Source organism: Puma concolor, chromosome A2, assembly GCF_028749965.1.
Source record: "Puma concolor isolate L17-30 chromosome A2, mPumCon1.1.hap2, whole genome shotgun sequence".
In the NCBI taxonomy this organism is placed as follows: Eukaryota; Metazoa; Chordata; class Mammalia; order Carnivora; family Felidae; genus Puma; species Puma concolor.
In genome coordinates this window covers 70108977-70180050 of record NC_141668.1, presented here as the reverse complement: position 1 = coordinate 70180050, position 71074 = coordinate 70108977, and the positions used below count along the sequence as shown (strand labels likewise).

Below are 71074 nucleotides of genomic sequence, written 5' to 3'. Positions count from 1 at the left end.
CTCCCACCACCTGATGCCACTACTTCCAAATCATGGAAAATCCACATTCACTCAGGACTCTGGGACTCTTGGGGCAATTGCCAAGGCCATGTTTCACAAATAGGCCCGAGAACTGCTGGGAAAGGAGCTATCTTTGACTCAAGAAAGGAGCCTCTTCCACATCTTGCAATGGGTTTTCTAGGGGAACAGATCAGTTAGTGTGAAGGAGGTAGAGTTGATACTTTGAAATAGGAAGAGGAATAATTATCAAGAAAATTTTTCTTTAGCTTTCAGTACAGTCTTTTGGGTTAAAACGGAATTTAGGAATCCAGTGTTCCTGATCCCTTCTTAATTTTGATAAAAGGATGGGATTTAAAAAACAACAACAACAAAGGAGTGTAGTTGATATTTCAGGGTCCATCAGTGTCTTACAATAAAGCTATCTCAGTAACATCTTTAAAAGATATACTTTCATTTTAAGTAGAGAAGGAAAAAAAAAAGGGGAAAGAAAGAAAAACACATTTCAACCACTTCATCTCATTCAACTTAATTTTTCAAGCAAACTCCAAACACGAATGACAAAGTCATTCAGCCTCTGTTATCCCAAATGTTCATGTTTTATTAAGTATGTAATTTGCCCTCATAGCAATCGTCAGGAAGGCAAAAAGCAGCACCACCATCTACACATAGTTTAAGAAAGAGCCAGTTAGGTGAAAACAGTTCAGTTCCTTCACTAGTTGTTATCATAATCCCACATCTCTAAAAAGTGACTTTTTTTAAACATCAAATTGATTGGGTGCTTCAGTGCTATAAGGACACAGCCCTAGATTAAAAAAAAAAGGTGATCAATTTTCAAAATTAATGAATCAATGATGGTGCTGCTACTAGATTTGACGAAAAAAATCTACCTGTAGAAACATGTAGTCCAAGAAATTTCATTCCATTCCTCAACTCAAGAAAGGTTTTCTTTGTGAACCACAGAGATTAAATAGTTTTAACAGATTATATCTAAGGAGGCCACCAAAATTCACCTTTCAATTACTTATTCTCCAGTAGCACCCTCGAGACATTAGGTATCTTAGTCCAGAAATACATATGTTCCATTGAAATTAAGTATGTTGGGCTTTCCATTTTCTAGGCTAAAATTAGTAGTCAATCACAGACTCTTTCTACCAGATAATGTTACCAAGGAAAAATGTTTCTTTAAGATTCTTGTGGATTAGATAGGCAAAATTTTTTCTGTGCAAGGCTATGCCTCTGAACAGTTATGATGCTGACCCAGCAAAAGCAATGTCTGCATTTGGTCTTTGGAATCTGAGGAGGAAAACTAAAACAAGTGGTCATTACTGAAGGGGGTTTCAATAATTGCTTTAATGGGACAGAGCGATTTTATGTGAAGGTCTTTGTGACAACTCAGGAAGAAACAATCAAAAAGAAAACTGTTTTTACAGCTTGTGACAAGGTAATACCAATAAATAGGAATGGCGCCTTGATCATTTATCCCAGAGACCCTAATACTTAGATTGACCATATAATTTATCGTCCAAATCAAGATTCTTTACAGAGTGAAAAGAGGTGCAGTTAACAATTACGCTGGAACAACAGGTGTGAACTAGGACATTTCAGGGAAATGGGGTGAATGATCACCCTGCTAATACTGGAAAGGAGATTTGATTATGGGAGAACACTGACACAGGGAAGGTTTCTAATTAATGCTTAACATGAAGGCAGCTTTTATAAGGCATTTAATACATGTTCATTTTAATGATAGAGGATAGTGATGTCCCAGTTATGTCCTCTTTTTATTGATCATTAAATCCCTGGGCCTTATCTTCTCAAATGGTAGGTTATTTTATATATTTTAAGCATATTGAAAGGCACACTGATCTTTTAACCCTGGACCAGTTATTAAAGTATAATAATGCCCTTGTCTTCTGAACATTCCATGGAGAGCAACCTAATTACCTGGAAGATGGGAGGAGTTTGCAATCTATCTTTTAGTATTTACAGTATCTTAAAGGTGATGTTCCTCCAAGATCATCTTGGGAGATAAGTTGTTAGCATAGAGCTTTGGCACACAGCAGGTACACAATAAATATTTGTTGAATAAGTGAATGACAGGTACTCTGCAGAATAAAAATTTCTTGAAAAGACACATGGGGGTGCATGTATGGCTCAAGTCAGTTGAGCATCCGACTTCGGCTCAGGTCATGATCTCCTAGTCTACAGGTTCAGGCCCCACGTCGGGCTCTGTGCTGACAGCTCAGAGCCTGGAGCCTGCTTTGGATTCTGTTTCTCCCTCTCTCTCTGCCCCTCCCCTGATTGTTCTCTCTCTCTTTCTCTCTCTCTCTCTCCTCAAAAATAAAGAAACATTAAAACATTTTAATAAAAATTAAAAAAAAACAGAAATATAGCCATATGTAGGAAATCATATATCTGTTTTTATTCAACTCTTCCTAACAGTTGCATAGTAAGAGACAAATGAGTACACACTAGAGTCAACAAATTATCATTTCCTCCATCCTTAAAAGTCACAACAAACAAGTTGCTATTAGAAATTATAGGAGAGACAGCATCTTTCTATAGGACCTGCAAACTTAGGAGATGAAACAGCTTTTCTGTTCTGGGTTATTAGTATTAAAAATAAGTTAAAATGTTTTTCCCGCTTAACTGAAGTATTCTATGTCTCCCTTGAGCAGGACAGTCATCTTTGAGAAGGGATTTGATGTTTGTTTTGAAGATAGTTGATCAGTGGCTTTACTGTGAAATAAGAGATGGAGTTATTGTGAAGGCCCATTTAGAAAGACTTGTGGAAGAAAACAGGAGAAATGTGAATAAAGTAAACAAAGGAAATATATTTTATAAAAGGATAGTTATAAAAGATGTAGTGCTTGGGGGTGCTGGATAAAGAGTATGCGGAACTTCTGTGTACTATGTTTGCAAATACTTGAGTGTGTAATTATTTAAAAATAAAAAGTTAAGGGGTACCTGGGTGGCTCAGTTGGGTAAGTGTCTGACTCTGATATCAGCTCATGTCGTGATCTCTCTGTCCTGGGATAGAACTCTACATCAGGCTCCACACTGAGCAGAGCCTGCTTGGAATTCTCTCTCTTATCTCTCTCCATCTCTCTCTCTCTCTCTCTCCCTCTCTTTCTCTCTCTCTCAAAATAAATAAATACAAATAAAAAGTTAAAACAATTTTTTAAAAAGGAAAAGAAATGGAAAAGTTGAGATGGAGAAATAAATGTCTTAAGACAAATTCCATGTAATTTGAATATGCTAGAGGAGATATAATGAGCCTCTCAACACTCTATTCAACATTCAGCAAATATTTTTTTGAGCACTCTTCTCTGTAATTCTTCTAAATGTTGAGGATATCATGGTTATCAAGACAAAGTTCCTATTCTCATGGAGTTTAAATTCCAGTGCTTATTATATATAATAAGAAAATAATAGTCAAATAGATATATAATGCTTCAGATGATGGTAGTTGCTCAGAAGAAAAATAGAGCAGGGTAAAAGGATACAGTGAGCGAGAAAAGTGCTATTCTAAAGGTGTTCAAGGAAGGATCTCTGAGAAGGTGACATTTGGGCAGATTGAAGGGAGGGAACTGAGCCACGTGGATATTGGAGAAAAGACCATTCCAGACAGACGCTACTACAGCAAGCGCAAAGTTCCCACAGTGGGAGCATTTTTGGTATGCTCAAAAACCAGCAAGGAGGTCAATGTAGCATGAGGACAGTGAAAGAGCAGTGATAGAGGATGAGTTCAGAGATGTAAAGTGGGTAGAGGGAAACATTATAAGGTTTCCCAAGCCCATTGCAGGGTTTTGGGCAGAGCGGTGACATAACCTCATTTACATATTTCTTAAGGTTTTGAAAAACTTTTAAAATTATTTTTAGAGAAGCTTTAGGTTCACAGGAAAGTTGAGGGGAAGTTACAGAGATTTCTCATACCCTTCACCCACACTGCATATGCACAACCTCACCCATCATCAACATCCCTCACGAGAGTGGTATATCTGTTACAACTGATGAACCTACGTTGACACGTAATCATCCAAAAACTTATTGAAGTAATACAAATGAGTGGTATTGAGGTTTGGACTAGGCTTTAATGGTGGCTGGATTGATTTAAAGGGCAGTAGATTCATGACATATTTTGAAAGTAGTTTCAATTGAGTTGCCATTTACTGATAAGGAAAGGATGGTGGGGGTGGTTGGTCTATCTATTTCGTACATACTAAGTTTAAGATGCCTGATAAAAAGCTAAATCGTGGTGTCAAGAAGACAAGGGATTAGTAGTTCAGGGCCAGGTTGGGGTTTGGACGTAAAACTTGGAAGACAGCATGGAAATGGGATTCAAAGTTATGGGCCTAGATGAGATTGCCAGGGGAATGAATTTAAATAGAGAAGGCAGGTGGCTCAAGAACTGAGCATTGAAAAGTGCTGATAATTCAAGGTAAAGAGGATAAGGAAGACACTAAAAAGAAGCAGATTGTGAGGTAGGAGGAGATCCAAGAGAGAGGTTCCCAGAAGGCCAAGAGAAAAAGTGTTCAAGAAGGAGAAAGGGGGCACCACGGTGGCTCAGTCGGTTGAGAGTCCGACTCTTGATTTCAGCTCAGGTCAGGATCCTAGAGTCATAGGATCAAACCCCACATTGGGCTCCACACTGAACATAGAGCCTGCTTAAAATTCTCTCTCTGTCTCTCTGTCTCTGTCTCTCCCTCTCTCTCTTTCCATCTGCCCCTCTCCCCAGCTCATGCTGTCTTTCTCTCTAAAATAAATTAAATTTTTTTAATTTAAAAAAAGGAGAAACAGATCAACTGTAACCAATGAGTTAAGAGATAGCAAAGATTAGGAGGGAAAATTACCACTGGCTTCGGCAACTAAATACCCTAAGTCACCCTGACAAGACAGAGAGTGGTAGGGCTGAAAGAAGGGTGGTTTTCAAAATTAATGGGGGAGAGGAGAGGAAGTGTCTTTTTAAAAATAAGGCCAACTTTTTCAAGACTTACTGTAAAGTTCAGAGAAATAGGATGGTATTTGGAGGGGTGTGGTGTTCAGAGAGTTTGAGTGGAGTTTTTACCACTGAAACTTAACAAACCAGATAGGAACTATATAGCATATTTGTGTGCTGAGAGGAATGACCCAGGAGGCAGAAGTCTCTAAAGTAGGAATGAGGATTTTAGCTGCATAATTCTGGATTGATTTAAAGGGCAAGAAGTTGAGAGAGGAACTGTAAGTAGTATTACCATGATTTCTTGGTCATGATCTTGGCTGGGCCCTATTGATAAAGGGAGATACAGGAAAGCAAAGATAAAGGAACAGAAAGTTCAGGATACTTCAGAAAAGAGGTTAAGGAGATGTGAAGTCAATACGTGGGATATAAAAAACAAAACATGGCTGGCCAGAAAGGCTTATCCGGGAAATTTTTTTTATAGGTGTGTAGAAATCAAGTACCATCCTTTGGTTGGGTTTGAGTTATATGACGTATTTATTGTGAAGGAGTATGTGCTTTTCATAAAAAAAAAGTCAGACAATATAGAAGTACAAAGGATATAAAATAGAAGTCCATACACACACACACATACACACATACACATATTCTCACATTGTATTCGCTAGGGGGAACCACTGTTAACAACTTAGTGCACATCCTTACAGATGTGTGTGTGTAAGTATATATATACATATATGTATGGACAATTACTTTATAAACATAAAATCATATACTATTCATACTATTCTGCAACTTGCTTTTTATACCTAACAATATGTCTTTTGTATTTTTCCATCTCCATAAAAATAGCTCTACCTCCTTCTTTATGAAAAAAAATCAATAGGTAGTACATGAACATGATATGCTATATAAAAGGGACAACAGTGTATATATAGCATCTCCCTCCAGTCTCCCAGCAGTCGGTTTCTCCCCAGAGGCAACCACTATTACCAGTTCCTTAGATGTCCTTCTACAGCTAGGCAATGTATACAAACAGATGCTTTTGTATTTATATAAATGGAAGCTTACCATACATGCTGTTCTAGATCTTGCTTTTTAAATTTTAACTATATATCTTGGAGATCATTCCATATAGGGCTACCTGATTCTTCTAAGTGGCAATATTATATCCTATTGTACCTTTATTTAATCAAATCCTGTAGTTATGTATTTCTAATTTTTCACAGGTAACTGAAGACAACCATACTGAGCAAGAATTTAGAATTTATTTAGCAAAAGGAAAGAGCAGAAAGCAAAACAAAGATGAAATGTTTTTAATGTAAAGAATCATGAATTAAAACTAAATCTAGGGCCTTGTCTGTGTGGCATTAAAATAAATTATTGAAAAGCAATTTGAGGGGCACCTGGATGGCTCAGTCAGTTAACCATCCTACTCTTGATTTCAGCTCAGGTAGTGATCTCAGGGCCATGAGATCAAGCCCCAAGTTGGGGTCTGCACTGACAGCATGGAGCCTGCTTGGGATTCTTTCTCTCTCCCTCTCTCTCTGCCCCTCCTCCACTTGTGCACCCACTGCCCCCCCAAAACAAATAAATAAACCATAAAAAAGAAAAGCAATTTGAAATTCTAGATGCTAATAATTCTTGCTTACAAAAAAATGTATTCTTTGTATTACTTTCAAAGACTATGAACAATGAAGAGCCCTCTCTGTTTTGGGTACCTAAATTCTCTTAACAATTCTGATGACGTATTTTTCTGGGACTAGTCACTGAAGGTTTAGAACATTATTGTTTTGTTCATAGAAATGCCTGATTAAGAAACCATTTTCCTTCATTTGGCATTTGGCAATGACTATTGCAACTGGCAGTATTCAGAGAGGCTGATTTTACAGATATTCCAAATAAATAAATGTGACTGAAATGCTACATCTACTAGGAAACTCCCAGGAAGAACAAAATGACATATATGAAATAAATATCCTTATATGAAATACATTATTAATTGAATTGGCTAAAAGACAATGCCTTGTGGTGGCTGGAGTCTTAAGGTGTAAGTCATTTATATATATATATATAATAATGTATATATATATTATATATATATATAAATGTGTATATATATATATATACATATATAATTTGTTGTCAAACTGGTTTCCATACCCAATAGCCAAATTATGGAAAGAGCCTAAATGTCCATCAACTGACGAATGGATTAAGGTATGAGTCTTGATGTCAGTTCTGTGACCACTGAGTGCATGAAATTGCATTAATCAATTCTCTTTGCTTCAATTTCCCACTTGGAACACAGGAGAAATAATAATTGTGTCTGACTCCCTTGCCTACCTCAAAACCATGTTGAAAGGAGCAAAAATGAGAACTGTTCATGGCAGGAACTTTTAGAGTAAGGTGCTGTTTATGTAATTATGGTATTATGACTGTTCAAGTGAGGTCTCAAGGCAGATTTAGAGGCAGAAAGATGTATGCATCAGAATCAACTGGGGACATTTTTCATACCATTCCCTGCCTCACTTCCTCCTTCCATCACCAGTTAAGAACAGTTGTGACTGAAAAAACTTCAGTGCCATCAGGTATGCGACATAAGTATTGGGTTCTAAATAGAGAGAGATACATACAAGTGGTGATTAAGGTCAAGGGTTTCAGGTTCAGGGTGACTTCGGTTTGAATGTTGGCTCCACCCCCTTATTAACTATATGATCTTGAATGACCTATTTCACTTTTTGAACTCATTGGTTTGCTCACCTGTAAAGGGCCTGCCTTTAAGATTGGCATGTGGTTGCCACATGGTTAATGCTTAATAAATAGTTCTGCCATTGGTTTATTGCTAACACCCGACCTTTATTGTTCACTCGGAACCATGGATTTAAGGCAATATTTATCATCCTATGGGTTTACCAATTACTTCTCTCATAAAGATTTAATAGGTGTAGGATTCTTATGAACATATATGCATATATATAGAATTTAAAGGCTGGATGTGGCTATAAAACTATATATATAAAGATTACCCTTACAGGGAAGCTGAGGCTCACAAAAGCAAGAGATTTATCCAAGTTTACAGGATACATATGTATATGTATAAGGATCAGGACTAGAGGTGTACCTTCTGTCTTCCAGTTCAGTGCTTTTTACTTCTTGCCACTCTCAGACCACACATTTAATAAAAATAAAATATACTTGCTTTTAAAAGTTAATGATGAGATGTTATTTCCTTTCTATGGCAGAGTCAATGACATCATCACATACAGCAAGAAAAATCCTGTGAAATGGCACTCATCCAGCTAATAAAATTAATAGCACAGAAAGGTGTGGAAAACCACTGCCATCACTGCAAATGTGGTATCCACAGACCCAGAAAGAAGTGAGTGATAGCATAGGGTTTAGGATCCAGATGGAGACCCATGTTATGAGGGGAAAGACAGTGAATAAGAAAGAGAATTTCAGGTTCTTTCCTGGGTGACAAATCTGTTTCCCCAGCTTGATCCTGGATTTCAAGTTTCTATGCCTCCCTTAAGGATTCACAGGATTTCCAAAAGCCCCATGGTTTTTCACATGGCTCTTTTGTTCCTCCCATTCTTGACTCCTGCTGGGTGATTAATACAGATATTAGTGTATCTGCAATGAACTGATACTACAATTCCCCTGCCCTGGGTGAACATGGAGGTGCCCAGACCCACAGAGAATTTAGGAAGCAGAGTGGAGGCAGTGACTAATACCCAGAAACCTTGAATTCAAATCAGCAGATGGAAGTTAGATCTGTGCCTCTAAAAACAGGACCAGCAGATTTTCTGGGCTCCCTCGACAGGGCAGGGCTCCAGCACTGATTGAAGGGCTGCACTATGGGTCTGATTCACAGTACTGAGTGGAGTGGAGGAGAAGGTCCAGAATGGAAAGCAGCCTCAGTCCAGTTCTGGACACCTGCCTGTCTGCCCACAAATGACCACTGTGGAATCTAAGGCAAGCACACTGCCCCCCAAAATCAGCTTGGAGTCTCTGCCTACACACATGGCCTGGCCCTGCAACCACAGAAGTCCCATCTCCAGCCTGGGGCCACCTCAGGAAGGCATCTATTACCTCCTACTCGGCCTCCAGTTCTGCAGTCGCCAGGATAACCCAATGGCCATAAATTTCAGACCCTGCTAAATGTTGCCTACTTCTAACTCTAACTGACTGCATCTTGCCCTTTGGGAAAACAGCTTTACTCCTGAGTGCTCTCTGCTAAATGAGTGCCACCTTGTCTCTTTCCTCCACATCATCATTATAATTAATAAGCAACAATATCATCCCTGGTGGTTATGTTCTTATTAGGTGTTAACTGGCCTTAGCATCATTATCTCATTAGGCCTTTCCACCTAAATTACTTTATCAGCTTCCCTCCGAAGGGGGTCTGGTACTGTCTGGCTGAAAGGAATCCCCTGCACAAACACAAGAAAGCAAAAGGATAATCACAAGCATTTAGATCTCCTCCAGATATTAATCTTCTTGAAAAATTAATGTTATTTCTACTATTGGGAATATTTGCATTGCTATAAATCCTCTCATCCAGTGTTTAAAGCAATACCCAGAAGATTTCTACTTAATCTCACTCATTTTTATGAGGGAAAAAAAGAATGTTGTGGAAGAATGTATTATAAAATATTTACAACAGTTAAAACTTCCTCCCTCATTGCTGCCCACATTTCTATTTGGGTACATTATCTCCAGCTCTTTCATTAAGTGGCTGAATTTTAAAAATTTTTATAAAAGGCTGTGAACAGGTTGCTCACTTAGTCACCACTTCAGTTGTTCTGGGTGTAATATTTTCTTCAACTTCTCCTAATAATGCTTTTCTTTCCTTTAATGGCATTAATTTTATAATTCAACCTTTTGCAAAAGGTAGATGAAGACGATTCTGTCCATAGATGAATGGACAAGATAGACTAATACAATTCTCTAGAAATGCTTTTGTTCTTGAGGACTGATGATACACATTACTTCTTTTATTGCCCTCATGATTCTATGTTAACCATGAACTCTTTTCATATTTTCTTCCTTTCTTTCTAGGTTGTGCATGCTCTCCAAAGGTTGGGGGACATGCCATCAAGAGTTCAACCTTGCCCTTTACAGCCATTAGTCACATTTTGTTTCCCATTCCAATGACTTCTTCCCTTCCTCACCTTCCTGCCTCCCTCAATCATCTCCCATTTAATTCATCCTCCCTTTCCCTAGTAATTTCCTATGTTTAAATGTCTTATTATCTCATATTCCACATTACCTGCTTATCCTTCAAACTCTATTGTTCATTTTCTCACAAATTGTATAGTCTATTCGGTTTGCAGTATTCATTTACCCTTCTTGCTCACCCACCCATCAGTCATCTCTTTTCCCTCTGCTTCCTACTTTCCAACTTCTTTTTTTCTGAAGGAACAGATCATGATTTGAAATGGTGGAGATGGGGGCGCCTGGGTGGCTCAGTCGGTTGGGCGGCCGACTTCGGCTCAGGTCATGATCTCACGGTCCATGAGTTCGAGCCCCGCGTCAGGCTCTGTGCTGACAGCTCAGAGCCTGGAGCCTGTTTCAGATTCTTTTTCTCCCTCTCTCTGACCCTCCCCCGTTCATGCTTTGTCTCTCTGTATTTCAAAAATAAATAAAAAACGTTAAAAAAAAATAAAAAAAAAAAAGAAATGGTGGAGGTGAATCTTAATGTCCCCAGACTATTTACTTAATTTTTCAGAGCAAATTTTCACTCCAAGGGAGAAATCTAAGTTTATAATTCTCAAACCTTCCACAGAGGCAATCAAATGCACTAGGTCTCTCTTTTTAAAACTTAATTGGGGATAATACAAATCTCAAATGAAATATTGCACAGTTCGTTAGTATTTATCTGAGATGCATCGACCATTCTTTTTTTCCCCTTTACAATTGAAGCCCTGAATTACGGCCACAAGACACATTGTCTTTTGAAACTATGTCACATAAAACTTCTCTTAGAGATTGAAAGTAAATCCCTAAATACAAACCCTGCTGTCATCAAACTTCCTGTTAATGCACAGCCTCTTTTCCTAGAAGAGTATGATTTTAGTTTTAAAAATGTTTTTATTTATGTTTTGTTTTTGAGACTTCACAGGCTTCAGGGACTACTTTTTCTCTTGATATTCCTTTCCTCCTCCTGAAATCTCAGGATAATTAATTTTAGCAAACTCTGGAAACATTCATTCTTCCGTTTATTTTCTCTTCTTTAGGGTCCTTTCTCATCTCATCCTTTTCCAGTGGATACCTTCCTATTTAAGTGACTGACAGGAATGAATTCCCATCTTTGCACAGTTTCATCTTAACATTCTCCCTCACTTTCCCTCTGTCACTTTATTTCCCTCCATACGTTCTGTCACTGACCATATTCAACAGTCTGTGTGGCTGCTGAAGTTCTCCCAGCCTGTGTCCCTGGTCTAGTGGGCAGCCATCTTGCTCCCACAATGCCCTTCAAATGCTGGCAAGGGAAGGGCTTGATCATGAACTTTATTAGTGGTAACACCAAGGCAATGGAAGTAAATATATTAATCAAGGGGCAGCCTCATAACACCATGCTAAATTTAAGAATTGGGGCAATTGCTCAAACTCTATCTCCCTATTGTACTTCTCTAGATATCTGTCTTCATTTTTCAAGCTTATTGATTTTCCTATTCCATGAGGTATATGTAATGCCTTACACTGGAATAAGGTTAGTAAATTGTAACCATTGAAACCTAGCATGCATTGCTGTATGATTATGACTTTACTCTCATTCTAAACTAGCCAAAGGTATAGATCACCTGTGCAGTAGGCAATCCTGCTCATTAAATTTCTGTGAGTATATTTCTTTCAAAAAAAAAGTTGGATTTCTCTGAGTTAATCCTTTTTTTATTTATTTTTAATTTTTTTATTTTTTTAATGTTTTTATTTATTTTTGAAAGAGGGAGAGAGAAAGCATGAGTGGGGAAGGGGCAGAGGGAGAGGGAGACACAGAATCTGAAACAGGCTCCAGGCTCTGAGCTGTCAGCACAGAGACTGACGCAGGGCTCGAACCCATGAACCATGAGATCATGACCGGAACCAAAGTTGGACACTTAACCAACTGAGCCACCCAAGAACCCCTGAGTTATCCTTTCTTATACGATCCAAATTATCTACTCTTTTTTCTAAGAAGTGATCCCTTTCCCCCATCACTATTCTGTTACAGTTCACACACAATGTCTCTTGAGGATACAATATAGTTTAATTTTCTTCATTATTCAATTTGGATCCTGTTAAGTGAGACAGGCATTTCCTAATAAGAAGGAACATTTAAATTTTGGCAAATAAGTTCATTAGTATTCAGACAGCTTTGTGCCCCTCATATTTAATAAACCTTTCCATTACAGAGCAAAATATGCTGTGAAATAGTCAAACAAATTAGCAATGGAGCCACCAAGAGAGTACATTCAACCTGATTCAAAGATGTCTCAATTTATCAGTTTTCTGTCAATCATTAAACAACAAAAATGAAACATGCAATTATACACAAGGAGAAATAACTCCTAATTCTTTCATTCTAGCTGAAGCAGAAGAGTTTTAATTGCTTGGAAAAATAAGATTTTTATTTTCTCTTAAGAGGGCTAAAGAAAACAAATGTAAATTGGCTTAGAGTCAACAGCTGGAGCTACAAGACTTCAGACCATGCAGATGAGAGTTGGAAAGATCCATCATCTGTAGTTTTTGTCTTCACAATGGCCAGTATCCAGATATTTGGAAATATGAGATGGTTGACAGAATGTTTCCTTTTCTGCTGCAGCTCCTCTAGCACTCACTAAGATATTTGAATATGCTGTTGATTATTCCATGGTCAACTTTCCACTTATGTGAGTTACCAAGCTCTTTGTTTCTCTTCTAAGTCCTATCAGCCATCTGATCTTGAAAAATATAAAATATATATATTTAAAAAGGCCACTGGTCATAATGAAATATAAAGCACAGTATAATGAAAGATGTCTATCTATTAAAGAGGTATTTTTTTTTAAGTTTAGGCAGTAATCACCTACATTCTCCCCACCTGGGCAGAGAGGGTTGCAAGAGGTATGACAGACAGTGGCCATCACTGTATAGAGGACTGTCCCTTTACAGATTTATCCCAAGAAGTAAATGATTGTCTCTTCCTTTTTTTCTGGACCCTGGGTTTAAGTGATTGCCTAGGGGCATATGTCAAGGCACCTCAAAACTGCTTGAGCAGAATGGGACATCTGCCCAGAACTCATTACCCCAGCAGTACCGCCAGCACACTCCCCTGGGACATGGCTGATTCTCACTAAAAGAAACACCAGCAGATGAAAGCAAGGAGGGTTTTGTACCCTCTCCTGTGAAAGGAGTGTGGGAGTGTGGGGAAATGTCAAGTTTAGCTTGTATCTCCAAACCTAGCACACACCTGGTACATTTCACGTGGTATATGCTCAAAGGAAGTGTGATGAAGGAAAGGAGAGGGAGAGAGGCACAGATAGAATAAAGGGTAAAGGAAGGAATAAAGCCTCTCTGAGCTCTACAGGGTGTGTTTCTAGAACTTGCTCAACTCCTAAGGGGAGAAGCAGATTTATTGTATCCTGTAAGGTTGATACAAACTCCTCCAAAAATCAATCAATCAAGTGACTGTTGCAGATCTACTAACCTAACAGCTTAAGAACAGCTGAGTTAGAAATTTGCCAGTTGTCCAGTAGACTGGGGCCTGATGTTAACATTTCTAGAGCTGGGGGCCCAAGAAGCCCCCAAGTGGACTGCCCACAGTCACACAGCTTGTTTGTATTAGAATAAAGATCTAGGTCTCAAAGTTCCCAGCCTAGCATTTTTCACACTACAGTTTCCCCACATGAAACAGAAGCAATAGTTGCTTCCCAAATTCTATCTCTTCATTTTTCCTGACCCATGTCACTTGATATCTCTCTCCCCAGAATCTCTAACTAACCCTACCCCCTTCCTCTGGCACCATGGGACTTTACGCAGCTTGCTAGGGAAACAATCTAGGCAGGTTCACAGAGCATTTATAGAATGCAGACTGGTAAGTCTTATAAATGTATGCTCACTAGGCTTGATTAAGGCAATAGGAATTAATATGTTAAATGGAATCCTGGACTCAAGAATACCTTTGTGTTCAGTTGTTTGCTATGGCCACTGCTCTTTATATCCAAGAGAAATCTAGAATGTGAGCTCCTTGATGTAGGAACCATGTCTATCTTATACCTAAGTCTCTGGTGTCCAATAAGTACTTAACTACTAGTTGAAATTTTTAATGTGACCACCGGCTCCATATTTCATGATTCTAAGAATGTTTGTTGATGTCCTCATCTACAAATACCCAGTAATATCACCCTTCAGCCAAATATTTTTAAAGATCTCAACTCCACCCAGTGTCTCCATTGATCTAATTAACTCAACACAGAGTCCAATCAACCAGCCCATAGGCAGGGAGTTCAAGCTCTATTTGATTTGATCTATGTTAGTTAAATGTGTTAGTTAACATTTACCTCCAGGTGAATGAAGATATAATAAGGGCTAACATCCTAGAACTGGAAGATAGTCTCTGATTATGTTTTCATTTTCAAGCCCTAGAGTGCAGAGACATGTAGGCTAATAAATTAGTGTTTCCATCAAACTACTACTTGCCAGATCTTTACTAGAGGACAGGCTTCTCCCTAAAATTAGTGCTAGTATCATTTTCCTCTCTTTATATTTCCACGGAAATATAAAGTACGTGTTAGCATACTATGGACATTTTAGTGCCCTCGTAGGTTGGTCCTCCAAGCAGTTGTCCAGCTGGTCTGTCTTTAATCTGACCCTGATTGCAGCCATTACTTGAAATGAAGAAGGCAATCTCTTTAGAAACTGCCGTTGATGTTCCTCTTCTCTCAGGGGATAGGTAGCCCATCCATAAGATCTTCTTGATGATGGTGTCTGGGGCCAGGATTCAGGAAGTCCAGTGAGAAGCAATATAGGAAAAGGTCATGCTCCTCCAAAGAAGTGGGTTTTCCTTCTGTCTCAGCAACTGTAAAATTATAAATCAAAGATTAAAAAGTTAAGCCACTGCTCAGGGGAAGATCTTGGTAAATGCATGGCTTAAACAAACCCCGGTGATGGATTCATTGGCATCTAGATGAAGTCTGTGGTTTCCAAACAATGAGGCAGAGACTACAGGGACACACAAAGTATGCCTAAGGATTCTCTATTCCTTCATTTATTTTGCTTTATCAAAGAAAGAGGAAAAATTATAATTGAAATTAAATGCAAGTGAATCTGCATGCAGAAAGGGTGTAGAATGAGGGGGCTTGGGAGGGACAGAGTAAGAAAAAAAGGAAAGAGAGCCACCGGAATCCAGAAACAGCTGCTGTTTCTTCCCAGTGTTTCACAGAGCTGACCTGAATGGAGTTGTGGTTCTGTGACCTAAGTGAGAGATAAATGATAATATTTGGGACAAATGGATTTAAGATACTATGAAAAGTTAGAAGCACAGTCGCCCAAGTCTTAGTCTGTTCCTGGAAACCAAAATGACTGATTCTCAGAGTCATTAACAAAGTAAGACAGAATGATAAAAACCTCACCCAAAGATGATCTAGATGAAGCATGACTAGTTTAGGGCATCTCTGCCCAAAGCTAAAGCAGATGTATTACAGTGCCGCCACTCGGACTGAGCAAAACTGCCACGTCAGTAACTGTCTTTGGCTTCCATTCCCTCCCTTGCTGCATCACTCTGTCCCTGTCCTGGGGCTCCAGGAACCCAGTGTGCACGTGCCATCATCTACCCACTCAAATGTCTTTAATATGACAAAGACTGGTTAAACCAAAGGTCTTCCAATTGTTAGATTTGAGTATTTCACACTAGACTATTAACAACTGGTGGCTTTAGCATTCCTGTGGGCTATTTGCAATTTAAAATTACCTGCAATCTTCATTACTGGAATATGGGAAGAATAGAGAGGGGACAAGTGAGCAAGCAAAGCGGAGGGGCTTCCCATGCTTCTTGTTGAATCTCAACACTGATCCACACCAACCACCAAAACTCCACAAACAGTGGGCTTCAGCAACGTTGCCTCCACATTACAAACAATCTGAACAGCTGTTAAGCCCAGACTGAGAAAGCAGTGCTGTCCTCAGAGCACATAAAGAGGATTTTTTTAGAACTGATGTCTAACCTACAGAAAAGCTTCCTACAGATACCAGTGATCATGTCTGCCTCCCAGGTATCTGCCCTGGTCCAAATCCCTCCCTTCACAAAGAAACAAAGTGAAAAGTGAGTGGCTTATCCAGTGTCACATAGGGACTGACCAAAAGGTAGGGCCAAGACTGAGCCTAAATCTCTTAAATCCCAGCCCACAGCCCAGCCCAAGTAAGTCTTCATGAGCACAACACATTGTCCTTGCTCTAGACGGGAGGATCATGTTCTTCCAACCAATTCTTGAGCGGTATTTGGGTACTTTCTGAATAGTAATTTCCCCTTCCTGGACAACGGTCTGGTTCAGTGGGTCAGGGGGAGACACCGGAATGTTGGCAGATTCCCAGAGGAATCTAGGGAGAACCTGATCTGTGAGGTGTTGGAATCACCCCTATGCTTTGTTATCACTGCTCTGGGGACATCCTCTCAAGCCAAAATATCTAACAGTTCTTGACAATTGGGGCACAAGTCAGAGCCCGGAAGACAAACACCAGCAAATCCATGGAAATGAAGCACATCAGTGGTTGCCAAGGGCTGGGGGGTAGGTTTGAGGAATGACAGCTAAAGGGTATGGGGTTTCTTCTGGGGGATGATGAAAACTTTCTGGAATTAGTTGTGATGATTTTGCAACTTTGTGCAATCTCAATTATACATTTTGAGAGAATGAATTTTATGGTATGCAAATTATATTTCCATTTTTGAAAAACCCATGTAGACCTGTGGGCACCATATATCACAGGCAGGTGGATCACCTGGCTCTCTGGGTCCTCACAACTATTGGGTGACTTCTCCTGGGCAACAGAGGCCTGGGCAGCTGATTATTATCACAGCTAGGTCTACTGCATGCTTCTTATTTGGCAGACAGCTGTGATACACTGTATGTGGTTATCTCAAATGATACATCATAACCAAAGAAGTGGATACTATTATTATACTGTTATTGTTAACATTTTACAGATGATAAAATGGAGGTACAGTAAGGTTAAACAACTTGACCAGGCCCATAGCCAGTAAGTGACAAAACTGATAGCTAGAAAGGTGTGGCTAAGTAGGCACCAAAAGAATCTGTCCAAAATCATGTCCCTCATGATTCTAATATTCCCACTATTCGATTCTGGGAAAACAGAATAATAATAATAGTGATCATGATATAGCTAAGAATTATTAATTCTTTCCATGTTCCAATTTTTCTACTAAATTCTCTACATAGATTATCTCACATAATCTTCACAAAAAAGCTGTGAGGTACACACTATTAAGGTGAAAGTGAGAATGCTTAAGTCAGTTGCCTGAAACTACACAGCTAGCAAGTGATGGAGCCAGACCCTACTGCAAGGCACTTGGTCCTAGAGCCAAATTCAGATGCCTACAGGGGCCACAAGGATGAAAGAGTAAAGTAGGTCCCATATGTTTCTCGAAATACAAAATAGCATCCACCCATCTGTTATTTATGTGGAGAGATGCGGAACGACAGTGTCTTAATACTGTCAGGCAAGACAAAGCACAAGAGCAATGGCGGATGGCAAGTGCCCCTTTGCCTCAACATTGAGGATACAAAACACAGTGGCAGAAACTGGCAAATTGGAGAAAAGCCTGTTTCGTCTAAAGGGGCGGCCACCATTCAATTCCACCCTTCTGTTGCCAGGTATGTATATGATGCAGTATTGCCATATTTTCTGAGAGAAACCAGAAAGACAGGTTTTTACATGAAATCTTTTGACTTTTTAAAAAAATGGCAAAGAACTCTGCAGCTTAAATTTGGTATGTAGCAGTCCGCTCTCAACCTCAATATAGTAAATTGTATTGCAAACATCCTTAAGCTGTTCCATGTGACTGGAATTTGGGATTTGGGGTCAAAAAGTGACAGGGTGAACCTGGAATGGTGAGGACGGGCCACAGTGTGAAGATTTTTGAAGCACACCTAAGGAAGATAAATCTCATTCCACAAGCCAGGGAAAGCCAGAAGCTTTGTTTTGTTTTGTTTTGTTTTGTTTTGTTTTGTTTTGTTTTGTTTTGTTTTGTTTTAGAAGAGAAATGCACCAGATCAGAAAGACATTCTGAGAACGATATTAAGGATAGAGGAGCTGGGAGAGATAGCTGAGGCAGTGAGACTGAATGGGAGGTAACTACAATTGTCAACCTCAAACAAGCAGTGGTAATGGAAGTGAGAGAATGGACTTAAGTCAATTAATAACAGAGACCTTCTTTAATAAGTAATAGATCTGCTTATATCAAAACAGTGTATACATACACTCTATTAAATAGCAGCAGCATCACCTGATAAAGAAAAGACCATCATCATGAAGAGGGAGGCGTTAGCAAATAAGGAAGAATGTTATGAGAAAAATAAGAAAGGGGTTTCAGGATACGACTTGTTTGAGGCTGAGTTTGGCATATAAAAAGGAAAGAAAATGTCCTTGGCTAGGGAGGAGACAGCTTGAAAACTGCCTAAGAAAACAAAAAGTGAATGAGTAAAATAAAAAGAACACATATAAAGAGGTCAGGTATTAAGAAATTAAGAAGAAATATAAGAAACCAGCAGGGAAAAACTAATCAGGCAGTGAAGACAGTGAAAGTCCCTGAAGTCCAGATTTAATGCAGAGGAGAGAAACTGGGGAGAGCATTTTAAAAAGATGTTGTAATGAAGGTACCAAGGAGATTGCTTTAACAGAGACAGAACTCAAGAATAGAGACCACAATGGAGGGACTTATAAGGAGTAGAAGAAAAAGAGGTCCAAAATATGGGAAAGGATTTTAGCTATTAGAGACCAGTGGGAAAAGATGAGTTTTAGAGATGTCAGAAAGGAAAATATGACAGGATTTTGGAATATTCTCCGAGTGAAAATAAGGTCTATTCTGTAAAAAATACAAAGTTGTCTCTCCACAAGTGCTTAAGAAGCAGCCCCGAGGACAGCCAAAGATAATACCAAAGCTGCATTCCGAGGGTATGAGGAGGAGAATACAGTTACCAGAAAGTTCCAAAAGTGAAGGGAGCAAAGATTTTCATCTTTACTAAGCTTGGTTTTCATTGGTTGTAACATCACACAGAACAGAATGAAGTGTTCCACAGAAGCAACTTCAGAGGTAACCTTGTGATGGCCCAGAACGCTCTGGGAGAACTATAGTAGTCACAAAGGCAGAAAGAGAAAAGAGGGCTCTTCCCCATATACATGGTCCAGGAATAAAAAGAACCAACAACAGTAACAAAATATCCTATTTAAAAGCACAAAGTTGTAGGGGCACCTGGGTGGCTCAGTAGGTTAAGTGTCTGACTTTGGCTCAGGTCATGATCTCGCGGTTTGTCAGCTGTGCTGACAGCTCAGAGCCTGGAGCCTGCTTCAGATTCTGTGTCTCCCTCTCTCTCTGCCCCTCCTCCACACACACTCTCTCTCTCTGTCTCTCTCTCTCTCTCTCTCTGTCAAAAATAAATAAACATTAAAAAGATTTTAAAGCACAAAATTGTACATCAAAGGAGAAGAAATACAAGCAAGGAGGAAGGAGGGCTATTACTGTTAGGCACAAGAAGGGGCTAGCATTTAAGTGTGTGTCATGTAATATCTGGCAGGTTGGTTACAGTATTCCATTTGGGAATAGGCAAAGTTACTCTGTTTTGCAGAAGAAAGTGTGGGGGTTATATAAAATAATAATTACTTGCTAACAGTCACAAAGCTAGTTAAGTTTTAGAGCCAGGTCTTACTGGATTCTCAAACTTATGCATTTTCCACAATACCACACTCACTATGGGCCATCTCCCACCTGGATTTATGCAAAAGCCTTCCTAACTGGTATATCTCTCACCTCCTCCATCCTTCATCCAATATGTAGCCCAAGCAATAGTTCAAAAATACAAATTTCACTGTAGCGCTGCCTGTTCAAATCCCTTCAATAAATTCCTTTTGGTCTTCGATGGAGTCCAGACTACTTAGCACTCCCTACAAGGTCATGCAAGGTCTGGCCCCATTCACCTCCCTAGCTTCATCTCAAGCTCCTCTCCTTGCAGGTGAAAATTCAATGGCTCTGGATATATCTGGATATATTTAAGTATTGGAATGCACCTTGACCATTCTTGCCTCCAGGGCTCGGCACATTGTCCCTATGTGCTGGAGAACTTGTCTGCCTGACCTCCAACCCCTCCCATTTGTAGTCACCAAGGATGACTCCTTGGTAACAGTAGGACTCCTTTCTCATGAAACTTAACACACCTTATTGGAATCCTCTTAATCTGTTCTGAGATCCCCATACCCCCTCTACTGGGAGCTACATGAGGAAAGATCCTGTTTCCATTTTGTTCACTCTTGAATGTACAACACCTAGCACATGCACTGACATATCATAAGTTTTAAACACAAAGATTCTGAAATGGACAAATAAATTTGATGGGACAAAGGCCATTACTGACTACTAAGTGAAGCTGTATCAGTAGAGGCCAAACTCATAGCTGACCCCAAAGCCCCTACTCTTGGCATCTTCAATTTACTGTCCATTGCTAAAGATTCTTTTCCAAATTCCAAAATTTGATTCCAATTCAAAAATTCAAAAAAAATCAACATTTATAGAACATGTGCTCTATGTCCTTCCTGCACTCAGAGCCATAAATAACTCCAAGGACAACTCTTGCTTCTTGCCCTAAATATGCATACAGTCCCATGGAGAACCTTTCATTTTGCCAACATGTTGCAATTCACATTCTCTTTAAATCCTTTCAGAACTGAGCTGACAAGGGATGCTTGGTAGTCTCTTAAGCATTTGGTAATAGCCAGTTGACTCCTATAGGACAACAAGGGGATTGAGACCTGAGGCCAAATCTTATTCATCATTATCATCCTGGTTAGCATAGTGTTTGGTATATAACAACAGGTTTAAAACTATCACCAAATGCGTGAAAGCATAAACAAATGAATGAAGAAATGAAACAAGTCAAGTCTTGGAATCAAGCTTTGGAATCGGGTCAGAGTCTCAGCAGGAATTCTCCTCTATCACTAAACAGATAAATGACTTAGTGACAAGTCCCTGTAGGGAAGAACCAGCCCATTTCACACACACAAACTGGCCAGACTTCAGCTAGCAGAGCATGGGGTCAGGGAAAAGAGGAGCAGGATAGGGTTTTCAGTGACTTTCAATTGTTCCATCACTGGACAGGTTCTCTCCTCTGTCCTCAGGTTTAGAGGGGAGACACGGGGGCAGTCACACCCATGGAAGAGTATTGATGGCTTCACCTGCTCACTGAGGCAAATCAGAGAGGTAGGCCAAAAGACAAAGAGAAAAATAGATCAAGATAGTGTTCACCACACATTTTCATTACCTAGTAGGAAAACCCTTCAGTGACATCTTACTTAAGATGTACATTGATAATCAGCGCCATGAATAAATATCTAACTGAAGCAAAGATATTTGCTAGTTTCTATACCTTTCAAAATTAGAACAAAAATCTGAACAGAAACAGCTATCAAACAGCATCCTGCACACACACACACACACACACACACACACACACACACACTCCTGAAATTTCCCCCTGCTGGCAACTTGTTAGTTATTTGAATAAACATTATTTCTGCCACATGCTTTAGCACCAAATAGTACCTTGTAGTCAGTTAAAAAACCTTTATCAAAGTTAGACTATGGTATTATTTTGACACCAGACAGTCCTTTGCTTTTGTGTAGAATCACAGTGTTGCCTGAACAGTGTACAATTACGCTTTTGTGCAGACAATCAGCAGGTCATTAGCGTACCATACAAATCACCTTGGACTCAGGATGGAACCCTGGGGACCTGGAGCCGCAATAGACTGGAGAGAAGACATGGTGTTGCTGACAGTTACCTCTGATGGCAGTTAGAAAGGTATGATTGCAACCACATGACAGCTTAATACAACAGAGCTCTGAGCTGTTCACATGGCAAATTCTGATTAATGGTATCAGTAATCACGATGAATTTTTAACTTTTGGTGGAGCACTCCAATACATCCTGTTAGAATACAAGACTAACAAAGCCCTTTATGAAATTGCCATGTTTTATCATTCTTTTACTGCCTCTAGTTTTACATTTTGGTGAACATGATTATGACCCATAACATATTCTGATGGAGCAGGGACAGAGTCCTGCTGCACATTTGAAAGGCTCAAGAAGAAATTTTTGCATAAGAAAGTGAAAGTGAGATAACTGAAACTTGTTATGGGAATCAGAATTTGCTACTTTTGCACACGCACATATGTGCACGTGCACAAACACACACACACACACACACACACACACACAGAATAAGGTCTATTTCACTATATCCACATCTGGCAATGATGTGGGCATAGTGAAAAGACTTCAGATTCTCTCCAGAAAGCCCTTAGGCTACAAGAAAAATCATCCTACATCTAATAAACCCATCTGAGATATATCTACCATATGGTAAAGTCTTGTTCTGCTTTATTCCAACAAATTGGTCCTTGGATTCTTCTCACAGCTGTTGCTGCTATTGTTTAAGTTGTATTGAGTCCTGGCAACGAGCAGGATGCTGTGTACAACAGTCAGGATCCCCACATCTCTGGCCTGTGTAAGTGTTAAATGGTATCACCTGTGATGAGGACTGAGCACCCAGGATATTTAAAAGCCTCACACATAAGAAGTGCTCAATAAATGGGGACCAAAAAAAAAGTTGTTTTAATTATAATATTCTGGGAGTTCAATGTCAGGAGAAAAATGGGAGTGGGTTTCTAAATCCAATTACCACCCAGACAATAAGGATGCTAAAATAAGCAAACAATTAAATCACTTTTCTTCAGAATTTCCCCTTCACTATTCTCCCCCAGTTTGGTTTAGCTCAAGAAACACTGATATGTGCCCAGCCCTGTCCCAGCATGAGAGGCACAAAGATAAACGTGGCCACTTCCTGGCTATGAGCTGCTGCCCTTCTGCTGGGGAAATGAGACACTTAGGATTCTTTCCAAGCAGGGTCTTTTACCATTGCAGTAGCATTTAGAAAGTTTATTATACAAATCCATATCAGTAATATAATCCTGTGAAAGGAAAACACTTACTCTTCTTAATAGTTTTTTAACTTTATTGACATATAAATGACAAAGCAAAATTGTAAGATATTTACAGTATACATCATGGTGATTTGTATATTGTGAAAGGATCCCTGACCTAGTTAATTAACACATCCATCACTTCACATATTGATCTTCTTTTTTGGTGATAATTTATATGCTTAATTATACAATACAGTGTTATCAACTACCATCACCATGTTATACATTACATCCTCAGATCTCACTAGTCTTACAGCTGGAAGTTTGTACTCTTTTTATTACCTTTCCGTATTCCCCGTACACTCATTATGATTAAAGTTAGTTAGCTTTATCATATTTTGGTGGCTTTCTATTTAATTTAAGTCTTCCATGAATAGAGGAGTCATCTTTTGATTTTGCTCTGATGCTACCGGAATTGTTGTGTGTTTTGAATATGCTGGTAAATAAATAAACAAACGAATAAATGTGAACTAAATTTATGCTTAATAAAAAATAAAGCCCATTCTAACAAGCTTATAGGTAATTCTTACCTTATATTTAAAATACACGTAGCTATCACCACACACACACACACACACACACACACACACACTCACACACACGCACACACACATACACATACAGTCCAATATCAAGAGATAATTTAATCCTCTTAGTCTATCTGGATAGGTCATCTGCAGGCGTATAGCCAGACTTCCTTAACATGTTGAGTGGTTTAATATCATCGCTACTCTTGTGGAGGGTTTTCCCCCTCGGATTTTCCTTTACAATTTTATCAAATTTCAGCCAATTCCTTTCTGTAGTTTAAGTAAGACAGGAAGCCTTGCCAGCTCTGTATTAACTCAGGACCATTTCCTGTTAACTTGGGATTGAGGGGGTCACCGCCCCCCCTTCCTCCTCCTCTCCATCTTCCTTACTTTATTGCCTAGTTTCCCTCTGTTTTGTTTTGTTTGTTTTTTCCTGCTGTTCTTCTGAAAAGCTCCCTGGACCTATTTTCTAAGAAAGAAGAATACTAAAGAGAATGGAAGATAGGATGGGAAAGGTGAACAAAGATGAAAAAAGAAGAATTGTGAGGTTCTCTCAGTGTTTTAACCTCAGGTTCTATTTCTGTGGACAACCAGAAGTGAACGACCATTCTAGAAAGACTAAAAAGATCAAAAATGCTAGGAAGAGAGACAACGTCAAGAGATGCCAGAAGAGACTCTGCTAAAGGGAGGAACCATCTCAACTTTTTCCTTCTTCTTCTAATCTCTCTTTTCACAACTCACCTGCAGTGGCCTTTACACTCCTGGTGGGATGGAAACCCTTGGGAAGCCCAGAAGAAGTAGAAGGGACAAATGGCATAAAGTAAAATCCCACTTAGAAGCCAAAAACCAAAAACCAAAACAAAACCAAAAACACTTCCCCAGGGCCTCTAGATTCATTGCTCAAGTATTTTCCACTGCACCCCACCCACTCTCCCAGGCCACCCCACACCTGAACTTCTGGTTGAGCCAGAAGAGCACTTGGAAGTTTGGGGGCAGGGCCAGAAGCCCAGCACAGCCTCAGGCAGTGGGCTCAGCCACCTCCGCTACAGCACTGGGAATGTACTGTCCCCAAAACACCCAACCCGTAAAAGTTAGATACAGAGAAGCAGCCAGCAATTTCAGAAGCAATTGGGGTTGGCACCAGCACTCACCCACCTTCCTGCTGGGCTCTAGTTGTGGCTATGAAACAGGGTGCAAGGGTGTCCCGGCCCTGCATCCTAACTTCCAGTTAAACCAGAAGCTGGACATTCAGGGGAGGAGCCAGGAATGTGGCCAACCAGGTGCAGGGACATTACTGCCACAGTTTCTATCATGGCCCACAACCAGAATCCAGGCCACACAGGTGTGTTTGTTGAACAGAAACATTATGAGATTCTGTTTAAAAAGAAAATCTTCTGTTCCAGACTCTGAACAATAATGGCTGTCATTTGTTGAGCGCTTGCTATGTATGGGCTAGACTCTCCATGTAATAGATCATTTAATTCTAATAATCCTATGCAGTAGATACTATAATTATCTCTCCTTTCCATACTGGGAAACTAGAATTTAGAAGAGTAGAGAACTTGATTCAAGCCACTGAAGAGCCCGATCCAAGATTCCATGCCAGGTAGATTTGACTCCAACACCCACAGTTTTTTAAAATGTCCCATCATTTTCTTTTTCTTGTTATTTCTTTTTATTATTGAGCTATGGTTGACACAAAATGTTACATTAGTTTCAGGTATACAACATAGTGATTCCATAGTTCTGTATGTGATGCTGTACTCACCACAAGTATAATTACCATCTGTCACCATACAACGCAGTTACATTACATTGACTATATTCCCTATGCTGTGCCTTTCATCCCCCTGACTTACTCATTCCATAACTGGAAGCCTGTGTCCCCACTACCCTTTGCCCATTTTGCCCATCTTCTACCTCCTCCCCTCTGACAAACACCAGTTTGTTCTCTGTATTTATGGGTCTGTTTCTGCTTTTGTTTGTTTGTTCATTTGCAAAACCCACATTTTTAATGATCAAGCGAAGGAAACCAAAATTCTGAGAGCACTCTTCCTGGATGAGATTTTAAGTCATTTCGACCTTGTTTTGTTAGAGGGACAGAATTCAGTAGCCAGACAGCACATAGTTTTCCTCTATCTGACAATGTGCCTGAGGACAGAAGTAGATTCTAGAAATCAGATAAACAAGCATCAGAGATAATCCACTCACGAAGCAGAACTTGAGGGAATGTGTGGGTGGAAATGTGAATTCTAGGCTTAGTCTGGCTCAGAGTTGACTTGTGTCAAAGTTAAAGTATTTCTCTTGTCTTTCAGCAGCAGCTAATACAGGAAGATACACCCGCCATGAGCTTTAGTCGCAGCTCTACATAAATAGGTAACATGCTAATATCTGATATATTCAGGAGGTCCCTGAAGAGCAAGAACTTTACTCACTAATTCCTTAACTTTCCAAACCACATTTTTAGGAGAAATACTGACTGACCAACACCAAGGAGAAGCATAATAAAGTACTGGAAATATTCTGGAAACTTCCTGAAGAAACAGTAGATGCAATAAAGGAAGAAAAAGTCAACACTGCCTTTGTATCCAATGGCCCCTCGCTCTTAAAGTAAGAGAACCCTTATGATTTTACAGCAGTTTCAATAATAAATGTAATTGATAATTTAACATAATTATCAAATAAACATGTTGAGACAGTATTCCCCCATCCACAGAGGCCTTAAGAATCCTCATGATGATGACTTTGGGAGCATTAGGACTATTTATAAAATATTCTAGTCAGCCCAAACTACTATTATTACTTGTCCTCCCCGTACCTGTGAACTCCCAGGAGGCTCCTATTTGTATATTTGTGATTACCAAGGGAGATCCCCAATCTGGCGAGGAAAGAAAGACAGCAAGACTCTTCCCCTCTCTCTCAAGGCCTCCCAACTCAATTGATGGGACTGCTCTGTCATAGTGAACTAGGATCTAACAGCAGGTATTCTCTTCCTCACCCCTTTCTATGCCACAGGCTCCTCCAAAGAAGGATGCCCTTCTAGAACAATTGTCACACAAAATGCAGAACTGGCACACCTCAGTTTCCATAAAAAAGTCAGAAGCCTAAGATCATATAAAAACAGCTTCAAGCCTACACAGTAAGCCAGCTCCCTATGCAATATAATTTGGAGCAAATCAAAAGATTCCAAGATATATACCCCTCAACTACTTTCATTCAGTCAGTCAACCATTATTTATTGAGCACCTGCTGTGCAGGGGTTTTTAGAAGATGGAAATACAATGGCCATAGGGTTGCCAGATTTAGCAAATAAAAATCTTGTATTTGATCTGGCAACTCTAAATGGCCAGCAAGAGACCATGCCTGCCCACAAGGACCTTACAATCTAGTGCCCTATGCATTCCCTAAGAATTTTTAAATCTATTAGCACCTTAGCAAAAGTGGATTTATCCAATTAGCCTCAAAGTGCAGAACTAAGTTTTGAAGGGAAGACTAAGGTCCAAGGCAAGGCAAGCATCAGTAGAATGTCACAGAGGAAGTAATAATGACTGACCCAAGACAATGCAATGGCTCTGTGCCTCTAGTTGGTGGCAGGGGTTGGGGGTAGGGTTGCCAAGTAAAGGGATCCAAATGAAGAAATTATTGCTGAGAACTCAGCTTGCTTCACCTGCATTCCAAATTAGTGACAAGTTAGCCAAAAATGTTGTCAAGGTTGGTAAACATCTCAATTAGACCTGAACAGAGCATCTAGTGGGATCTCATGCCAGCTTATGGTTTGGTGTGGAAACCATACAAAATGTGGTGGTTTTATAGGGTTTGAACCTGAAAGCAAGCAAAATGTGGTGGTTTGAGCTATGTTTTTCTTGGAGTATTTTAGGTACTCAGGCATAAAAATTCACAGTCAGGCTTGGGAGGTCCAATCTAAAACAATAAAAAGTTTTCACACTATCCTTTCAGCAACCACAAGGAATAGGCTTCCAAGAGAAGTTGTAGACTCTTGTTTGAATATCTTTTAAATATGGTTGATAGATGGACTATTTAGGCCATATTTATGTGACAAAAATTGATTCTGATATTGAGAGGGAAGAAAAAGGCTGTCTTTTCCTGGACCAATATTATCTACATAGGAAAAAGAAAGCAAGGGATTATTATGCATGTCATTTTGTTAATCATAAAACTAGTAAAAGATTAGTTCCATTGGCAGAAATATCTTGCTGTGAGCAACTCCATAGCATGAGTCTAAAGTGAGAGAGAGAAGAGTAAAATAATCCATTTTGTTTTACATGTCAGTTATTAAAGCCGCTTCAAAGCCTTCATGGAAAGATGTGGGGCACATAAAAATGGGAAGTGCCACAAAAGAGGTGGCAGAAATGCAAAGATCCATTTGCACAGCAAACTTTACCACTTCCCTGACTAGTTATCTACAGTTTCCTAATCTTAGGATCCCATACTCTGTATTGTCTTATGCCAGTTGCAAAATACAAATTCCTGTTTCTCCATTCCTTTCCTTTCTTTGACCTCCTTTGTCTGAGCCAGGAAATGAAATGCCTCATGGGAACATGTAAGTGCAGGGTTAGAGCTGTACTAGGTTTTGAGTAATGTTGACTCTGTGATGGCAGAGGAGTGCCCTGCCTGAGTCCAAGAAAATAGACCACATGACCTTTCCCAAGATTTTCTTGCAGCTTCTGTGAGACTCATTCATTCGACCTGCAATCAAATTAAAATATTTACTTCATTCTTTAGTTTGAAGAGCATAGTATTTCTTCATCATCAATGGAAATTCTATTGTTCTCACAATGAAATGAATTTATTTTTAAATTTTGTATTGCTTCATTTTATTTTCAAGGGGGAGAGAGAAAAATTATAAAATCAATTATGGTTTACATGAACAGAACAGTAGGAATCATCATTATTATCACATAACTCATATATTTATTAAGTTGTTCCAGGAAAATCTAGTTAATTTAGACCTGAGCCTTTGAAACATTTGATAATTCCAAGATGGGGAATTGACTGAACTTTTCCTTTGGTGGAAGTGAGAGAGTTAATAAATCTAATTAAGTGAGCTTTGCAGGGGGTGATTAATCTTAAGAAAACAAACTGCTTTCAAACACTCCAGTAATAACTGTTTCTGACAATTAATGAAACGATTACAAAGAATCCTGGCCTACTCATTAAAGCAGACCCAAGTTATAAGGTCTTGGCTACAGAATATTGGTCCTTGGATTATGTAAATATTTCCTAATATATTTTTTAATGTTTATTTATGTATTTTGAGAGAGAGAGAGAGAGAGAGAGAGAAAGAGAGCACATAGGCAAGGGGGGGGTGGTGTACAGAGAGACAGGGAGAGAATCTCAGGCATGTTCCATGCTGTCAGGTCAGAGCCTGACATTGGGCTCGATCTCACAAACTGTGAGATCATGAACTGAGCAAATATTTTCTATATGGTAGGTTACACACAGTATTCTCTAATTCTGACATATTATGGTGTATAATGACCTTCCCTCAAATTAGCCTGCTGTAATGAAGGTTTCTCTGTATTTCTGTTCTAGAGTTGTATGAACCCAAGATGTCAGTCAAATAAGCCTAAATGGTCTTTTGAAGATACTTATGATCCATGCAATCTCTGTTAATGACTTTTACATATACATATGTCCCTTAAACCAATGGCACAATTGGATTAATTGGAAGCCAGTTGTCCAGCACATTGTGATAGTTGAAACTTAACTATGAACACTCATGTAGATAATCATGTAGATAATCTAAATCACTATCCAAGGAATATACAAAAGCCATACATTGAATAATATGGTCAAATGTCTAAGGATTTCACAGGTAAACCCAACTTGTTCATGAGCTCTTCAATTAAATTGAGAAGCTAGCTGAAGATATTTTGTCTTGAAAACACCAACAATTCATTAGAGAGCCCACAACCAAAACTCTTCATAATGTTACTTATGGGAACGATAGGTCTCTTTGAGTACTCTCCTTGAGGCACGCTAAGTAAACTAAATGTAGAAGAATCCGTCTAACTACAACTTAGTTATAAATCCAAACAAAACAGAAAGATTGAGTATTCATCCAACATACATATATTAAGTATTTACTATCCATCAGGTTCAGTTATAAGCGCTGAAAACGGAAGATAAATATTACATGGCACTTACACCACAGCTTATTGTCTACTTAGGGAGACACAGGTTAATAAAGCAACAATGACAAAAAAACCCACAAAACTACAAATACTATAAAAGAAATAAGCAGTGGGTGCTATGTAGTCATAAAGACAGACACCTAATTTCAAGCATCAGAGAAGACTTTTGGAGGGTTATTACTTGAGCAAAGCTGGAGAGCTGAGAACATAGCCTCGTGCACAATGAGCCAGGGAGGGTTTTCTAGAATAAGGGAATAGCAGAAGGAGATGCAGAAGGAGAAACCAAAAGGCCTTGTTAAGCATTATATTAATGTTAATGGTAAGCATTAGCTAGTACTTTTCACAAAGCACCTTACTAAGGATTTTACAGTCATTTATCTCATTTAATTCCACCATTACCAAATAAGTCAGTTCTATTGTCATTCCAGTTGTACAAAAAGAAAAGTGAGGATTCAGAGAAGAAATATAATTTGCTCAAGATTATGTAGCAGTTTGACTCGAGAACCCAAGATCTTCACCTCTAAGCTCTAAGCCTCCACAGGAATGCCCCAAACCCCAAATGGAGTTTGTCTTTGCTTTATAGGCAATAGGAGACCTCTAAAAATCTTAGGTGAATATACTTAAAGTAATCTTTTTTTTTTTTAATCCTATAGTCCTATACCTTGATTGCTTTCTGGTTAAATCTGACTTCCAACTTGAGAAAAAGAACAGTGACTTAAAAAGTCCCTTTGTGCATGTGAATCATAACCCCTGGAATTAGGACAGAGGTAAGAGTAATACTATTTCCAACAAGCAGAGATGGGAACTGCTGTCAGTCACTCTGATATGCTGTGTAGAAACCAACTTGGGCTGTCATGCCATGCATACATGGTAGAATACTTCACTTATAACTACTCTCATGGAGGTAGGGTCAGATTGCTAAATCTGAATAATTTAAATTCAGAGTACTTCTTCAGTATTCTTTCTTTATAATTGAAGGTTTTTAAAGGGCAAGATTTGCTTAGAACCATGGTTAAAATAGTAGAGTAAAACTACAGTGATCTAAAATGATCTAATTTTCTAGAAAATTACTACTTTCTACAAGCTGCATAAACTTTAATTAAAAAGACAAGGAGGCCTATTCTCTCCTCTCCTTACACACATACGACACACTAGGCCCTTGGGATTCTGGTGAAAGGAAAAGAGCAGATTGAAGAAATTAGAATTTTTAGCAAAACTAAAGCTAATTAAGATGTAATGCTTATTTCCATCATTAAGGACCAACAAGTATCAAACATTGTTGCTTTTCTAGAGAGAAAATATGTTTTACTTGAAAATATGTGTAAAGTTAGTTTATAAAATAAACTGTAGAGGCAGGTTAAGTCACAAGTAACAACACACAAATCACCTCATAGGAACATGACAATAACGTTCTGCAGTTAAATATCACCAAGATGAGGATTCCTAAGAGGCTTAACACTGTGCTTTATGTATCTATATCCGATAAAATATCCCCAGCATCCTATTAAAAATATTTTGGTAGTTTCCACTACAAATTCTCCAGAAGCTGATCTTACTGGTAGCATATTTAGAGCAATGGATCAAGGAAAAGGGAGGCCACTAAGGTGAGAACAGACACTGAGTTTGAAAATAACCTCAGCAATTCACAGGATAGGATCTATGGCCACAAAAGGTTTCTCAGCCTAAGTAATCACTCAGGGTTTTTTTTTTTTTTCCTTCACCTGCTTTCTCTCTTTGCTTTCTTCCTTCCTGATCGCTCTCTTTCCATGGTAGTCCACCTTCCAAGCTGTTCCCAAACTGATTGTCTAAAATCACCTTAAAAGGACATATTTGATGCAAAGCAGCTTAGTGCACTCTGTCCTATGTGTAGAAGAAGCATTTGGGTAGCCTCCGTGTCAGTGTGAATTGGGCTGCCATGGAGGCTGGCCCACCGAGATTAAATGAAAATCAACTCTAATAGGGATGATGTAAAACAGAATAGCATTTTTTAAAAACACATTCAGATATCTGCAGGTATTCCTCCCATTCAACAAGTTCTGAAAAAAGCTGGACAGCAGCTACAGCTTCATAAGCAGCTTCTTGCTATATGATGTTGATGCGCTGACAAAAAATTGAGAAATGAGGGGAAGGATGTGCACACAGCACAAGTGTTTATGATTATGTACACATGACTCGTGTTGAGTACGTAGCTCAGCTATACTAACTATACTAACTGATTAACTGTATTTATATATATGGGAGGTGGTTTGAAAAGCACTAGAATGTGTGTGTGCATATGCAAGCAGAGTGAAATACTGTATTGTGTGTATAAATATCAGGTAGTATAAAATAAAATACCCTATAGTTGTTTGTTTAGGGACACATTTGGATTGAGTGAGCACTATAACAATCATTTCTTTCAAAGCCACAAAAACATCATACTTTTTTAGTTTTAATAAAGTCTAGTTTTTGGCAGTTCTTTTATCACATCTGTCATCCCCTAAGCTTTGCTTAGCCAAAGCACTCAGACTCAAATTTTGAAATTGTCAATATAGTCCTTCTAATATTTAAGTCTTAAATCATCTAAGCAGATTAACTACTCTTATTCTATGCCTACAGGATGCAGGGGTAAAGAAAGGCAGAGGAAATAATAACTTTTTTTCAGGCAATTAAGTTCCTGTGGAGGTTGTGTTTGGGGCATGCATTTGGAAAGTGGTCCAATGTATTTATGTAGATAACCAGGTAGACAAGAGGAGTACATACACTCCAGTATCTAGATCTGTAAGACAAAAAAAAAATGGCTCCATCTAAGATGCTTAATCCTTGAGCTTTTAAATAAAAAGTTATAGTTCACACTGACACTTTCCAGTTTGCCAACTAGCAGTGGATGTCCTGAAGCCAAGAAAGATATCTTATAGAAACACACACAAAGGAAAGAAAAAAGAAAGAGAGAGAGAAAGGGGAGGGGGCTCCTTTTCACAGCAGTGCCTATCTGTGTGGTGACCTCATTTTTGCTACGATCTCCCTTTGGAGATCAAAGCAGGATTAATGTGATTCTTTACTGTTTGCCCTGCACATCTCAGAGCTCTGGAGACTTCGGAAATAAGTGGAGATGCAGCCCTGGAACACAGGGGAAACAGAATAGGAATGTGGTGGGTGAACAGTCCAAAGGATAACTATGAAAAGTTATTTGGGATTTGGGAAGCAATGCAGAATTTAAAGTCCTTTGCATTTTTAAACACCTCTGCTTTCTCTTTTCTCATTTTCTGGGGCAAGGCTTTTGTCTAATTGATGAGGCCAGCACTAAATGTCATATTAATAAGTTTCCACAATGACCTTCTAGCTCATTGGGAATGTTTTGCAGCTGCTAGTACACATAATAAGAGAATGGAACCCTGCATGTTTTCACACTAAAGCCCTTTCGCGTTACAACCAGGCATTTATGCAGAGGATTTAAAAGAAGGGAAAATCTTCCAAAATATCAAAATGAGCTTTTGTATTTCCACTGCGTGTCACATTCCTGGATGCCGGAACCCCTAAAGAGTGTTTCTGCAGCCTTTCAGAGGTGCTCGTTGTTTTCTTGAGAAAAAAAGGCAAGTCTTATATTCCTGGGATCTCCGAAGGTGAAGGAAAAATCACTCTCGTTTTTAATGCTTAATGTATACACCTCTTGGAGGGGTAGAGAAAGCCCCCCTCTGCCAAACCTGACTGTGATTTCAGCTGCATTACCTAGAAGAGGGCGCTGCAGTTTTTAGGGACTCGGTACAGCAGGGGAGAACCGGATTGCGGGGGTAGGGGTGGAGGTTCTCTCAGTCAGGGATGTGACCCCACGGTCTCCACTCTTGGTTTACGTAATTCCACCCCAAACTCACCTTCTCCGCAACTCTGCATGCCTAGCCACACAAAGACACTCGCACAACAAGAAGTCCCCAACTCCAACAGCCCATTCACTACTAAGCTAAGCCCTGGTTTTTCCTGCGAGCACCTTCGTCTTGTTCGCGCTTCCAAGTTCCTTTAGGTTAGTGCTCGAAGACCATTTTTTCCCCCTTTCACCAAGTCTCTCCAAACCCAGCTGGAGGCTACGTGGCCAAAGCCCAAGAAGTGGCGCAAGAAGAAGACACCTCATGACACGCTGGGGATAAAGGTCTAGATAGGACCCAAAGGCGGGGACCCAGGGGCCTTCCCACGCGTATCCCCGCCCTGACACCCATGGAGGTTCCACCTCCTTTTGCGTAACGTCCAATACGCCTGTCCCCTGCGGAGCGGCGGGGAGCTTGGAGTCAGGCTGTCTCCAGGGCCAGGAGTGTGAGGCCAGGGGTCTCCTCTGCTGCAGTCCTCGCAGCCCCGCCCGAGAGCTCAAACTTTCGCTTCTGCGTCCTGGCGGCGCCGGACTCCCGCTGCCTGCCCAGAGCTCCCACCTGGAGAGGGAATTCAACAAGGAACCCGGTGAATTGCCTCAACTGGATAAGCAGCCCGCTGGTGAAGCTTTTTGTCCGGAATACAATTCCCAGGGCCAAGATAAGGGAGGAGGAATCTCTCTCAGTGCCTAAACACGCTACGCTCACCTCCAGTTGTTTTAATCACAACAAACACTAGCAAACTGGACTGTCCTTGCTTTATTTAGCTACAGCTGGCGGTGTTGATAATTGTTTTCTCATTATCATGCTAATTTGTTAACAAGGAAATTTTCCGTTGAACAGGGATTATTCCGGAATCGGTAACTAGGAATCTTGGCTGGCTGAGGGACTCAGCCCGAAAATTCTGTTGGAAAAGCTCCCAACATCAGTATCAGCCCACCCACCCTCCCCCTCTCATTCCCTATTTTTACACTATTATTCTTTCTGCAGCCCTGGTTTGCACAGCGGTGGCCTATCACTCGGAAACCATCCTGTAGCTAAAAAGGATAGTAGTTAGAGACCCACAATTCATTTTAAAAATGTTAAGTTTTAAAATATTGCAGGGTGTTTTTTCCCGAAGTTTAAAGGACCACCTGAAAACTCAAGTACAATTAGTCGCTGTATTTTAAAGGACTTTATATTGCTGAAAAATTTCTAACCGTCGGTGTCTGACTTTGCAAAATATAGGAGTTAGAATTTAGTAAAAGTTACTTACTAAAGCGCAGTGGGAGCCCTGTAAGTTTTACAGTTTCTGCCAAGACATTGCTAATATGTATGTATGTATTCTCATGGGTTGTATTTTTTTAAGCTCTCATTTTTAAAACTTCATGTTTTGGGCATGATTCCTTAAGTTCCTATTAATATGTGATCTTTTTAATCCAGCAGAAAATCGAAATTCTAAGGAAGGGAAGTGCAGGTTTCAGCCTCTCTTCACATCGTTACAAGTAAGGTTTACCAACTCTTTTGACTTGTATTTGCTAACTTAGAAAACTTTAAAGGTAAATTTGGAAAATTAACTTGAAAGAAGCACATAACAAAGGGTGACTTTCATCAGTTTTTTTTTTTTTTTTTGGAGGGGAGGGTGTTTAAATCAGTTAAGACCCACAGAGTAATAAAATTACATAGCATTCTGAAATATATAATATGGGGAGGGCTTTAAAAAATAATCCCATCTAACAATCCTTGCATATACACAACTAGCAAGAAGTCCACAACTACCAACAGCCAGCATTGCTTGCAAATTGTATTCGATTGAAACTCTGCTGAAGAGTTGATCTTTCATTGTATTTTGGAATTGTGTGAAGGTATGTATGTACGGGATCTATGTATGTATAGTTCTTATACTTTATATATGTTTAGACATGCATCCCTTTTAAATGTTTACGTGGTTAGTCACTTTAAGAACATCAAAATAAATTATACGTTGGCTCACACTATCTCCCAGGTATTCCTAAACACTGATGAACAAAAATCTTTATATCGGAAATGAAGAGTACCCATTTAAAGGAAAGAATGGAAAGGGGAACTCGATTTATTCTCATTTGTTTATCGCTAGACGTTCCCCCCACCTCTCCACAAATTCATTTGAATAGCTTTCAAGCCGGAAAATGGAAATGTGGCTCCTGCCCTCTATTTCAGCGGCAGCAGCAGCGTCCTGGCAACAGCGCAATTTTCTATCATCAAGGATAAATGGCATCGAACAGAACATTCTGATAAAAAAAAAAAAAGAAAGAAAGAAAGAAAGAAAGAAAAAAAGCTTCAGCCCAAGGAGCCCATGATTGCTGGCCTTCCTGTCTGTCATCCCTTTACAAAATCCTCTCCGCAAACCTGAGCGGCATGCTGTCAGAGCTAATAACGTCTTCTGGGGGGGGGGGGGGGGGGAGGGGGAGCATAGTCTTCCCTGCACAATGTTCCCATTTATTAAATCGAGTGCTTATTTTAAAATTGCAAATATCTTTGTTTGGTTCACGGCAAATTAAAACCAAGATGCAGGAAGTTACATGATGCAACAACTATTCGTGTCATATCAAAGAATCAAGCCGCTATCTCGCCCTTCTTTGGGCTAAGGTCGGTTGAGGGGGAAGGGGAAATCTGGGGGAATCGAGGGTAAGAGGTTTTTCGGAGGAAAAATACAAGTCTGCTCTCCCTGCAGGTAAGCTGAGAGTAATTGAAAGCCAGAGGAACGATGTCCGTTCCTACCGGGGAGAATGAGCTCACTGCGATTCCGGGAGCGCGTGTGGGCGCGGTCCTCCGCGCGACGCCGCACGCGGGTCTGCCAGAGCTCAGCGCCCAGACTCGGAGCTTTCCCGCGGGAGGCTTAGGGCGTAATGGTGGCTATTTGTCGCCCACTGAGATCCCTTTCCAGAAAAGGCCATTCTGCTCCAAGGAGATGGATCTCTGGGGTCTCCGTGCCCTCACTGGGGGTCTTGGAGAGGTTTAGAGGACATCCCTGCAGGCGTTCCCTGAGTCAGGCGCTTCTCCTGAGAGGTGGGGGCTGGAAGCCGCGGAGCAGCCGCCCACCCACGCAGGCGGGCTTGCAGGTGCTGGCCTTGGGCTTCTTAGCTGCCGGGGCTCGTGCCTGGGAGTGCGCCGTCCGGCTTGACTGGTGACCGGCTCTACTGCCCATAGAGTTCTTGGTCCATCCAACGCTCCTGCACTTTGGACAGAAATCCACATGGCCGGGGGCCGGGGGGGGGGGGGGGGGCGGAGGTGGAGATGGCCGAAGCCCCAAAGAGAATGGGGAGCAGCGATGCTGGTACTCTTCCCGTCGCACCAACCTCTGGGGATTTTTTTCTCTTAATTGAGGAGAGATGAGGGAGGGGACCTAAAGTGAAGAGAGAATCAGATCTTAATATCCTTTAAAGTTGGCCCAAAGAAAGGGAATAATGGAGAGGTATGTAAAGGACCCCAAAATTCGGGGAGACCCTAACAAATAGAAGCCGTGGACCGAAGTCTGTATATGAGAGATTGGGGCGTGCGGGGGGACGGGTAATCAGCTTGGTTTGCAAGGAGCTCCGGCGGCTGAGAACGGTGGGAGGAGGGGAATGATGGGGAGACCTTTGTTTAATGAGGAAACCTAATTATTGCGCATCTGGAAGTCTTGGTCCCAACTAAGAGACGGAGGCGGGTACCCCCGCCCCCACACCCGAGATGCAGTGCGCATGCCCAGCCTTCGGATTTGCATGATAAGGCTCACACGTGAGTCAGCTGTGGCTGTGCCTGGGCCCGCTGTGGCAACCAATAGAATCCCGATCTCCACTGCGCCTCTGGGTCACATTGACAACTCGGTTCCCCCCACAATAGGCCTTTAAAACCCATTTTTAAAATAAAAAAGAGTACTTTAGTATCGATTCTCGCCTTCGCACGCTAGATTTCTGTGGGAAATAGACACATTTTAGAACTACAAATACATTTACTACAAGCAAGGGTTAAAGTATTCAGAATTTAAGAGAAAGTTATTAGACTGGAGAAAGGAGTCTGTTCAAAGAACACTGGCGGGAAATCAAGAAATCCTGGGACTGCTGCCTTCAGAACCCTCAGACTTGCCCGAAGTTGAATCTCTAGAGCCTTGTCTGTCACATGAAAATCCCACCTACCTCATTGACCAAATGAGGCCCAGAAGCAGAAACATTACCGTGTACAAGCGAGCCTGTCTTAGGAAACCAACCCCAAACCCAACGCTTTCTCCATTCGCATCACCAGCCCCCACGGTTGCCTGGGAGATGGGAAGCTAGAACACCTGCATTTCATCCTTCTCCCTTTCCCAGACACCAAAGTGGTCTATGTACTGAGGTCCATGTGTTAGCTCCCACATCTGTGAAATGGGGCTAATTAAAGAAGGGCAGAGGGAACTAGAAAGGTAAAGAAATGACATAAATCTCCTGCCTGTCTGGGCCTCTCTCACCTCCACCCAAGCTCTGAAGCTGGAAACTATGAGGTTAATTCTCTGAGGCTGCAGAAGGGGTGGGCCAGATGGGAAATATTACCTATCCTGCCCCTTCTGCACACTAACACTGCTGCCTGCCCTCTGCAGCACCCTGACGGTTACCAACCACCCTGTACTCTTCCCACCATATATCCATGCCAGAATTACTGCCCACAAATGGGCCTCCAACAGTCCTGAGAGCGCTCCTGTCTGTGACAGGAAAACTGCCTGTTCATATCACTGAAATAAAACAGGTGGGGATTATTATGTGCAGTTCCTCTCCCCTTTTGTGTAATTCACAAGTCTCCAACATAGGATTAGGCTTCAAATGCATTTGGTCAGGTACACACTTTTTAGTGCTCAGCTCAAACAATGTTAAAACCATTCCAGCAGTGCCTCTGTTTGTCTCTAAGGTCTTTCTTTCTCACCCTCCAGGCCTACAATTATAACTTTTTTTTTTTTTTTTTTGGAGCAAATGAACGAGAGTCGCACCCCAAACGTCCAAAATGCAAGGCGCTAAAGAGTGGACTTCAAGGTCTTACTTGTTAATCTAAGATCAATATTATTTGACCAATAAGTATTAAAATGACATACTGTTAAGCATTTAGCTGCCAACATCCATGTCTGTTTTCTAAGGAGATACTCACTTGGTAGTCTCTTTATCGTGATTGTGTTTGGAATTGCCTTTGCAAAAATTAAGCTTTCTCTTAAATTGGCCCAATAAAATCAAGAGGTTTCAAGATGAGATAGCCACGTTGTTTTAAATCCTTCTTGACCATTAGACTTTAGGATTTTTCTTATAACTGACTTGTCTTTGTGCTTTATGGAAAATAAGGGTGTATTTGAAAGGAAATACAGACTTAAAAGAAAGTCCATCAGCCAATCAATAATTGCACTGTCCCCAGTTGAGGCAAAATCCTCCTTCCCTGTGTTGGGAGTGGCTGCCATATGAAGTTTACCTTTTTGACCATGTGGAGTAAAATTGAACCAACATACGTCTCATTCATATCCCAGCTTCCTTCTTGAGGCAGGTTTCAGAGCAGTCAGGGGTCTAACTTTAATGACAACTCACTGTCACCTCTAAGAGAAGGAAAGACCAGCAGGCTGGAAGTGAGGAAGGGAACACTGAGGTGTAGACTGAGGACAGTGACCTGGAACCCAGTGAGGCCACAGCTTCAGTGTCTGGAATTGCAGTTTACAGGCAACCTCAGCTCCAACCCAAACTATCTTGCAGTCACTTTGTCTCCCATCAGTGTGGACCTTAGGATACCTACTAGCTCCTGCCCATCCCAACAGGCATGACTGGCCATTGGCACCTTGTGCTATCAGGGCTTCTTAGTAAACCAGCTGAGCTGGGAGCAGATCCTTCCCATGTGGGCTTCCCTGCTCTTATTTGAGTTGAGACCGGTCAATTTAAAGGGAAACAGCAAAATGGAGGGGAGGGAGGAAGATTATAAGAATGCAACTGACACTGTGAAGGCTTCTGGAACCAATGCTGCCTCCTCCTAGAGGACTCTGAGGATGGTGCCCACAAATCAGGTGGAGCAGGACAAACTTCCCCTTCACGTTTTGGGTCATCAGGAATGAAGATTTGGGGTGGGGGATAGGGGATTCCCTTTTCTCTAGCAGGTCAATCAGGGAACAATAAGGAGGCGAGGGGGCTTGGCACTCTCTCCCACCCGGACGACTTCTTCTTGAGGCGCCTAGACTGCAGGTCTGCCCCCTGCCAACTCTCCGGATTAGTCTCCGGTGTCTGGGACCACTCCCACCTCACAACCTCCCCCTCCCCCCATCCCGTGGGAGTTATTCTGAGGACACTAAAGGTGCTCGAGGAACTTTCTTCTATCTCCTCAAGACCAGGCAGCTAAGCCTAGCCAGTCAGCCTGGGGGGGCTCTGGACGAAGCGCAGGACCCTTTGGGAGTCCTTCGGCCCTTGGGCAGATAGCGAGCAGATAGAGCACGCATTGCCCTGGCTGGCGTTTTCAAACAACACGGACTACAGGCTGCATCTTGAATATGAATTAGCCTTCTGCGCTGGTGTGAATTCGCTTTGAAACTCAACTTGTCAGAGTATGGTTTTAATTAAACGTCTTCGGCCCGAAAGATTATATGTTTTGTAAAGTATATCCTAGCATGAAATTTACTTCCACAATCTGAAATTAGATTTCTTGTAAATGTTTTCATAAAAAAGAAATAGGAAGGGGGTGTGTGTGAGAATGGAGTAGTTCATACTCGCCGCGTTCTTTTAAAACGTCCTGCCAAGCCGGCCGGGCGCCCGACGGGTCCCGGGTCGGCCCGCCAGCCCGGGCCGGTACATGGTAGCGACAGCGCGCCCAGGACGCGCGGAGTAACCCGAACCCGCCCGGGCAGGCGCGGCCGGCGCAGTGTTTGCAGTTGCAGACAATTCAGCAGACAGACAAGTTAATCCCGCACTGATTTGTTTTGGATCCATCTGTAGGACGCCAGATACCCCGTTCGGCTGCTGCTACAGACACCTGCCTCCCTCCCCACCCGGCACCGCTGTGCCTATCCCAGGAAAAACAGAAGAGGAGCTGGGTACAGGACGACCTCTACACCATTCAAGACCACACTTCAGTCTCGAAATTTAAAGTTCGCCTTTAAGAATTCCTGGCTAATATTTAGAACAACAGCAATGTTGATCGGACAGCTTCTCACAGACTGTCTAGAACTGCTCCAAACCAACCTCAAAGCTTCTCTAGACGGGGAAGGATCCCTTATCGGGTTCTCTATCACCTACCTGGGGGCATCTATCACCGGGGTAGCCCTCAGAGAAAAAGGGCCCTATTTCCCAGCATGGGGGCAGGGAAGGTGCCTGCACACGCCGCGTCTTTCTATTCAATACCGAATTAAGAGCTGGGTCCCGGTGGAATTCTCTTTTACTAACTACTCTCCGAGGAACCCGCCAATTCTGGCGGGGTTTGCTGGATTCTAGTAAAACTCGGCTCACATGGGGTGGGATGTGATGGGGAGGAGGAGGGAGGGAAGCGCATCTCCTTTCTTCTAGATAATTGGGACCCAAGTAACGAGAAGGGGGTGGCGCAGTAGGGAGAGTTACTTACCGCCCTCCACCTGAAATAAGCAAGACCAATAACGCGCCTCGCTTTTCGCCCTGTTTACTCCATCCCCATTCAGTGATTGGCAAAGCAGGCCCTGAAGGCAGAGGCAATAATTGCTCCGCGCTCTCCTTACTAGGGATGTGTGTAGGCATTTGAAGTGTACTAAAAATAAACGAAGGAGCGAGAAAATGAAAAGGGGACAGAGTGACAATTTGTGGCAATTAAAGCGTCTGCACATGTTGCCGGAGGAGCAGGGACCCACAGCGGTTTTTGTTTTCTCAGGCCTGATGATGGGACTGACTCGTTAGGGAGTTTTCGTCCCAGGGTGTGTGGGTGTGTGGGGGTGTGGGGGTGTGTGGGTGTGTGTGCGCGCGCGCGCGCGCGCACACGCTGAAAAGTCCGTGGGGGGAGGAGGAAGCTGGGACCATTTCTGCTCCCCTGAAAACACAGTTTTTCTCCGGGAAAGTGCCGGGTCAAGCTCCCTTAACCGCTCACCCCCTCCCTACCTCCACCCCCGCACTCCAGCGGGTCTCAAGTGAGAGCCTCTAGGTTCGCACTCAGCCGCCACCTCTTCCAGGAACTTTGGAGCAAGTTTTCAGCTCCAAAGTGTCTAACCTTAAAGGGGAAACCTTAAGAATGACAATAACGTTTATCTCACAACCACCAAGACGCAAGGATGAGGGGTGGGAAGGGAGAAAAAGGGGGGCGCCCAGCCAAATCAAAGCTTGGGAGACATTTTGACAGCGCGCTTGAAATATTACTCTTAATTTTTGGAAGACTTTCAAGAAGTGAAAGGGGGATGGGTGGGGGTGAGTGGAAAGAACCACAACTTTCTCCCGTCACTCCAGCATCCATACAGGGAGGGCTCCAACCTCTGCCAGCGCGGGAACACACAGTGGGAAATTGCTTCAAGATACAGCAGAACTCTCTTCTTTCGTGGGACCCTACCTGAGCCTCGAACTTCGCGAAACGGCGGGTAGAAGGCGTCATGGGTGTCAAAAGTCTGCATAATCTCAAAACTGGCCATCAGAAGGGTGACCGCAGGCCCTGCGTTCCTCCTGGGCCTGGCTCGGGCCTCCCAGAATCGCACCCAAACTGGCGCTCCGTGTTGATCAAGCCCCCACCCCCCACCTCCCCCCATCCCATCCCTGTCTAGGACCACGGAAGGGGGAGGGGGCGACACTGTGCAGCCACCGCCGAAGTCCAGCTCGGGCTGGCTTCAATGAAAGCTGGCAAATCCAGCGAGTCTCGCAGAAATTTTCTTCGATCCTAATTCAATTTTAAAGCGGATTTTTACTATTAAAAACGCTGCCGAGCAACACATTGAATTAATCTGACTGTACGGTTTTAATTACAGTGAGGGTTTCTCTACAAATCTGTACAAGACAGTGGCTGGCTCTTGGAGGATCTCTGCCTCCTGAATTCCATTATCCAGCCTCACGTTCCCCGCAGACAGCGGCGCGTGGGAGCCAGCTGCGGGCGCGGGCGTTCCTGTCGCCCTCAGCTTCTGCCCGCCCTCCCGGCTCCTGCCCTCCCCCGTCCTTTCTTTCACCCCAGCCCCAAAGAGAGCCCTGGACGCCTGCCTGTCTGTTTGGGACTGCTGCACTGAAATCCTGAAACACTATGCTCGCTTTTTAACTCTCGGGCCCAAGACCTTTGAGCTTCCAGAGGCTCATTCTTAAAAGGGTTCATTTCTCGGGGGAGGGTGACCTCTTTTGTAATTTTTAAAGGTTCCTCCTCCTTTGACTTTGTAGCTGTTAGAGAGAGCAACAAGATGCCCTAAGGGTTTGAGGGGAAAGCAGGTTAGGGATGGGAATGAGATGGGGAGAAAGGTCCAAGAGAGAATACTAACTGTGGCTGCTAGGTGTTTGGGTCCAGCCATCCCCCAACCCCCAGAGCAAAGAGGACTGCTTTTATCAGACTTGGTTTTATTTGCTGAGCAACTAACATTGTGGGGCAGTGGTCTCCAGAGAACTGGATAGACAGGAAAACGAGGGGAGGTACTCTCCAAATGAAGCAGATTCACACTCATTCTCTCTTGTTCACTCCCTTGTATTTTTCAACTCTCTTTGTATGTTCCCAGCTTTTCTACTCTCTCCATCTCCCTCTCCACAGAGCATATGGGAAGAAAAATGCTGAACTCAAATATGAACCTGAATATGTATCCAAATGGACACAACTCTCAGTGAGTATTTAAAGAAGCAAAGGCTTTGAGTTCTATGAGGCAGGGTGCCTCACTTGACAGAGGGGGTGGGGGAAAGCATTTTTGTTTCTGCACAAAATTATGAAACCTATGGAATACTATTGCATCGCCCGCTGGGTAGGATGGAAGGGGGGTGTTCTTTCTCCTAGATTTGTGAAAAAAAGGATTTTGCTCTGAACAAAAGAGAAAGGGCACAGATGAGAGAATGGGTTCAAACAAATAAACAAGCCCCTCACTTCTTTTAAGAGTTTTCCAATCAGTTGCCCCTTTAGGAAAGTTTTACTAAAAACCTAATAAATTACCTTTCCATTTATTTGGATGTCATGAAATAAACATATGATTTCATAAACATATGAAATAAACATAGATAAGAAGTACCTAGGAATAGTCATGAATATGAAAATCACCAGAACATCTATATCACAAGGGTAGTCAGGTACAACTCTCTCTCTCTCTAATGGGAAACAGTTTTGATTTCTTTTTCTGTTGTAACAAGAGAACCATCTAAGAGTTCACATGATAGCAAGAGGATGTTTTCCATCCCAGGTTTTCCTCAAGAGCTATCCAAGACTGGCTCTCCCTTAATGTTGAGGCATTTGTTATGACTTTTTTATGTTACTGCTGATGAAGGGATGAAGAAATTAAAACAGAGGATGCTTCCAGGCATTTAGGAAGAGGCTTGACCAGCTATATTAACTCCTTATTACCCTAAAAATAGTCTGCCATTTCCTGCTGATGCCTGTTCCCTGCCACTCCAGGGCTGCATTTATCCTCCAATGGTCAGGAGGTCCCAGTTTCCAAGGACTGGCTTGATTAAAGCTGACTTCAAACACCCTATCCCTTCCCCTTTTGCCTTGCTACATTTCCCAGCAGGGCAAATCTGGGAGACTCAGCCTTGGTTTACCCAACAGGCTAAAAATACCAACATCACTATTCATTTTGTTTTAATCTAAGTGTCTAAACATTATTGAGTTATTTTCTTCCTGGACTGAAAGAAAGAAGAATATTTAGTGTATTAGGGAGTGGAGTCCTATGCTTAATAAAAGAGGAGGAAGGAAGGAAGGGGAGAAAAGAAAAGAAAAGAAAAGAAAAGAAAAGAAAAGAAAAGAAAAGAAAAGAAAAGAAAAGAAAGAGGAAAGGAAAGAAAAAAAAGAAAAAGAAAAAGGAGGGAGGGAGGGGGCGGGCGCCTGGGTGGCTCAGTTGGTTGAGTATCCGACTTCAGCTCAGGTCATGATCTCGCGGTCCGTGAGTTCGAGCTCCGTGTCCGGCTCTGTGCTGACAGCTGAGAGCCTGGAGCCCGTTTCGGATTCTGTGTCTCCTTCTCTCTCTGACCCTCCCCCATTCATGCTCTGTCTCTCTCTGTCAAAAATAAACTTTAAAAAAAAAAAAAAGGAAGGAAGAAAAGAAAAAGAGAACAGACAGACTTCTGTATACAGGGATGGTAGAAACATGTGTTGTTTCCCCCCTTGAATCCACTGTATGCCCAACATATTGGCTCCCTCTGTTAGGAAAGCTTTGGATGCTCTCACAGTCTGGGAATGGGACAGAGAGAGGCAAAATGTGTCGAATTTGAGGACCTGATTGGCTTTGCTTTCATAACCTGGAATCCAGGTTTGAAAAGATTCCCCTAGAGCAGGGGCCTCTAGTCTAGAATATGCTTAATTAATATTCTCCAAATTGGACACTCTAGAAAAAGTCTGCGAAGCTCCCAGTGGGCATCACTGGCCTAGTAAGGCCAGTGACATCCGTGTTGGAGTTTCTTAGCTACCTGTTTTTGGGACCCTGAACTGGAGAGATGAGGGAGGTGTTTCCAGACTTTAGTGAGCCTCCTTCTGCATGTGGAGTTTTGGGGGTCCTGAGAGGGTTTGGGTGGGCCTGGGAGGGTAGGGTGCTAATATGGGCATTATGTTTTATAACTAAAGGAAATAATGCCATAGTCTCAGTGCTTCCTTGCCTAGTCAGATACTTTTGCCTGCCCCTGAACATACCATCACTGACTTGGGCTAAGAAAGGGAAAGAGGCAGCTCTCTTGTTCCACTCCCAAGCTTCCCCAGGTGTATGTGTTGGGGGAGGGGAAAAAAGTGCCTGGGTTTCCAGGACATCAAGCACCCTTTCCCTACACAAGTACACAAACAGAAGTTTACACTGAATGAAGGAAAGACTAGCAGGAATTTTTTCCACCAAGGTCTCCTCTTGAGAAGGAGGTTCTTAGCATGGCTATGTAAATCAATACCGAGTTATTTCTTTGAATTCAAAGGCTATTTGTTGAGGTCTAATTTCCTTAGAATTAACGTGATAACTGAGCCCAACTTAGCAACCAGACCCAACCAAGGGCCTGCCCTGGGTTGAATGCACTTCTCCAGGGTGCAGAGGCTGCAAACCCTCGTCAGCACCCAAAGGGAGTGTGCTAGCATCCCTCTACAGTTAAAACAGGGGATTCTCTGTCCCAAAGATCCCATTCCTCCCACCCGTGGCCTTGGGCTCGACCCACGCGGTCTTATATTGACAATCGTTATTTTTTTTCTAAATAACGTTGACAGCTGGGATATAAGTCCCCAAACCTCAACACCTTAAAAAGCAAAAAAAGCAATATAGGCCTCAAAGTCTGCCTTCTGTAACTTCTTAGTGAATATGACCCTCGCCTACTTCAGGATCTAAAAGAGCCTTTGGCCTCCTACTCCGACTGCCGGCTTCACGTCTATTTTGAATGATAAAGACTGAGCGGGACTCGCCTGCCGTCCTCCTCCCACCCCCACGAACTGGCCAGGGTTCCCCGGCGGGCAAGACAAAGAAGTAGGAGCCAGCGCCCGGCGGGCGGCCTGCCGAGCGCTGGGGCCTGGAGGCCCTGAGACGTGCGCCTTTGCTGCGAGGCCCTGAAGAATCCAAGAGTTCGTGCCTCTCAGAAGGGCCGGAGGTGCGCGTTGGACTGGAACAAACGAGGGCTGACTTGCCTAGGCGCATTACCACCGCCCACGACGCGCGAAGGACTCGGCAGCCGAGATGCCGGGTTCGGTCGGAGAGAAGCGACCGCAGGGAGCGGCCCCTTCGGCAGACAGCCACTGCGCAGCGAACTCCTCCAGCCTAGGCTGCTGGTGGCAGAGGCCACACGTGGCGGCCACTCGCTGAGCGCCACCTTGGCGCACTGTGTGGGGCCAGACTAGCTCTCTGGCTAGCTGTTCCCGGAGTGCCCGCAAAGCCGGAAGCTCAAGCAGTGTAGCATTCAATCCAGTACAGTCGCACCGAGACCTCAACCCAGGCGGAGAGACCCATCGATCGCTCCGCTCTCCAGCCCTTGACTGACTGGGCTCAATGTGGTTCTCAGCAGGACCTTTACCACTGGCAACAACTGTTACTTCGGTGTAACTGCACACTTGCTCCTCTGGAACACAGTGATGTGGTTTTATCCTCTAATGGGGGTGGGATGAGAGCCCTGCAGCTTCAACCCGGACAATTCTAGCTCTCCAAGCTTCCTCAGGAATTAACAAGCGGAGGAAACCCTTTGAATAGAGGCTGCTGAGCCCTGGATCTGGTGTTCAGTGCGGGGACCTTCTCGGGGCCCGCCACGACCCGACCCGTTCCGGGTGCGGCCAGAGTTGGGGAAGCCAGCGAGGAAATAGGTGCACCTGCGAGCATAAAGAGAAACATAGACATGCACGGGGTTGTGTGTGTGTGTGGGGGGGGGTATGTGGGGAAGAAACGCCTTCACCGTGTTAACAGCAAGCTGCAGGGTATAAAGCAATAAAATTGCCACGTCTACCTGCTGGCTTTGAGGACATCACAAACAAGCCCGGCGCGAAGCCCGGGTGCACAGAGAGCCCTCCAGGGAAGGGGGGGGGACCTTTTCTTTTTCTGACCTCCCGTTTGCTCCCCCCATATACACACCCTACACACATCTCCCCCTTCCCTGGCCCACCTTTCATTTTCCTGGAAGGTTTTTTTGTTGTTGTTTTAATTCACTGCCGATTTGTAAACGCGTGGATCGGGTTACTGGTTCGCGTGTTAAAGTGCACCTCTTGTTAAAAGAAGGGGAACAAGGCAATCCACTTAAAAATGAATTCAGAGTTACTGAACCGGCTCCCGAGCCTCAAGAAGTTAAGCGCGGCGGGCTGGGGAAGGGAGGGGAGAGGAGAGTAAATGCTGCTGTCCTGAGAACCCTGGAGAAAGCCCACGGGCAGCGAACTTCAGGTTATGTGATAAAATGGAGGAAGGAAGGAAAGAAAAAGGCAAACTAGCCTGGCGACTCCTGGAGACCCCGGGCAGGGCGCTGGGTAAATCAATTAGCATAAGCCGATGCTGCAGAGGTGCGCACAGTATGTCAATACAGTCCAAGCTGCTACTGCTGCAGCCACCTTTCCAGGAGTTACCGGGGCGAGCGGTACCGCTAAATTGTCAATTTCTCGGGTTCCTTAGGGGTCCAAGCCAATAGGGTGCAAAGAAGTCCCCAGGCGTCTTCCCAAAGACCCAGACTCGTTCCTACACATGTTGAGCTGGAGATGTTAGATTGTACACTTCTCCGTGTGGTCAAAGGCTCGCTGGCTGGGTCTAGTCGCAGATTGAACGCTGGCGCCGAGCCCATGGGGTCTGCATGTCTTGCCCACCCAGTCCCGATCCACTGACAATGCAGACTTCCTTCGCCTCCCCGCAGTTCCGGGACCCGACTCCTGGCGCTGCCCGGCCTGCCCTCCTCAGCGCCTGGTCCCCAGTCCGGCTCTCCTACCTGGTGGCCGGGCCTGAGCCTCGCTCCGGGATTCCGCTGTCTCTCCTCAGCTGCCTGGATCTGAGTAGGTCTGGAGACTAGACGGAGAAAGGCTAGATCCACAGCCCTGGGCTGCTCCGAACTTAATGTCTTTCCCCAGTCCATCTTTGAAAGAGAAGTGGTTCTACCACCTGGATGTGCGGATATAAATCCCCTTGCAAATAATAAATGGATTAATAATAACAAGGTATGAAGTTCTTTTTATAGAAAAAAAGGAGAGAATTGAAACTAAATGCGGCAGTTAGACAACCATTTTGATAAGAGGATAATTGAGGCGACACTGGTGTATAATTAGAGGATAATTTATGCTATATCCACTTTTATTCCACCTCCCAAAATAAACCCAGTCCATAATCATTACAGGCAAATTGTTCTGAATTTTATAGCAGCAATTTGAACAAAGTACTGCAGTTAATCATGGGAGATTTTTGTGTATTCCTGATTAGAACTCTAATTGCCTCCTTCCAGAAAGTAAAAATAACTGTAAAACGACTCTATTTTTATCATTAACAATGTTGACAATAAAATAAAATCAATTGGAATTGTAATCGAGAGACAAATTTAGGACGAAGGCACTTTTACTTGGGTAGTTTATATTGTAATCAAGATTTGCCAAACCACTAACCGCATGTATCATTTGCATATATTTGAAAGCATTACAGTAGCTTCTGTTTTCAATAGGAAAAAATGCATTACTGTCAGTCCTCCAACGATTCGCTTTCAGAACAGACTGCGCGTTCTGGGGGGGGAAAGTTCCCCCTTTCTTGTTCAATACATAGGAACTACGGCCTGAAACGGCAGGAACCTCGCCAAAACAGGGTCTGATTTTTCTTTTTCTTTACACTCCCTCCCCCCGAACCAAGGGGTGGTGCCCAGGTGTGGGGGTCTTCTTTCCTCTGTGGTTTCAATAAAGTACGTCTAGAAGAATACACGGTGACGGGGCGCTCCCCCGGGACTATAGTGGGACTGGGGAGGGGGTTGTGGAGAGGAGGTCAAGGGAGGGGACCTTGCTTTAAATGAAGAGGGCACTGCTTCTGAGAACAGGCAGCCTGCTGGGGTGCAAGGGGACTGAGAGGGAGCGGCTTCCAGCCAGGCTGTTCCAGGTCTGCGCTACGGGGAACTGAGGCTCCGGGTTTGGGGGCGCGAGCTGCGCCCGGGAGGCGTCGGCGGCCGGCCCGGCCGAGGCACCTCCCTCCCCGGCAGCACTGAGCGCGGAGCCGCGCGGCCCCCGGCTGCAGCTCCGGGCTGGGATTGGAGTTGCCGAAGGTAGGCGAAGAACTCGGCGAGCGGCGCACACACCAGTAGAAGCCGTGCGCCTGTGACGTCAGGGGGCGACTGACCAATGGGGAGGCGCTGCCCTTTGGAGACAAACCATTCGACTCGTGGCGTCTGCATCAAGTCTGAAAGCAGACGCGCAACTTTCGCAGAATCCACCTTAAAATCTCTGCCTTAAACTGCACCAGCCCCCAAAAAATCCAAGGGGGGAAAGAAGGGGGGGAGAGCAGATTCCCCCCTCCCCCCTCTCCTCTCCCATCCCTCCCCCTTCCTCCTCCCTTTGAGTTAACAAGGCCCTGCTCACTATATCTCTTTATATTAAAAAATATATATATTAGAGAAGAGCGAGGGAGAGGGAGAACCACCTCCACCCCCTCTTTTTTTTTTTTTAATTTTTTATTTATTTATTTATTTTTTTGCAAGAATCCCAAGAGCTAAGGTGGCTGCAGAGGGGAGAGCGGCGCGAGCCAAGTGGGGGGAGGGTGGAGGAAACCCGGGAGAAGGCTTTCTCCAGCCCCCAAAGTTTTGATGATGACCATGACTACGATGGCTGACGGCTTGGAAGGCCAGGACTCATCCAAATCCGCCTTCATGGAGTTCGGGCAACAACAGCAGCAGCAACAGCAGCAGCAGCAGCAGCAGCAGCAGCAACAGCAGCCGCCGCCGCCGCCGCCGCCACAGCCGCACTCGCAGCAGAGCTCCCCGGCCATGGCAGGCGCGCACTACCCTCTGCACTGCCTGCACTCGGCGGCGGCGGCGGCGGCGGCGGCCGGCTCGCACCACCACCACCACCAGCACCACCACCACGGCTCGCCCTACGCGTCGGGCGGCGGCAACTCCTACAACCACCGCTCGCTCGCCGCCTACCCCTACATGAGCCACTCGCAGCACAGCCCTTACCTCCAGTCCTACCACAACAGCAGCGCGGCCGCCCAGACGCGAGGGGACGACACAGGTGAGAGGCCGCTGGGGCAGCTCTCTTCTCCCGCCTCCCGCCTCCCGGCTGCCCCCCACCCCGCCCGCCCCGCTCACTTCCTCAACGCCCGGGCCTCCGCCGGCCCCCTCCCCCAGGCGGCCCGGCCTTGTGCGCGCCCGCTCGCCTGGCGCCTGCCTGCCGGCCTCGCCCAGCCCGGCCCCTTCTCGCCGCCGCGGACCCTCGGCTTCCTTGCGGCGCGGCCCGCCTGGCTCCCTGGTCTCCGGTGCGCCTCTCGAGCCGCGCCTCCGGCTCCGCGCTGGCTTCGCTCTACGAGTTGGTCCGCACTGCGCGCTCCAGCTCGCTGGGTCTGTGCGCCCTTTGCCTCCCTCCTCCCCTCCGGTCTGTGACCGGCGTTTGGCAAGACTGGGGACATTTCTGAGCCGGAACTGGGGAGCGTGTTTTGCTCCCCAACCCGATCTGGACAGCCAGTGGCCTACTTTGCGGGTGGCGCCCGGTGAGCTTCGGTGACCCGAAGGGAAGCTGACGCTGCCTCTAGCTCTGGTTAAACTGGTGACAATTGGGCTCTTTCCGGCGGGCTTTTAGATGTCCTCCACCCCCCACCCTTGCCCAGGCCCCCTCCCTCTGGGTTTTCGATACAACGTTGGCTGCTCCTTTGTTCCGAGAGGTGAAGCAGAGGGCCTCGGGCGGACGGTGCTCAGCCCCCCGAGGGGTTCAAAGTTGCCGTGCGATGCTCAGCTCGTTGGGGAGCTGGTCAGAGCGGCTGGTTGTGTTTTGTTTGGGGATTCGATTCTGTCCCTCTCAGCAGAATAATGTCGGACTCGACGAGGGTCTTGATGCACCGGGCTCGGAGCTAGTGACATCAAGTCAACTGGCCGCATAAACATCAGGGTGGCTCAAGCACAGCTTAAGGCACTGTAACGCCAGGCCGAGGGCCCCCGCTTCGTGGCGAGAGCAGCCGCCCCGCAGCGCCGCGCGCCCTAGAGAGCGGTCGGCGCCGCCTCCGCTGCGGCAGAGCGAGGCTGTTTGCCCCAGGGTCGAGAGCGCTCCCGCGGTCCAGCCCGCCCCCCCCCCTCCCGCCTCACGTTATTAGGGCCAGAGTCAGGGTCGGCCACAAGCTTTCGCACCCACAGGAAGTACCCGGGCACTGTGAACCCAGAGAGGTCAGGGTGGCGTGGGGACGCTTCGAAGAAATCCTTTTGGGGCTTTGGGAAGACCCGGCGCAGTCCAGGCCAAGCTCAGGAAGGCTGCAGCAGTGGCCTCACCGGTGACTGCTCCTCTGTATTTTTTGCTTGCAGATCAACAAAAAACCACAGTGATTGAAAACGGGGAAATCAGGTTCAATGGAAAAGGGAAAAAGATTCGGAAGCCTCGGACCATTTATTCCAGCCTGCAGCTCCAGGCTTTAAACCACCGCTTTCAGCAAACTCAGTACCTGGCCCTTCCCGAGAGAGCTGAACTGGCAGCTTCCTTAGGACTGACACAAACACAGGTAATTCCCGAGAAGCCCAAGTATCCCTGAAATGCTGATCCTGCTTACAGATCGGGCAGGGAGCACATCAGGAGGAATTCTTGGCCTAGTCAACTGAGGATGGAAAGAGCTTAATGACAAATGCCTTTGCTCCATTACACACTTTCCGGGACAACAGTTTGGAATAAATGACCTGGTATTTAATGCTGGATTGGATTTGCACATCCTCCCAACCCTCGGCGACCCCACCCCAGCCTAGTGTCCTTTGGTGACCAAACTCATAAATTAATCGAGTCCTATTCCAGAGCAGAACGACACGAAAGAGAAAAAACATGTAGGAGAAAAAGATGTTCAGGCCAGGAGGCAGAATGAGAGCTATGTTTCTTAAGGATCTGTTTGTGTGGTCATGGGACTTAATAAGGATTTCAACTCACTGGCATAGTTATGAAATTGGGGTGAGGGGGAGGACCAGATATATATAGGCTCCAACAGGATTTACTAAAGGAACCAAAGTGCAAACTATCCATCCTAGGATAGGTGAGGTGGGTGTTTCTGAAGATTGCCCTTAAGCTCAATGGTTAAATCATACTGGGTGACTGACTGGTGCAGGCTGGTGAGGTGCCTTCCTGGAGTACAGGGCTTGCGAGCAATGGCAGAGTTGAAGATCAAAGAGGAATGCTCACCAAATTACAGCAGGTGAAGCCTCAGTTAAGTACAGTTGCTGAAGTTCTCCTGTCCTACTAATTTGAAAGACATATGGGGCATTTTAGACTTCACAGGAAGGGGCTTAAGTAGGTATATTAGGACCCTGGTCATAAAGCCAGGCTGCAATCACCTGTGGTTTTTGTCCTTGTCAATTAACTTAGCTGCATGGGGTGGTAGGCCTCACGTGAGGTGGGTGATCTTCAGCAAGGGGACTCCAGGGTATAGGAGACTCTAGCTGGTGAGTGATTGTGTGCTGCCTTAGAACAGATGTCCCCGAAGCTCTTCTTTTCAATTCGGCCTGCTTTCTCTTGCCATATTGCCACCAAAAATTTTGGGGGTTCCTGCAACTCAGTAACCTGTATTACTCTTGGTAAAGCAGATTCCTATGGCTAAGGAATTTTAAAGGTGAAAGAAGTGGCACCATAGAATTTCCTTCTTCAAACCAAGTAGCTTAGATATGCTTCCATCCCAGATTTCTGATTCACATTTAACTTTCAGGAGTCCTTTGACTTTTAGTGACCGCACTAACAACCATGTGATGATTGTTGACCACAATTTGACTAAACAACATACAAAGTAGGGAACCAGGGAGGTACCATCCCTATTCCCTACAGGATTATGAGGATATATTTACTTCAGGACAAAGATGCTTCATGCACATGCAATATATGCATAGGTATATTCAAGGCATTTGGTTATAAATGTACAGGTTTTTCTCTGTTCACGGTCATTTGCTCACTGTACATGCATAGAAATGTCAGGTTTGGGCATTAGTAAATACGAAACAGACTATCAGAGGAAGTGTGGCTTTAATCTGAAAAGTGCTCTGTTTTAAAAATCCTTCTTTAGACTTTGAACCTGACTATCTCATTCGCCTTCATTCTTATTTTATTCTTATTTATGCTGCTGTTTTAAACCTAGACTTGCATCCCACTGAAGAGCTTAGCACAACAACGTTAGGTATCCAGACAAGATACCTGGTAGACAGGGGCGGGGTGAGAGAGAGGAGGCTAGAAAGAGGTGGAGGAAGGCGGAGACCTGGCGTTTGCAGTTTCGTTTGTTCTGTTTTTTGGGGGATGGGGGTATTGCTTCCAAAGCCTGGAATAGAGGCACTGGTTCGGTGTTTCGCTGAGCCTAATGATCGCTGCTGCCTTTCGTTCCAGGTGAAGATATGGTTTCAGAACAAACGCTCTAAGTTTAAGAAATTGCTGAAGCAGGGCAGTAACCCGCACGAGAGCGACCCCCTCCCGGGCTCAGCGGCCCTGTCACCGCGCTCGCCGGCGCTGCCTCCAGTGTGGGACGTTTCTGCCTCAGCCAAGGGCGTCAGTATGCCCCCCAACAGCTACATGCCCGGCTATTCGCATTGGTACTCCTCTCCACACCAGGACACGATGCAGAGACCACAGATGATGTGAGTTGTCTGAGGGAAATTGATACCCTAGGGAAACGTCTGAACAAGGCAAGGAGGATCCAGGACCTGCTTGCATCTGCCAAACCCAGCCAAAGGAGCAGGCTCGGGAGAACTCTTCTGTGTGGCAAGACAGTCTGGGCGCTGGCTCGCCCTCTCGCTCTCTCTCCCCCTCTCTCCTCCTTCCCTTCCTTTCCTTCCCTCCTTTTCTTTTTCCCTTTCTTTTTCTCATCTGCTTTTTCCCTTGAGCAGCCTCAGTAACTGATTTTGCATCTTAGAGAGAGAGAGAGAGTGAGTGAGAGAGAGAGAGAAACTGGTTTCTATGCCAGTGCTCCTGAAACTCCTCACTGCAAGGACATTTTCCCTTACCCTTTGGGATCCAGGCTCTGAGCCTCCTCTTCTCTTTGGGAATATCCATCAAAACGACTTTTTTTTAACAGACATTTTCCCCCACCAGAAGAATCTGCGCAAACATGGCAGCGTTTTTACTTGTTTAATGAGCTTAAGACATTACATGATGAAAAAGAAGCATTTCGGGCTCCTGCATTTTTATTTACCAATCCCAGACTGACAAAACAAAACAAAACAAAACAAGAAAAAGAAAAGAGAAAGAAAAGAAAAAGAAAAAAACCTTTACCTAACAGCCCTTCTTTAAAGAAAAAGGAAAAATCGGCTGTAAGATTAGAACATTGCCACAAAGGGAACGCTGCATGTTTTATCAAAATGCAATGAGCAAGAATGATGATGTTTTTTTTTTTAAAAAGAACAAAACAAAACCACTCTTTCCCCACCCCACCCCCAAACCCTGAACTGGAATCAGGAAAGACAGAGGAAACAACCAAAATCACCATTCTATTGCTTTGATACCTTTACTAGGTGAATTGGTGGCATTCACTAAGCTAATAGGGACGTTTATATTGAGAAACATTTCTGTATATATTGTTGAATTTTAGTTGTACATATACTTTGTATGGTTTTGTCTTCTTTCATATATGGAGTAAAAGCCACAAAACGCTGGGAGTGTCCTGGATATTTCTCTGTGTGTCTCCATCTCACCACCCCCTCCTCGTCCCTCCCAGTATATTTTCTATCACTCTTAAAAGAACTCCTATTTCCTAATATGGGAAGCCCTATATATAAACATCAAGTGCCTGCAAAGATGTCAGTTTGCAGCAGCAGCCTTTTTCTTAAGTACTTTAACATTAAACATGGATGTTTTTTCAGCTTTCTTTATACATTATATTTTTATTACATTTTCTACACATTTATCTATTTTTTAAAACATTAGAATGATCTATCCCCAGGTTAACTTCTAGACATCCAATAGTTTCTAGTGCTGAAACTGAGTGTTCTCCTTTTCCTTTCCTCAGTCAAAATAATACAGCTGTATTTGTCTTTGTTTGGAAGCAATTTTTTTTTAAACAAGAGGAAAGAATACAAGAAAAAAACAAAGCAAATGCACAATTATAACTACTTAATGTTTACACCCTTTGCAAGCTAGCTAGGCAGGAAAATGCATGATCCTGGATGAAATACATCCTTCCGATCTTGTGGAAAGCACAGAAATAATGAAAATGAAAAGCCCTTTCGTCATACAAGCAGGAAGCCCCATACTGCGAGAATTAATGGCTACAGACCTGGGCATCCTTCAAATTATGAACCTTGAAACCACTGAGCCATTTATCAGAAGTCAATAGAGATACTCAGAGTGCTCCATATAATGACAGCGACATACAGTCGTGCAAAAGGACAGTCACTATAATTAGACACAAAGCAAAGACTACTTACCAATATACCCGTTCCTTTTTTTGTTGAGCAACTTCCACGCTCAGTCAGTCTCAGAATGGTTTAAAACCGATCAGTCTTGTCATTTTCTAGCATTCGCATTGTTACATTAGGAAAAATGTTTTCTTTTCTTTTTTCCCCCTTCCTACTGTGAAACTTTGGGTTCGTAGCTCCCCAGGATCAATTCTGAACAAAGCCTCCAGCTGCAGTGCCATCCAATTTGAAGCAGACATTGGGGACAATTTAAGGTTTTTATCCACAAGAAGGTTTTTTTCCATTCTCTTAAATGCAGCCATAATTAGAGTAATTTTTCATGTAGCCCGCTGATTACAGCGTTTTTACCGTCAAAGATAATTACCTGTAATTTTCTTCCACTTTTAATACTAAAAAGCCATCTTTATTTAGATTCAGGAACAGGAAAGGCGAAACAAAAGAGGGAAATTATTCTGTTATTCATACACAAATTGCAGAGACGTAGGACCTAAAATTGAAAATTAACCAAAATTATAATGCTGAAAAGAATGGAAGAGGCTGCAGAAGTACAGCTGGTAGTGGGGCTTTGCTGAATTATTCAAATTACGTTAGAGAAAAAGCTACCATACATCGAAACCAACACTAATTTTTCTTAAAAAAAAAAAAAAAATCTACCAGACGCATGCCAAACCACTGTGAGTGCATGGAATTCTGAAACCTAGCAAATGCATTTTAACACGTTGAAGGTGTTGTCATGATGCGCCTGTAACGACCTCTCTATCTCTTAACATGAGTTTAATTATACAAGAAATTCTGCAAAGAGGTCCTCCCAAGAACTGTCCTTGGAACTGGGCTCCTCTGGGTCCTTTGAACATGAAGGGTTAATATTTTCGCTCTTAGTAAGTGTTGACCCCATAGTAAACCGATGAGAGAGAGAGAGAGAGAGAGAGAGAGAGAGAGAAATTGGTGGGAGGGGCGTGGTGGGTAAAAGGCATCGCCCCGTCGCGGCGCCTACTACGCCTCCCCACGCTCAAACTTCCGCGGAGTTGGTGTTCTAGAGCCTCGTTCTGACCATATTTTCCAGGTAAAAAAAGAACGAGAGAACAATAGCTGCGGGGGTGCGGGTGAAGGGGGAAATGTCTCCCCGGCGCCAATAAGCATCTCATTATCTTTTGACACAATTTAGCCCAAAGGTCCCCGCCGCCGGAGAAAGGCCTTTCTGTACAGGGGTGAGGGAAACGAAGACTTCTCAGGCTCCTGCACTTAACATCTGTAGCTGCTTCCAAATCTCTACTGGGTCAGGAAACAGCGTCATCTATAGATAGAACAGCACCGCTTCTGGTTAGAGTCTTCCTTGGTGCGTTCCTAAATCGGACTGGTTCCGTAGCTCCACAGCTCGGTTCTGCGTCTCAGCCAATCGTGCCCCTCCAACCCCAAGGTCGCAGCGTTTGGGCCCCGCAGGCAATAGCTGTAAGAACCGCATCCCGCCCCTCCCCCTCCCCCCCCCCCCCCCTTCCCCCATCAGCTTGAGGCAAAGGCCTTGCAAAGCAGCCCTGAAGGGTTTCAGAGGCCAGTTATTCCGGAAACTTTCTCCCAAGTGGAGGAAAATGTCGAGGGGGCAATACAGTCTAGAGATTCAGACTACACCTGCCGTTGCTAATGTCTGCATATCTGTGATACCAAAGGAGCATTGTGGCGAGCTCCCTTTGCCCTCCCGACGCTCCAAAACTGAAAATCATCGTCAAATGTAAAGACCTTAAATTCGCGTATGACTAGCTTTGAATAACAATTTTCAAATAGATCTTAGCTCAGAATCTCCAGTCGGCTCCCTCCACACCTTATAGAAACCTGGTCTCTTTCTCAGTCTCCAGTCACAAGCTGCACCAAATACATCAACAGCACAGAAAGAAAAAAAGACACAAGAGTTCTTAAGGATCCCATTCTCACCCGAATCCTTTTACTCACCAGAACGACAACACTTTTACTGTTAAAGGGGGACAAAAGATCAGAATTGAAAAATCTAATAAAGCAAAGTTGCAGTCTAAAATAAATCACAACAGCAATACATATAGCTTGGAAAGTGTGAGAACAGAAATATGAACTGTGCCTTGAAGTATGGAAGAAATAAAAACTTACCACCAGTGAATATCTCTTAAGCAATGATCGGGGTCTAGAAATCTATACTGAACAGAAGCAGAGGAGAATATTTGTCTGAGTCTCAGGGCAGAAGCTCTTTCTCTATATTCTTGGTTGAGTGAGCACATCCAGGTGTGAAATTGTTTGCACACCCCAGCACCTCTTATATTGCCAGCAAAATTAGCTGTTATTACTGTCACTGTTTAGTGATGGTTAGCGTGATACAAAAAAAAAAAAAAAAAACTGCTGTAATCAAGACCTGGCGCATCTTTGCAAATTACAGATAATTGTAAACGTCCAGATTATGATAATAGCATCCTAATCCAGCCTGCAATATAATTATTACAGAGTGTTACATCTGAAACTGTCCAGTAGGGCTAATTCAGCCATTATTTAGACCCTATTTTTGCACTGCAAATGGGTTGCTGAGTTGAAAATGTACGATTGTAATTTCACAGGGCACTCAATGAGTAATGGTATAGGAAGAGGAAAATACAAAAGTGAAATGTGAACAGTAGCGATCAAATCAAACCCTGAAGGACAAAAGACTGTTTGATTCATATGGAAAAAGAAGAGCGGGAATTAAGAAAATAGCAAATCCGTGGTCTGAAGCATTACGTGTACAAATCTTCAATATGTGTAGGGCTGATGTGTTTGCAAGGGTTGCTGTATGTGCTTCTGCTGGAGTCTGAAATTATTTTTCTTTCTTTCTTTTCTTTCTTTCTTTCTTTCTTTCTTTCTTTCTTTCTTTCTTTCTTTCTTTCTTTCTTTCTTTCTCGTTCATTCTTTCTTTCTAAGCCTCCTGTCTTTCCCCCCTCTCTGCTAAAGCATTTCCTTGCTTAAAAAGGAAAAGTGCTCTTCTCCTAAGCAAAGAATATTTGTCAGTTTCACCATTGTTTCCACCAATGCTGCCTCAGAGTGTGCCTGTCACTTGTTTATGAACATTTGCTTAAATGAATTTGCAATCTCTCTTGTCGTCAGAGCAAAATGCCCTGGGTGCTTGTAAGTGTTCCTGAGCTCCATCTCCATTCTCTTTCACTGTGAACAAGTCAATGAGAGGCCTAAAGGATATTAGCAGAAACCGTATTAATTGCTGCTAATTAAATAAAGCCGGCTGGGAAGCTGTCTCCTCTATTTGGCCAGGCTGGCTATCGGCTTTAATCCTATCATTAACTTTTATTAATTACCCCCCTCCCCCGTATAAACTAGTCCAGCTGCTTCTATTGCTATATGTCACTGATATGTTTCTTTCTGCATGCCAGTAAGTCCAGTATTTTTGATAAAGGACTATTCTTGCTCCCAGACGTGGTTGTAAAAGAGCAAGGTCAGTCTCCTTAAAACACGGAAGGACTCAAGAGAGGGAGTATGAAACATAGAGCAAAAGAGTATGGAGAGAGACTGTGGTACTCTGCTGGTCCAGAGTGAAAGAGAACCCAGGGTTCTAGCTGGCTTCCAGGAGGGTGAGCCCTCCTTGGTTGAAACTTCTGGAGTCTAGTTCTGGTTCTTGGTGGGGATGTCCTGGTCAGGACCCTTATACCTCCAAGACCTCAGTTTTCTCACCAGGAGTGCAGAGAATTTCCTGAGCCTCTCTTCCAGCCTCTATAACAGTATATGATGATTCTCCCTCCTCCTACCACCTCACAGCCCTAGCAGCTGCCCAACCAGAGCCACCCTCCAGTGGCAAGCAGACTTCCTAGCTCCTATGAATTTAAGGGCAAAAATGAAATGTTCCTTGTTTAGTGACCCCTGTTTATAGATGAAAGCTGAGTCCATATTCTGCCTCTTCGCCTACCCCTAATATCCCACCTTGCAAATGGCAAGTGGCCAAAAACAGTCCTTGGATGACAATAAGCTTCCAGTGGCAGATTTCTGTCTTCTCACCTTTGCAAGCAAAAAAAAAAAAAAAAAAAAAAAAAAAAGGCACTTAAAAAAAATCATAGCTTGGGAACTGTTTATAGCCCTTCACCCCCACTCACTTCTTTAAAAAATACATTAGACTGTGAATTGTGGAGATAGAATCATTACTGAAACTTGGAGTGAGTGTGTGTGTGTGTGTGTGTGTGTGTGTAGTGATGTTATGAAACCATTTTTCCCCCTTCCTGTGGGAAAGGTCGTAATGTGTGGTATTTCACGGTTTTATATAAATCTTGGTTTAGGATGTGGAACAGACTCAATAATATATGCACTTTTGGCAGAGACTCCTTCGGACCCCCACAAATCAGAAGTAAATAAGAAGTCCCAGCGAACAAAAGAACAGAAACATTAATCGCTGCAAAACAAAATTCTTACATCCTTTAAAGACAGATTCATGTAAATTCCCCCGGTTCCTATCTTCAGTGTTAGAGCGCGACCTATAAAACAGGTTATTACATTTCAGCTGGCAACCCTGGATGATTGAAAGGGAAGCTTCCCCCCCCCACCCCCGCCCCTCCTTAGTAGATACACTGTATACTTTCTGCCCCTTACCACAGGGGAACCTAAAGCTTGTCAAATGCAAAAGAAAACGCAGATGGGGCGGGGTGGGGGGGCGGCAGGGCTGCGTAGAAAAATATTTAGCCAATCCCACATGTGCTACCGCTATTTGGGCTGTTTTCGAGGCCCAGAGTTCGCTGTGCCTCTGAAAAAAACCAAGTACAGTATGCAAGGACCGCAGGCAACTTCGGAACAAGAGTGGAGGGCGGGAGCGAGTAGCAGCGCCCCCTCCCCACCCTCACCCGAGGCGGAAGCCTCCACCCAGCCGCTGTGGGAGGGGGGTGCTTTAGGCCGGAGGAGAGGGGTGACCGCAGGCGGATCCGCCGTCGTGGCGCGCTTCCCAGAGGTGCCGGAGGGCGTCTGCCCTCAGGGCGTGCCTCTGGAGAGGACTAGAGAGCTCCGGGTTGGCGAGATCCCAGTGGCCAGTGGGAGGCGCGCGATCCAAGGGGTTGCGGGGACGAGGCGGGGAGGGTGCTGGTTGGGTAGCCCTAAAGGTCCTCTCCTCGAATAAAAGGAAGGACTGATGGAGGGCGGGGGGTCAGGGGCAATGTTCCAGGAGGCATCCCTTGCACTTCGGGCGGGGGAGATCAGGAGACCCAATGGTATCAAGGCCGGAGTAAACTGTTGGGCGCGCCGGGAGGAGGCGAGCACCGCCAGGCCTTGGCGCGCCGTGGGCGACTCCCAGGACTGCGCGGCCAGGACGCCGCGAGCCGTGGGGCATCCAGTGGGATCAAAGGAGCCAACGGAGGCCAGCCGGCGCGTCTGGGATTGTGGGATGAGGGGCGGGAGAGAAAGGATTGGCATGGGCGGGGAGATCCTGGCCTGGCTATGGTCCCCAGGAGGGGGTGTGTGCGTGTGTTTGGTGTGCGGGTCAACATGCTCTTGCCGGAGGCCGAGACCTGGGTGGATCTGAGTGTGGGTCGACAGGCTCCCGGCTGGGTGCCCCAAGAAGGAGGGAGGAAGAAGGAGATGGAGAGGGGGAGGGACAGAGAGAGAGAGAGAGATCAAGGGCAGCGAGGTCTGCGGGTTCCTCTGTGTGTGTGTCTCAGGCCCTGTGGCTCAGCACTGGAGCCGCCTGGCACCCACAGGAATGCGGCTTCTCTCGGCTCCCCAAGCCGCCCCCTGTTCCACAAGGAGGTGGCCGCCAGGAAAAAGGGGGGAAAAAGGGCAGAAATCCGCGTAAGAGCTTCAAACAAAGACCAATTTATCTGATCTTTTACAGGAGGGCCCAGGAGGCGGAGAGGGCACCAAGGAATCGCACTGGCCCTGCGGGCATGCCCCGGGCCTCCTGGGCTTTGTAAGGAGGTCCGAAAATAGGCGTAGAGGCTCGGGAGTATGGTGGGGATGGTGAAGAGGCCCACGGAAAAGAAAATTAAGTCTTGGGGTGGGCTTAACATCTTGGGAGCACTAGATTGAAAGCTAGGCGAGTGGGGACCAGAAGGGGCAGACAGAAGCCCCGGAGAGGTGGGTCAGGCATACTGCAAATAATGGTGGGGAGCAGTGCACGTTTGTATTAGATACAGGAATAAACAATAAAGAGAAAGAGGGAAGGTGGGAGGAAGGGCAAGGGAGAGAAACATCACACAGATATTTTTAGACTTTGCTCAAGATCTGTTATTTTTACATCCTTGGGCGCAGGACTGCAGGGAGTTAAATTCTCCTGGGAGAATCCCCATGGTGCCAGGGAAAACCCGCTGCAGAATGGTTTGCCAGAATATTTTTGTCCATGGCTCCCAGACCAAGTTAAAAAAAAAAAAAAACAAAACACACCAACAACCGCTCGAGAGAAGAGGCCATTGCGAGTGGAAGAAGTGAGATTAGCACACGGAAAGCAATCCTGAAACCAAGCCTGTCCGCGCTATGCCTGCCGGTGTCGCAGCGACAGACTAATGTCCTTAAAAGCAAGCAGCGTCAAGGCTGGAGGTGGAAGGGTGGTCCTTAAAGAAGAGCTTCTCTCTTCTTTCCCGGGAAAAATCCTAACTCACCCTTCTCTCAGCTTGACCGTCTCCGGTGACTGGGGATGTAGGGAAGGGATCCCCTTTAGAAGCCAGGAATGGAGGTGGGGAGGTAACAGGGAAGGCTAGAAAAACATCAGCCCTCTCCGTGTGCAGAAAAGGAAGGAGCATCTTCCACGCACATTCCCTCCACTCTCAGGCGGCCAGTGGATGAGAAATGCTAGAGGCGGACAGTAGGTGCGCCCCCTCCAGCTTCCCCAAACACGCACTCGAAGGCGCAGGGGAAAGTACGTCTGCTGCTCTCGGATCGACGGCGGCGCAGGGTTTCTCGAAGCCGGTTTCCCGGGTTATAAAGCGCCGGCTTCCGTGTAAAGGAAACTCAAAATCTTTACAAAAGAAGAAAGCAAAGTAGGAAGTATATCCCTCCACCCCTTCCCCACCATCCTCCCCTTCTCTGCCAGTGCAAAAAACAAAGTGGGGTTTCCTAGGCTTGCCCCCAGGTGCGTCGCCACCCGGAACTTCTTGCAAGAAAGGAGGGCTGGAGGGGAATGCAGAGGAGGAAAAGCAGCGGCAAGAAAAGCGGCCGCGCGAGCTTGGGGATGGCGGAGGAGGAGGGGTCCACAGCCCTGGCCTGGGCCAAGGTGCTGCCCCGGGGTCCCGGCAGGGTGCGCAAGAAGACTATTGAGATTCCCACCGAGGCCCAAGCCGTGGCAAATGGGCAGGCTAGAAAGGAAAGGAATCGAGGAGATGGGGAGGAGAGGAAAGGAGAGGGAGAGAGAAGGAGAAAAAGCGAACACACAGGTAAATTCCCCCTCCGGGCACGTAGCGTGCCTTTTCAGGTCTAGTTTCCCAACCCTGGAAGAACCTTCTCAGAAATCCTCAGATGACAGGATGTAATTTTTTATGTGATAATCTCCAACCCTCCCCCCCCCCCTTAAGAAGACTCTTTTGTCACATTTATTGCTGCCGACTTCTTAGCTGTAAAATATATCGTACGCATCTTGTAATTCCCAACATAGGATTTCGCTTGGTATCCTGAGGAAACAGAGTCAGGCGTACTAAACGACAGGCAAAAAGATGCCCACAAGTCAGGCCGGAGAGCACAGCTCTAGACCAGGCTGCATCTCTGGTCACAGTGTGGATGTCTCTGTGCAGGGCCACAGGGAGAAGGATGGGACACAGGCCAAAGTTGCTCCAAGTCCTTCCTCTCTGCCCCTAAGAAGGCTTCACAAAGGAGAAATCCCTGCAAACAGATTCAATTTCCCATCGTTTGGAACCTGCTTTGCCACTGTTTTATGTAAAAGCAAAGCAGAAAGAGCTCCTTCGTGAAAAAACCAGAGTGGTGAAGAGGATGGAGGAAAAAAAAATATTTATAATATTATCTCACACGAGATGAAATCAAAACCGGGCCAAAATGCTTTCATTCCTTTCCTCCACTCTGCAGTTCCCTCTCTTGGCAGGAGAAGAAACGACCCCCCACCCCCCACCCATGCCCTGCTTGCCTTACTGACTTAGGTTTATCATTGTTCTCAAGCCCTGTGATCCTTTCCTCTCTGAAAGAGCTGAAATGAATTTTTAGTCATACACCAAGGCGTCCAAGACCCTACCATTTGCCCTGCTGCAAATATTTCAAATTAAAAAAAAAAAAAAACTGTAATAGGAAGGAAAATTTCTTCTTCTTGTTCAATAATTTCTCTCCTCCTCCTTCTTCTTGCCCTTCTTCTTCTTCTTCTTCTTCTTCTTCTTCTTCTTCTTCTTCTTCTTCTTCTTCTCTCCTCCTCCTCCTCCACCTCCTCCTCCTCATCTCTGGAAGCTCCCATTAGAAGGGATTGTAATTTGTCTAATTGCTCTGCCAATACACAGAGGCTGTTTTTTTGGGGGGGGGGGGGTTGGGGTTCTCCATGATAATTGCTTTGAGCTTAGAATTCAGAGTGATTATTGATGGATTTCTGCTTTTTGACTCACACACAGGGTGGGAGGACCGGATTTAGATGCCAGCATTACTTTCTACCTGAAACAATTTGGGGTAAAACTTAAAATTATCTAAATGTTTTTGTGGTTAGGCAAAAAAACAAAAACAAAAACAAAACAAAAAAAACCCCACCTAAATATATGTTTTATGGCAGGACTATAAACAGGCCACGTATGCATATAAACACATCAAGTACAGCACCCAACACATGCACGTGTGCAGCTTTGCATCCATGCAGCCCCCAATTTCTGTTTTTCCTTTTTGCCATATTGGATCTCTGCAGAGTTGGCCTTCCTTTAATTGCCTGCATAAAACGTCACTAGCCGATTATAAGGAGGGCAAAAGGAGTATTTTTTAGAAACATTTTGCTTTCATGGTCGAAATAATTTTATTTATCCAGAATATACAGTTTAATTCCTCTATCTACACTTATTTACATGGTTAAAATAACATTGAAAAAAAGTCTTTTGAAAAGTTGAGGTCATAGATTTCAAGGCACCATTGATAGTGTCCACAGTTGCGCAAAAAAGTTCGTCAGTAAAAAAAAGAGGGGCTGGGGATCCTTTGAAATGCAATAACTTACATGCAAAAAAGCTTTACACATGAATCTTTTTTGTTTCCATTTTCCAACCTTCCCCAAATGAATTCCTTTCTTTATGACTCTCTAAAACAGCAAAACACAGCAGTCCCAAAAAGAGAGCAAGAGCAAGCCGCCTAATAGAGTGTCCCGGAGGCCAGCGCCAGCGGGTGCTGTAAGGAGCCAGGAGGCGGCAGGTGGGAATTGATTGAGCTGGCCGCGCTCGGGTACCAGGAAGCCGAGTTCTCCAGGTAGCTGGACGCGGGGGACTGGTTGGAGGTCGGAGGGTGGGCATGAGGGTGGTGGCTGAGCGAGCGGGATGAGCCCTGGGGCTCCCACACCGCCGGAGACTGCGGCGAGTTACACGCCATGGGGTCGCTGGAGCTGGGGCTGTGCTCCGGGGGCATCTCCCCGTTTTTCATTATCTTCTTGATCTTGGATCTTTTGTTCTGAAACCAGATTTTCACCTGGGTGGGGGAACAAAGGCACACGTTACCGGGTCACTCAGAGGCCGCCCGCGCCTTCCCCAGAGCGGCGACTGGAGGCATCTTGGGCCTCCAAGTGGCCCGGACCTGGCGTCTCCCCGTAGCTCGCGGCCTAAAGTCAGGGGGCCGAGCAGGAGGCCAAGCCCGGATCAGGGGCCCCGAGAGGACACCCTGACCGGCTAGGTGCTCACCGGCCGCCGCAAGGGCGTGACTCGGAGGCCGCGGTTTGTAGTTTTTGTTCGGGCGGGGGGAGGGGGGCGCGAAGGTCCCCGCGGCGTGCGCCCACGTGTGGGCCTGCGCCGTGCGCGCGAAACGCGGCGCCGCGAAGGTCTCCAAAACAATGGCTCGAGAGCCGCGCGAGGGCCTTGGGGCTGGCTGTGCGCGCGCGAGTGTGGAGGGAAAGGAGCGGTGTCCCCATCTCCCTCCCAATTCCCTCCACTCCCTCCTTAGCTTCCAAAGGTCAGAATGCGCCTGCAGCTCTGGGCGGCGATTCGAACATTCTTCATTTTTTTTTAATAGGCCCCAGCAGGGTTGCAGTGGGGGTGAAAGGAATGGGACAAGCAGGGGATGATATCCCCCTCACCACAGCGCCCCCTCGCCCCCCCCCCCCCCACTTTGAGACCCTCTGGCTGCTAAGGCCGAAAGCTCCGCAGGAGCGGGGCGTGACCTTTCAGCTTTCCTGCCGGAGGCGACCTTCACTGCCCGGGACGAACGCGAAGCCGCCGGGCCGGCTCACCTCCAGAGGCTCTGCACTGTGAAGAGGACCAATTTCTCAAGGCCGTGAGAGTGTCCTAGAAATGACCCTCCCCTTGTTTCCAATCTAGGAAATCGGCCCCTCGCCCCAGGAGGCCCGAAGCGAGGGGTGGGGGGGTGAGCGACGTCTCCATCCCGTCCCCACAGTCGCACGGCGGCGACACCCGGCGGGCTCGTGGAGGTAAGGGCTGGGGGCCGTGTCTCTCTGTCTGCGAGTTTCTGGCGGGTGCTATCCAGTCGGTTCCAGCCCGTCGGGACGGAACCGCGCGGCCCAGCAGGCAGCCGAGGCGGGGCTCCGGCCGGGCCGCCGGCGGATTTACCTGCGTTTGCGTCAGTCCCAGCGAGGCGGCCAGCTCCGCGCGTTCGGGCAGGGCGAGGTACTGAGTCTTCTGAAACCTTCTCTGCAACGCGGCCAGCTGAAAGCTGGAATAAATAGTCCTGGGTTTACGAACTTTCTTTGGTTTGCCATTCACCATCCTCACCTCGGGCTCGGCCACTTCTTTCTCTAAATAATCAAAACAGACTCGGTTAGAGTTTGTCGACAGTGTTTCGTTTACAGAACCCTCAAATACAGTCCTTAGGGGTTTTGTTTACTTGTGTTGTTTTGTTCTGTTTACCACGCAGTCTTCCATCCCCGTGGCACCTCCTTTGCTTAACAAGACCCAGAGAAATACGCCCCTCTCCGAAACGGTGGAAAAGCCAGGTGGTTTGATTAATTCCCTACTCTGTTCATTCAGGTTCTTGTGGGCTTGTGCAGAGCTCTTTGTACAGCACAGCTCCCTCCTTGGAGTCTGGGATTTAGCCCTTGCAGCCCTTCCTGTTGCACCCTGACCTGTTTTTACGCCCACCCTGTGCTCACCCTCGTTTTTGGGGCGAGCGTGGCCAGCGCCTCCTGGGGCTTCAAGGGAAGGCCCTGGGCCTTGACATCCCCCGCCCCCCCCCCTCCGCCCCGCTACTTCTGTCGGCGTCTGTTCGGGCGCCCGCAGAGACCAGACGCTTGGGCAGGGAAGACGCTAACCGAGGTCTCCAAAGTTCAAAGACCCACAAGCAAACTATGCTCCTTCAATTCAGCAGCAAAAGTCCAGGCCGCTGCAGACAGAGGGCCGATTATGCAGCCCCCATAATCTCCCTGCAGATCTGCGAGGGCACAGATGTGTCTGGTTTCTTTTACAAATAGACTTAATAAGTTCTTGGCCAAAAGAAAAAAAAAAATCTTTCACTTATGCACGAAATAAAGAGACACTGAAAGGAACGAAGACATACCACCCCCTGGGCTTTCTTTTAAAATTTAGTAAGAGTCACACGTTGAAAAGGATTGGGTGCTGGGGTGTTTTCGTAGGAAAGGGGCGGCAGGTCAGGACGAATTTCTCAAAGTCGTGAATATATTTGGGGGGGGGGCGCGGGAAGACTTTCTGAAAGCCTGTCTTACAAACATACCCTGGGGCCACAAGTCCCCTTTCCGAAAAGTACCACCTTATCAAAAGTACCATCTCTGCAAGGGGTGGAGAACCTTTCCCCTGTGTGTGTGTGTGTGTGTGTGTGTGTGTGTGTGTGTGTGTGTGTGTGTTGGTGTGTGTGTGTGTGTGTGTGTGGCAAGCTCCTGGGAGAGAGGAAAGGGTGGAGAATGAGAGCTGTGGTCTCTATTCTGCCAAAGAAGGGGATTCTAATATTAGCAGGATTATTAATGTGCTAGTGGGAAGAGATCAAACCCAACCAGCAAAACCTCTCCAAGGAGACCTCATGCCTCTCTTACCGCCCAAGCTAACCCTCTTCAACTCTCCAACTAAGTTTCAAGGCGAAAAGAGAGGAGGTGGGGAAGAGGAAGAGAAATTGTACGCACCCCTCAGCAACCCTCCTCCACCCTTAAATGCCTTTTTGTTTTTGGAAATGCCCTGGATAAACCACAAGGCTCTCTGCGCGTTCTTCCTCTGGCGGGCTGCAGCTCCCCAGTCCTCAACCCCCACCCCGCGCGCCCAGGGCACCGACACCACGCTGGCTCGTGGCTGCTCTCCGACTAATCCCGACAGAGTCTTTGAGGCAGCCTTCCACTCCCACTCGCACCAACCGAGCACGCTCACCAACAATTCCAACGACTAACCTCCCCTTTATTACGCAAACGCCACTCAGGCTGCTTGATTCTTTCTTCTCTCCACCCCTAGCCCCTTTGCAGCCTAGTTGGCTTCCAGACCAGGCAAGTTGGGAATCCAGAAACTTGAGGGCCCCCCACCCCCAGGTGCCGGAGTGGAGGATTCTACTAAGCAAGATTCTTCTAAGAATCCCTAAAATGCTGGCCCAGGAGAACCTCTCTTGGTTGCAGAGTCCAGGCCCCCCTCCCTTCTGCCGGGCGCGCCCCCACTGTAGTGGTTGTCGCGGGCCCCAATCTTCCACCCCACTTCGCGCCTCTGGAGTTCTGGCTGCCCCTGTATCTGCCCCCATCCCGCCCCCCCCCCAATACCTGGCTGGCTGGTGGCGCTCGGGACGCGGTTGTAAGCGCCGCCGTACTGGTGGTAGGGGCTGGCGTAGCTGTAGTCGGCGTAAGCTTTGGCGGGGTAGCTGCCGGCGGAGCCGTTCACGCCATGGTACTGGTACTGGTAGGGGTTGAGCGCTTTGCCGTAGGAAGCCGAGGTAGGAGAGCAGTAGCCGTGTGGGGCTCCCCCCGTGGGACTGTAGTAGTCGGAATCGGTGGCCGACGACTCGGGCAAAGTTGGCGATTCCTGAGACGGATGGTGCATGGCTGCGGACGTCTGGAACGGAGCTTGGAAGTCGCCGGATCGGATGCTGGGGACCCTTCTGTCAAACACTCCTGTCATCGCTCACAGGCGGCGGCTGTCCTTGCTGCTGTGGCGGCGGCTGCTGCCCGAGTTGGCTGTGGGGCTGCTCTGGTCTAAGCAGACATGGCTGTGGGAGCGAGGGAGGAGGAGGAAGAGGAGGAGGAGGAGAAAAGGAGGAGGCGGCGGCGGCGGCGAGGAGGAGGCTGGGAGTCGTGGAGGCTCTGTCTCCGGCTGGCTGACTGATGGCTGAGGCGCAGCACAGCCTTGGTTAAATCCTTAATTGCGCGCTTACGCACAGCGGGGTGGATCGGGTTCCATTGGCCAGGGCCTCGGGAGCAGCAGCAACACCCTAACTCGTCCAACTAGTTTTAGCACAACAAAGCATTGCTTAAAAAAGAGGGAGAAAAAAATGGAGGGGGTGGGGAGGAGTGTGTGTGTGTGTGTGTGTGTGTGTGTGTGTGTGTGTGTGTATGCGCGCGCGCGCGCGCGGGGGCGCACGCGTGTGTGTTGTTGTTGCTTGTTGGGGGAGGGTGTCTCAGACAATCTGTTTTCAGTGAATACCAAAGACAACGCAGGAGCCCCAACACCCAGCTCAGTAATGTCTGGAGACAATGTGTTCCAATCAGCAGCCTCGGAAAGTGCACATGTTTGGGGGATGAAGTCGGCGATGGTCTTTCCTTGTTCCCTACCTCCCCACCCCTGTGGCTTGCAACTGGGGCTTGTGTGGAACTGAAGGCTGATGTTGAAATGAGGAATCAAAGCAGGGTATGGCGGGAGGGAGCAGGGATGTGGGACCGGAGGTGAGAAGGAATAGAGAGCAATATTTTTGGTGGGGTGCTGAGAACCAAGTTGCAACTTACGGGTGTTGAAAATTTGTGATTTGGGGAATGACACAAATTTGCAGCAAGCACTTCTTTTGCACAAGATGAGTACTTACTTCTCAGACAAGGGCTGGATAAGGATGCTCAAGAATGCACGCTGTCCATTGAGCTGTTAATGGCAGAGAGAGTTCCTGCAACCCTAAATCTCTACAATCATTTAAAAATATCATTGTCACAAGCACAAATAACTTAATGATGCCAAAATTGCTGGTCCCCAAGAAGAGCAGGCAGCCGCACATTTTGTTCAATATTCTTGTCTACGCGGATGCCATTGGAATAGAGGGTCTATAACTGTGTTCAGTGGCCAAATACTCCTGCAGAAGTGAATGGTTCACTTACGATCTATCATTACTCCAGGACCGAATGGGGAAACCCTGGGAAGACTAGGAAGTAGGGACAAAAGCTGTTTGGGGTGAGGTTGTGTGAAGTCCACGAATCTCCCCCTCCAAGCTCCATGGACGTGGCAGCAAAGGGCTTGCCTTTCTAATTCCCAAGTCCCGCTTTCTGTATTCTCCTTCCCTTCATTTCCCGTGACAGACATGCCTCAACTGATATGCAAAGGGAATAAAGGCTCCATAATCAAACACTTGGTACTGGAGGTGCAGAGTTTGCTTTTCATGACAGTCACTCTTGCTGTAGTGGTGATGCAGCTGGGAGCTTAGAAATTTAACATAAGTCAAACTACCGCGCCCCCATATCCACTCCCCTAAAATAGGCAACTGCAGGAGCTGGATCCTGATTTGGGCCCTCCCAGCATCTATCTCCAGGGAGTCTGAGACCGAGAACCTAAGACCCAGAACCTAGAACCTGGGCTGGTGGGGCCTCTCATTCCCTCACCCACCCACTCTCAACCGAAGAAAGTGTCCACGTTAGTTGTGTTCAGTGCTAGTTTAGCCTTACCTTAGTCATAGAGCTACTCTGACCCAAAATAGGCTGGCAGGGAGAGCCAGGGTTCTGGAACTCAGGGCAGGATGTCAGCCTAGCTGCGGAACTGCAAACTGGAGTGACCACACGTGCACTAACTCTTCGCTTCTGCAGTCTGGGTGTGGTAAAACCACAGCTATTGCCGCACTACCCTTTGGGGACAGTTTTAGGACAGGAGTGCACAGGGAAGGGGAGGTGTGTGTCACAGGGTCCCCACAGCATTCCCCCTCTCCCTGCACCCCCTTCCCCACCCTGGCCCAAGCCTCCTGCTTTAGGCCTGTGCAGCCCTGAACTTCTCTGAGATAGTCCACCAGGAAACAGAGCCTTGGCTGTTTACCCCTTGCCTCACGCTGTCGATGTTGGCATCGCAGTTCACCCCCTGGGTTTAAACTGTGAAGAACTACAGG

General features: G+C 44.9%; 2 protein-coding genes and 2 long non-coding RNA genes across 5 annotated transcripts; 2 read left to right on the top strand and 2 right to left on the bottom strand.

Annotated features, from left to right (window-relative positions):
- Positions 1-12186: 12186 nt before the first annotated feature.
- On the bottom strand, positions 12187-56506 carry LOC147583256 (uncharacterized). 2 transcript variants are annotated; one of them, XR_015246940.1, is made up of 2 exons: positions 55772-56506; positions 12187-14981 (listed from the first exon to the last, which is right to left on the bottom strand). It is a non-coding gene; the product is annotated as an uncharacterized LOC147583256 (long non-coding RNA). The 2 variants fall into 2 exon arrangements; XR_015246941.1 differs by lacking the exon at positions 55772-56506 and adding an exon at positions 48152-48539.
- LOC147583257 (uncharacterized) lies at positions 22563-36103 on the top strand. Its single transcript, XR_015246942.1, has 4 exons — positions 22563-22693; positions 26017-26074; positions 26166-26308; positions 35112-36103. It is a non-coding gene; the product is annotated as an uncharacterized LOC147583257 (long non-coding RNA).
- Positions 49475-54998, top strand: DLX6 (distal-less homeobox 6). The gene is made up of 3 exons (XM_086695808.1): positions 49475-50420; positions 51698-51891; positions 53739-54998. The coding sequence occupies exons 1-3, from the start codon at positions 49994-49996 to the stop codon at positions 53988-53990; spliced, it is 873 nt and encodes a 290-aa protein (XP_086551934.1). The 5' UTR covers positions 49475-49993; the 3' UTR covers positions 53991-54998.
- An 8133-nt stretch (positions 56507-64639) lies between the features above and the next one.
- On the bottom strand, positions 64640-69209 carry DLX5 (distal-less homeobox 5). The gene is made up of 3 exons (XM_086695800.1): positions 68547-69209; positions 66412-66596; positions 64640-65320 (listed from the first exon to the last, which is right to left on the bottom strand). Exons 1-3 carry the CDS (start codon positions 68899-68901, stop codon positions 64991-64993), a joined length of 870 nt encoding a protein of 289 aa, XP_086551926.1. The 5' UTR covers positions 68902-69209; the 3' UTR covers positions 64640-64990.
- Positions 69210-71074: the final 1865 nt, after the last annotated feature.

Coding starts and splice junctions, on each gene's coding strand:
- DLX6 (XM_086695808.1), top strand. CDS start 49,994: ATGATGACCATGACTACGATGGCTGACGGCTTGGAAGGCCAGGACTCA. Junction 50,421..51,697: donor GACGCGAGGGGACGACACAG/GTGAGAGGCCGC, acceptor TTTTGCTTGCAG/ATCAACAAAAAACCACAGTG. Junction 51,892..53,738: donor TAGGACTGACACAAACACAG/GTAATTCCCGAG, acceptor CTTTCGTTCCAG/GTGAAGATATGGTTTCAGAA.
- DLX5 (XM_086695800.1), bottom strand. CDS start 68,901: ATGACAGGAGTGTTTGACAGAAGGGTCCCCAGCATCCGATCCGGCGAC. Junction 66,597..68,546: donor GAGCGCCACCAGCCAGCCAG/GTATTGGGGGGG, acceptor TTGATTATTTAG/AGAAAGAAGTGGCCGAGCCC. Junction 65,321..66,411: donor TGGGACTGACGCAAACGCAG/GTAAATCCGCCG, acceptor TCCCCCACCCAG/GTGAAAATCTGGTTTCAGAA.